The sequence below is a fragment of the Pinus tabuliformis genome, chromosome 9 (genome assembly GCF_031772625.1).
Source record: "Pinus tabuliformis cultivar Carrire ecotype Pingquan chromosome 9, CPIR1, whole genome shotgun sequence".
NCBI lineage: Eukaryota > Viridiplantae > Streptophyta > Pinopsida > Pinales > Pinaceae > Pinus > Pinus tabuliformis.
Window position 1 is genome coordinate 251,173,841 of NC_142307.1, and position 72,089 is coordinate 251,245,929.

Here is a 72,089-nt window from a genome sequence, read left to right on the forward strand (position 1 = left end):
AGACACAAGATTCAATTTGGGCCTTTTTCTGAGTTAAAATAGCTCACTTGCAGTCTCCATTGCAGAATTGGATGCCTCTTCCCTATTCCTCTTTGGATTCTTCTCCTCATTGGCTGGGGTCTGTAATACAGGATGAATATTCATTAGTTCCCATAGTTTTGGAACCTGTAGGAAAGAACTCTGGTCAAATTTCTTTTCTAGATCAATGAGTGTGTTCTCCACATCCACAACTGTGCTATCCATATCAATCAATGTATTTCCTACCACTCAGATTGGTTGGAAAACTATTCAATGTCAGGTCTTGGGTGATGGATGTAAGGTCCCAATTTGACCCCGAGTCTTAGCTTGTTTATGACCCCATGAGGGTCATACTGCCACATGAAGTTGTTGTTGAATTTCATCTATTGTAGTATCTTGTTAGCATCTAATCCAGCCTCTTTGTTATTGGAAATGAATGGGCCCAATTGGTTTTTCATCTTAAATTAGGTCTTCTTCCTAACAGATAGGAAGTGGACCTCATCAGAGTTGATGATTTATCTAAAATACTCAAGTGTAAATATCCTCATAGGGAGGTATTTAGGAAAATTATAAGAGGCTAACTGGAAATCATATACCCTAATTTAAGTTTGGTTCTGGTACAAGTACCAGTCTCCCACCTTGATGTTCTTACCCAACTGTAACACCCTCTTGATTTCTTGGCTGATTCTAGGTTGAGTGTTACTGGTCAACATGTTCATGACTGGGTAGAGAAATGAATATATGAAGTCTTTGTATGTAAATGTTGTGGAGAATTTCTAGATCAAGGGTGTCTAGAAGACAACTGATCTCTCTTTTCCCTTAGTATCCAACTTCTGGATGCTTACAGGGAACTTGTCTGCTTGGTAATATAAAAAAATGTGAAACAACATTGAAGAGTACTTGAAAACTCTTTCAGTGGGCAGTCTTGTGAATTGTTCATGCATCCTGTCTACAATGAACTGAACATAATTGTACATGATAGCAGGAGGCTTGCTTGGGGTAAAAATGGACAAGAAGGCCAGGATGACCTCATCCACATGCTCATCTGTGGTATATCCTAGGATGCAAGAGAGAATGGTGATTATATGTTTGCCAGTTTCTGAAAAAATAGTGGCAGCATAGGGTGGGGTATCTGTGGGAGTATGTCGGTCTTCAATGATGAAAGTCTAAAAGATTTGTCTTATCTTAACCAGGTCTAGTGTGATATATGGGTCCAATAGGTCTCCAATGGATAGAGGGGTCTGATTAGGGCTAGGATGGACTTGAAGTGTTTGGTTGATGGACTCTGGTGTAAGGGTGAATAAGAGCTGCTAGTTTGGGGCAACAATAGCTCTTTGGTTAGGGATATAGCAGGCATGACAAAAATGTATGATATTAGGGAATGGGTGGACTTCTGGGAATAGATATTTGGGTAAATTGGATTCCCAAAGGTGGATTCCATCTGCATGGTTTAGGAATCTGTCCTTACTCTAGCAGTGGAGCTTCAGAAGGTAGGTTGCAGTAGCAGTGTCTTTTATTTGGAAATCCCTGTCTACCAGTGCCAAATGGTCGATGTCCAAGTGAGGGGTTGACACAGGTCTCACATCCAGAGAGCTCTAGGAAGCCATCTTTAGGGGGAAAGATGTGAATTGCGCTTGTATAGGCTGTAGCAATGAGGCTTTGAAAACACTAGTGCAATGAGAGGGTAATTTGCAGTTTGCAAAAGAGGGGTTTGGGTATTCAGGTGGAAATACTCTTCAATTTAGGGGAAAATTAATTAAATTCAATTAATTAATATTTGAGTTAACTATATGTTTTCAAATTGAGAGGGTCGTTCTGGTTTTTTCTCAAAATACTTAGAAATTGGTGGTTCAGGCTGCAAACTGATTTTAATGGTGACTGTAGATGGTACGATGGCCTCAGTTGTGCACTGGATGCTTGAATTGGGTGTCTAGAGCTTGTTCGGGAGATAAACAATGGTCAATTTCAGTTGCAGAGGCTTAGGGTGGCACAGGAAGGCTTGGGCGGCATTCACAGTGCAAACGAGCGAAAAGAGTCGAAATGGGCTTCTCCAGCCTTTTAACCGACAACTGTTAGAATTTGGCGCAGAATTCATAAATGAATAGTGGATGGTTTGTAGGTTTTAACCCTATACAGAAATTACCTGCATACGAATTCTTAAACAAAGAAAATAAACGATGCGAGAGAATAACCCATAAAACACATATGCACAGAGATTTTTCCCTGGATCCCAAAACCGGGACTACCAGCTTGATTTTTCATTATATTCCTTTCAATGTTACAATACATATTTATACATGTCGAAGCATCCAATACCATGGACCGAAAAACCATCGCGTCCAATACCATGTGCAAAAATCATGCACAAAACCATAGGTAGGTTCGCCCAACCTAATATAGGCTCCAAAAAAAAATTTCCTGGGACGCTGACCCGGACCCCGTAGAGGGGGGCTACCCGCCCCCCTCAAACCCCCCCACTACGCAATCGGCGCAACAAAGGGGGGCTACCGCCCCCCTCTAACCCCCCGTTTAACTACGCCAGTTATTCGTGGAAAGAATATAACACAACCCAACAATCTCCCACTTGTTGTTTTCTTTCCACAGGGGGCCACAGGAGAGCTTAGTCATTTTTCCAGCCCTGAAACACCCATTGTTTCTCTACACAAAGAGAACTTCTCAGAGCTCACAGATTTTGTCAATGCATCTGTAGTATTCCTCAAAGTGTCCACCTTTACCAGCAACACCTTTTTGTCTTCTATCATATCCCTCACAAAGTGATACTGAACATCAATGTGCTTTGTCTTTGAATGATAAGCAGGGGTTCTTTGCCAAGAAAATTGCACTTTGGCTGTCACAGTCTATTTTTATAGCTCCCTGTACTAACCCCATACTTGAACACAATCTCTGCAACCAAACTTCTTCCTTGCTTGCATGAGTGGCTGCCATGTATTCTGCCTCTGTAGTTGATAATGCCACTACATATTGTTTCTTACTCATCCAACTGACTGCACCTCCAAATAGGTTAAACACATACCCACTTGTAGATCTTCTCTGATCCAGATCTCCAGCCCAGTCTGCATCAAGAAAACCATGAATATCCAACACTCTGTCCAATCCTGGTCTTCCTTGGTAGCACAAACCATAATCACTAGTGCCACGCAAATACCTGAAAACCCGCTTCACTACTGTCCAGTGCTCCTTCCCTGGTTTTGACATAAACCTGCTCAATACTCCCACTGCATGTGCAATGTCTGGTCTAGTACAGACCATTGCATACATCAGGCTACCGACTGCACTTGCATATGGAACATGGGACATGTCCTCTTCCTCTTCTTGTGTCTTGGGACACTGTTCAACAGATAACCTCACACCTACAGGAATAGGAACCTTCACCGGTTTACTATCCTGCATATTAAACCTCTACAGTATTGTCTCGACATACTTCCTTTGGTTTAACCAGAGCTTCCTCTTTGCCCGATCTCTTTTAATTTCCATGCCCAAAATATAATTTGCAGCACCAAGATCTTTCATGTCAAATTTGGAGGACAATTGGGTCTTCAAATCCTGGATAATTTCTTTGTCATTTCCAACCAGCAACATATCATCCACATACAAGACCAGATAAATAACACGGTCACCAATTAATTTAAAATACGGACAATGATCTGCTTTGCTTCCGGTGAAGCCAAGTCCCCGTATAAATGTATCAAATTTCTGATACCACATCCTTGGTGACTGTTTTAACCCATACAGAGTTTTCTTTAACTTGCATACCAGTTCTTTCTTACCCTTCACCGCAAAGCCTTCAGGTTGCCTCATGTAGATTTCCTCTTCCAAATCCCCGTGAAGAAATGTTGTCTTCACATCCATCTGTTCTACCTCAAAATCAAAAGCAACAGCAATAGATAAAAGTAATCTAATAGAAGCTACCTTGGCAACAGGAGAAAAAATATCACCAAAATCAATTCCCGACACGTGGGAATAACCTTTTGCTACCAACCGAGCTTTGTATTTCTCCACCTTTCCTTCTGCATTAGTCTTCTTCTTGAACACCCATTTGCTGCCAATGGGTTTCCTTCCAGCCGGAAACTCTACCAGATCCCAAGCCTCATTTTTGTGCAAAGATGCCATTTCATCAACCATGGCCTCTTTCCAGAGTTTTCCATCCTCCGAATCCACTGCTTCCTTCACAGTTCTGGGATCGTCATCAGTAACAGACAAAGCAAAATTTGAACTGAAAGCAGATGGACTATACCTTTCTAGTTGCCTTCTTTCTCGACCTGATCTTCTCACAGCCGGAGTTTGTGGCTCTTCATCTTCTGATTCCTCCTCTGCTGCAGAGTCTGATTCTTCCTCCTTTGGCTCAAACTCTATCTTCTCAGGTTCCTTTGGTTGGACTTCAGATTGAATAACATCTTTTACCTCTCTGAACACCACATCTCGGCTGTACACAACCTTCCATGTGACTGGGTTCCAAGGCTTATAACCCTTTAAACCATCCTTATACCCAATAAAGATGCACTTTTCAGATTTACTATCCAACTTGGTTCGTTTCTCCTTTGGAACATGTACATATGCATCACATCCAAATACCCTCAGATGTGAAAGAGAGGGTTTCTTACTAGTCCATACTTCTTGTGGAGTCTTATCCTCCAACACTGATGAGGGTGATCTGTTGATCAGGTAACGTGCAGTATCCACCGCCTCTGCCCAGAATTCCTGTCCTAACCCGGCACCACTGAGTATGCTTCTTGCCCTTTCCATCAACGTCTTGTTCATTCTTTCTGCGACTCCACTTTGCTGAGGTGTATATGGAGTAGTCTTCTGCCGTGCTATACCAAACTTCTTACAAAATTCTTCAAATTCCTTGTTGCAAAATTCTCCACCATTATCTGTCCTCAGCACCTTTATCTTCTTCTCTGTCTGATTTTCCACCAGAGCCTTAAATTCTTTAAACCTGTCAAAGACTTCAGATTTCTTCTTAAGGAAATATATCCATGTATTCCTTGAGAAGTCATCTATGAATGATACATAGTACACAGACTTACCCAGTGATGGAACCTTCACAGGTCCAAACACATCATTTTGCACAAGCTCTAATATCTGTTTCGTCCTCTTACCACGAGAGGGGAAACTCACTCGATTCTGCTTCCCATACACACAATTTTCACAGAAATCAAAATCCATAGAGCTATCATTCATACCTTATACCATACCTTTACCATGAAGTATTCGAAGGCCCTTCTCTCCAATATGTCCAAGAATTTGATGCCACAACATGGTCTTCTCTCCAGAGACCACTAGATTTTCTACTCCATTTTCAGGAACCATAGAACTATTGCACCCATCAACAACAGTGCTACCTTGCAGCTTGTACAGAGTTCCAATCCGAACTCCCCGCATCAATATCAGTGCTCCTCGAACCATCTTGCAGGTATCTTTCTCGAACACCATCTTTACACCTGCATCATCCAACTTGCTTACAGAAATCAGATTTCTGGCCAATGCAGGAATATGTAGAACACCCGGAAGTGTTCTAACCCTTCCACCTTGCAACTTCAACTTTACTTTTCCCCGACCAATGATTCTAGCCTTCCTATCATCTCCTAAGAAGACATCACCACCATCGTATTTCTCATACTCGCAGAACCACTCTCTATGGGGAGTGAAGTGAAAGGATGCACCTGAGTCAATCAACCATGCCTCATGATCTACATGTGTACTTGAAGAAGCCAAGTACACATCCCCACCTTCATCTGAGGTGGTTTTCGCCTCTTCAGAAGGAGCATCATCAGATCCCTTTCCTTTATCAGGAGCTTTAGATTTACAATCCCTTCTGAAGTGCCCTTCCTTTCCGCATTTCCAGCGCACCACCTTTGTAGGTTTTCCTGGAGATTTAGATCTCCCTCTAGATTTAGATCTCCCACTCGATGACTTTTTTTTTTTCTGTTCTGGGACCGTCCTCATACAGACAAGGCATCACCATTCTGGTTGTCCATATTCTTCCGTCTCATCTCCTCTATCAGCAAAGCTAAGACTATTTCATCAAACTGCAAAGCAGTTGCATTGCTACCTATTGCAATAACCAGACTATCCCACGAATCTAGTAGAGAACACAATAGACTGATGCACTTATCTTCATCTGAAATTTTAATATCAACAGATAATAATTGACTTACCAAAGTATTAAATGCATTCAGATGCTCTGTCACCGAGTCTCCATCTTTCATCCTCATGTTATACAGCTTTTTCCGCAGGAATAGTTTATTCACCAGAGACTTAGATTGGTACAAAGTCCCTAACTTGACCCACAAAGCCTTTGCCGTAGCTTCCCCTGATACATTCAGCAATACTGAATCTGAGACACACAATCGTATTGTGCTCTTTGCCTTCCGATCCAATTTCTTCCTTTCTTCATTGGTCACTCCCGATGGTTTAGTACCCGGATCTACCGCGATCCACTGATCTTTATCGACCAAAAAATCCTCCATCTTGAGTTTCCACAACTCAAAACTCTGACCATTGAACTTCTCAATCTCGATCTTTCCAATGCTCGCCATCTTATTTCACCACCAGAATCGATCTCGCAGATCTCCCACTGAACAGGGTCTACCACAGGCCCGAGCGAAACCCCTCAGCAACAAAGGCGTCCCCTTGAAGCCAAAACAGCTCTGATACCAAATGTAGGTTTTAACCCTATACAGAAATTACCTGCATACGAATTCTTAAACAAAGAAAATAAACAATGCGAGAGAATAACCCATAAAACACATATGCACAGAGATTTTTCCCTGGATCCCAAAACCGGGACTACCAGCTTGATTTTTCATTATATTCCTTTCAATGTTACAATACATATTTATACATGCCGAAGCATCCAATACCATGGACCGAAAAACCATCGCGTCCAATACCATGTGCGAAAATCATGCACAAAACCATAGGTAGGTTCGCCCAACCTAATATAGGGTCCAAAAAATATTTTCCCGGGGCGCTGCCCCGAACCCCGTAGAGGGCGGCTACCCGCCCCCCTCAAACCCCCCGGACAGGGGGGGATGCCGCCCCCCCCTGTGACCCCCCTGCTGCGCAATCGGCGCAACGAAGGGGGGCTTCCGCCCCCCTCTAACCCCCCATTTAACTACGTCGGTTAGTCATGGAAAGAATATAACACAACCCAACATGGTTTTGGCTTTTGGCAGGGAGGTAGTTTTATGGACCATCACACCGCTTTTGGTAGGCAAGCGGTATTTCCTTGAGAGCACGTGATTTCACCTGGAGCTGCGACATAGCAAAATCGGGCACGGGCAAAACTGTGAATCTCACGTTCTCTTAGGGTAGTAAACTTCGGAGAGGGAATGAGTGCGATATGGATGCGCGCCATTTGATCTAGGGGTGGGAGATCTAACGACTGTTGCGTGGTCAAGGGGCATCAGGGTCAGGATTTACAGGGCCTGAGGGGTTAATTACAATTAATTGTAATTAATTAATGAATAAAGTGGGGATTCTAAATATAATGAGCGGGTTTAATGGAGTGGGACAAGGGGTTAATGTAGTGGGGTTTGTTTAACTGCACCTGGGTTGGTGGGTTAAAAAGTTTATGTTGGGGAAATATAACTCAAGAAGTTAATTAAATAATGCGAGGGGGGATAAAAACTTAGGATAAGGGGTTTTTATGGGTTTTTGAGGTAGAATAGAAAAATTAATGAGGGGGGAGGTGAATTTTCCATGGGGAATGGGTTTCACACTAGGGAAAGGGGTTTTTAGGGAGGGAGATGAAATTTTGAGGTTAATTACTAGGAAAATATGTGAAACCAAGGGATAAGGGTCAAAATGGGGGGAAAATGGTATTTTAATCAGAAATGAGGGGATAATGGGGAAATTGGAAAATAAGTATGTGGGGGTTGAAATGAAATGAAGGGAATTTAATCATGTAAGCTAGTGAACATCCTTTCACTCTCATAAATGCTCCTACACACTGAAACATAAGATTTAAGCATGATAAATGTGCTTATGATTTAACAACTTTGTACATCTGCAACCTTTCATCTACCTACCCTTTATTTACCCTAACATTTTTTCTTGACTTTATTGGGTGCATTTGATCTAGAAGACCCTTTATTTCCTTTTCTTTTGACAAGAAAACTATCTAATTATAACCTTATAACTTCCAATGGCTCAGATTAAGCTTATGAGCACATTTTTATTCTTTGCCTATCTACTAATCTCCCAAGGTTAAACAATTTGGCTAGATATTTATTCTCTATCTATAAACATGAAATTTAAAGCATGAATTAGTCAAGATTAAGCTATTTGACTATCATGGGTTGTGGCATTTATGACAAGTTGCACACAACCATTATTTTGCACATAAAAGTAAAAGCAATGGCACTTGAATTTGTACACTTCCATGATCTGTTTTTTGTTTGGGGTTCATATTTTTCACTTTTTTTTATCTTTTCTTTTTCTTTTTTGTCCTTTGATTATTCTTTTAGGACATACCCTCTTTACATTTTTTAATTTTTAATATGGAAAACATTTTGCAGAAAGCAAAAGTATGTACAATATTACAAGACTAACCATAGCCAATTCAAAATTATGAATACTATTATTATAGGACCCTAACAGAAACTTTTGTGCTTCAATTTCCATACATAATAATTTCTTCTATCATCCACACCTGTCACATTGGTTTAACTATAAAATCAAGACCTATTGCATACCTTTCACTTGGTACTAAAATCCTCAGGAAATAAGAAAATGTGAAAGTGCATTCATAGAAAATACAACCTACAATAAATTCCTTTGCATCCAAATTTTAAATTTTATTTTACTCAATTTTTATTTTAAAATTACTTTTCTTACCTTAAAAAAATAATAAAATATCAAATCACACTATGCTTCTTTCTAACTTGAATCACCATTACACTTATTCACACTAAAATATCTAGTGCAAATGCAAAAACCAATCGAAAATACCTTAATATTTTTTCTCCCAAATACACAATACTCTAAGATAGCTTCAAAAATACCTTAATATTTTTTCTCCCAAATACACAATACTCTAAGATAGCTTTCCCTTCCCTACAATTTTAAATTAAAAAGAGACTAATTTTAATTTAAATAAATATTAACACACATCGTTATCCAAAAAAATCAATCAAACGCACTAAATTAAATTTGGCCATTCTAAATGGTACAAAACCTCTAAATTTTGAGAATCAACGTATCAGGAATAGAAGAGAACAGTGGATGGCCTCAACGACGGTTTCACTTGAGATGAACTTCATGGATTACATTTGTTATTTCAATCATTAAGAACTCCACTGATTACGATTTTTTTTTAAAACGCCAATCTATAATGTATGTTTCACCCAGTGAGGCGCTACTAGGTTACTGTCCGAAGACTTTCCGTTTCACTATTTAAAGGTTCTAGAAGATCCTATGTATGGCCAGTGCAACCTAATATCTAAATACCTCATTTCTTACACGGAATATATTCTTTTATACAATCTGATCGTGATGTTCAATATGTTCAGGGTTTCCTTATGACACCTGTTCTTATTATTAATATATGACGTGAATCATATCATTTGATTCTAGGATAGTACGTAGTGTAGCAGTGACCTTCGTTATCTGGGCCTTCAATGCTTGGTATGATAGCACATTGGTTATGTATCATGGGGCTGGCGGAGGAAGGATTTTCATCACTTCAGCTCTCATACTTATGGGTGGCTTGTAAGCTTTCTCCCTATCCATTTCTCTCCTTCTCAGTTATTTCTATAATTGATACAAGAACGGAAAATGAATCACTGATGTGTTTGCAGATCTCTCGAGACTGTGCTGCTGGTAAACACATCTTTGAGATGATCGACAGAGAACCGATCATTGATTGGGAAAATCCAAAAGGAGAAATATTGCAGGAGGTCAGCGGCGAAATTGAATTTAGAAACGTTGAGTTCACATATCCATCTCGACCAGAGTCCAAGATATTTCACAATTTCTGTCTCACTATTCCATCAAGCAAGACCGTTGCATTGGTGGGAGGAAGCGGGTCAGGCAAGTCTACAGTTGTGGCATTGATAGAGAGGTTCTATGATCCACTCACTGGAGAGATTTTGTTGGATGGAGTGAACACTAAAATGCTACAATTGAAATGGTTCCGTTCCCAGATTGGACTAGTAAGTCAAGAACCTGCACTCTTTGCTACATCAATCAAGGAGAACATTCTATTCAGGAAGGATGGAGCCAGCATGGATCAGGTTATTGCTGCTGCCAAAGCTTCCAATGCTCACAATTTCATCAGTCAACTACCAGATGCTTATGACACACAGGTAAAATTTATCTTTTCTTTCTCATCTTCCATTTCTGCCAAGTGCAGTCGATTTGAATTTCCTTTCATTTGGTTAATACAGGTTGGTGAGCGCGGAGTCCAGATGTCCAGAGGGAAAAGGCAACGTATAGCTATTACAAGATTTATGCTCAAGGATCCTCGTCTACTTCTAGACGAGGCCATGAGTGCTGTAGATGCAGAGTCGGAGAAGATTGTTCAGGATGCTCTAGAGCAAGCTTCAGTCGGACGCACAACAATTATAGTTGCTCATCGCCTCTCCACAATCCGCAACATGGACATGATTGTGGTGGTTCAAAATGGTCATGTGATCGAGACAGGTACGCATGAAAATCTTATCTATAAACCCCATGGAGCATATGCTACTTTGGTTCAGCTGCAACAGGCCTCGGTAGATAAGCCAGATGAGCAATTCGAAAGCTCCACTGTGCTAGACCAGTCTTTGAGAGCAAGGAGCTCTAGTATCTATAGCAGATCGAGTTCGAACATGTCTGCATCAGTCCAGCAAGAACTGATACTTGAACAGAAGCCTTCGTCCGCCCCTTCATTCCATCGACTGCTTCTTTTAAATACTTCGGAATGGAAGCATGCTCTATTAGGCTGTGCAGGAGCCTTATCTTTTGGAGCATTTGAACATTGTTGAAATTGTAATTTCAACTGCCGCCCAGTTAAACAACAATGCATTTAATTAAGCAAAACCACCTGTTTCCATCGCACCGCTTTTGTTCAAGCGGTGGTATTCTCCGGAGGGGATGCGATATAGTATGCCAACTGACACGTGTCCACAAGCAGTTTTGAAAACAACTCTTTTCCTGGAAGGTAAAGCTCGTTTGGATTGATCGTGCGATAACCATTCGATTGAAAGCTTGGTTGTCCACCGTTCGATTGGAACTAAAGTTGTTGTACAGGTCTCCACCATTGATCCATGAACCTTGCGTGAAGTTTTGGGTTTGAATGCCATTTGTTTCAGTGAATTAATTAATGGTATTTACTCTTGTTCGTAGAATATAGGTAAAACCTTTCAATTTTTTATTTTTTTTAAAACTCACGGAACTATGGTCATTCATTTTTTTTATTGTTAAAAATATATGCAATGTAATACGTAATATGTAGAATGTTTTTTTTTGGATCATTTTTTGGAGTGAACAAAGTAAGGGAAGCACGCATCAGTGTGAATGAAGAAATATTTCACACAGCAGTGAAAAAGGGTAATGTAAGTTTTTTGTTGGTTAATATGTAGTGAAAATATATGCAGCAGAGCACGAGTGAAAAAAGAAAAGAAAATTCGCAGCAGTGAATGTAATGTAATGTGTTTTGTTGTTGAACATATGTAATGGGAATGTGCAGCAGTGCTAGTGTGAATTTTTTTTTGTAGTTTCATATGAAATGCAATAGAATCAGCAAGCGAATGTAAGAGATTTTTTACAGTGGTAAATGTAAGTTTTATTTTTACACACAGTAGTGTAAAAATTTGCAGTTGAAACAGAGTAATTTTTTTTGAGACAGTGAAGGTTTTTGGAACTGAAGTGTTCCTGGTTTAATCCCTCTGTTAAGAGGAAGATCCTTTTGTAACAGCATTCTGGTTAATGAATACAAAGTTTTTTTATGTGTGGGTAGAACTCTGTTCTCCAGCAAACAATTTAGCTTCCCTGTGTTAAGATCCTGAGAAACATAGCATTGTTCTCTGTTCAGTTTTTGTTTGAAATTACCAAAAATTTCCAACATGGTATCAGAGCTTGTCCAGGCTCTTTGAAGGTGTCAAATAAGCTGAAGGAAGGTTCTTTTTCTTGAAGCAGCTTCTCCAACAGAGTGAAGACTCAGTCAAGAAAGATTCAAAGGTATTTCTCAAGCCAATTATTTAAATACTTGACTGTATTTTAAAGCATAGTTTAGAGTGCAAGAATGGCTGGCTCCAGCACCAGCACCAGCACTAGCATGGGTATCTTTAATACTCAGCTCCCACAATTTAATGGGAAAAAATATGACTATTGGGAAATAACTATGAGAGCCCTGCTTGCCTCACAAGACTTATGGTAATTTGTTTAATATGGGTTTGAAGAACCAGAAGATGAAAATGAGTTTAATAGATTAACTCAAGCAGAGAAATATCTGTTGAAGAGCAATAAGAAGAAGGATTCAAAAGGCCTCGTATTTTTGTATAAAGCAGTGCATGAGAGTATGTTTCCAAGGATAGCAGCAACCAAGACATCCAAAGAAGCATGGCAAGCTCTCAAGACAGCCTATCAAGGCATGGAGAAAGTGAGGACAGCAAAACTACAGTTGCTGAGGAGAGATTTTGAGAATATGTGCATGAAAGAGTCAGATAATATTGACTCATTCTTCACACAAGTGATTGGTCTGGACACATATATAAGGACTCATGGAGAAATTCTTGAATAAAGGAGGATTGTGGAGAAACTATTGAGGGTCCTACCCTCAAGGTTCGATGTGATTGTCACCACCATAGAAGAGACAAAGGATCTCACAAATTTCTCAGTTGATGGACTACATGCATCACTGATAACACATGAGCAGAGATTGAGTAGAAATGAAAACTCATCTCTAGAGCATGCCTTCAAGACCCAGATGTCCTTTGGAAGAGGAAGAGGCAGAAGCCATAACAGAGGTAGAAGAAACAGTCCAGCAAACACTCAAGGAAGAGGCAGCAATCCAAATCAGAACCAAGGCCAAGGCAGTAGCCAACAAAGTGGACAACATCATGCTCAAGGACAAAGGTATGAAAAATCCAATGTCCAATGTTATTATTGTAAAAAATATGGGCATTATGCAAATGAATGTAGGAAGAAGCAGCATGATATGAGTAATAGATCTAGTGCAAATTTCACTAGAGAAAATATCAGTCAAGATAATTTATTGTTTGCATGTAATATGGCTCAAACAAATAGTGAAGAAGTATGGTTTGTAAACTCCGGTTGCAGCAACCATATGACAGGAAACATAGCCCTATTTTCTAAGTTAGATAAGAATGTGAAGTCACAAGTCACACTTGGGACTGCTAGTAAAGTTTATGTTATGGGAAAAGGAGAAGTAAAAATATTTACAAAGAAAGGTGAAAAGAAAACCATAGCAGATGTCTATTATGTTCCTGGAATGCAATGTAACCTCTTAAGTATTGGACAGCTTGTTCAAAATGGTTACAATGTTTTCTTTGTGAATGATGTATGCACCATCATGGATAGAGCACCCAGAAAACGATGTATTGCTGAAGTGAAGATGACAATGAATAGGATGTTCCCTCTCAGAATAAAGGCAGATTTGAAAAATAAAGAAGTAATCGCAGCAGTGACACAAGAGGCTTTCCAAAGCGTACCAAAGGATGAAAATTGGTTGTGGCACTTGAGATTTGGACATCTCAACTTTGGAGGTCTTAACTTGTTGCATAGAAAAGGAATGGTAATAGGATTACCATTGATAGAGAAACCAGATAGCCTTTGTGAAGGTTGTATCTTGGGGAAACAACACAGAGAAAGTTTTCCATCTGGGAAAAGCATAAGGGCAAAAGCACCCTTAGAAATTGTCCACTCAGATTTATGTGGACTGATGCAAACTCCATCACTAGTAGGTAGCCAATATTTTCTAACATTCATTGATGATTTTAGTAGAAAAAAATCGGTTTATTTCCCGAGGAACAAAAGTGAAGTGTTTGAAAAATTTCGCAATTTCAAAGCACTTATAGAAAACCAAAGCGAGCTGCATATCAATGTTCTAAGAACTGATAGAGGAGGTGAGTATATCTCCAAAGAATTTCTACGCTTTTGTAGAGAAAGTGGAATTCATAAGCAGTTTACCACTAGGTACACTGCGCAGGAAAATGGAGTTGCCGAAAGGAAGAATAGAACAATCATGGATATGGTGAGAAGCATGTTAAAGGTAAAGCATTTGCCAAATGATTATTGGGCTGAAGCTGTACAATGTGCAGCGTACATTTTGAATAGGTGCCCTACAAAAGCAGTCATGAACAGAGTGCCGGAAGAAGCATGGAGTGGGAGAAAGCAAGGAGTCACCCACATGAAAGTTTTTGGATATGTGGCTTATGCCCACATTCCAGATCAGCTAAGGAAGAAGTTGGACAGAAAAGGGGAGAAATGTATTTTCATTGGATACAATGAGGAATCCAAAGCTTACAGGTTATATAACCCATCCACCAAGAAGTTTTTGTGAGCAGAGATGTTCAGTTCATTGAGGAGGAAGCTTAGGATGGAAGCATAGAGAAAATAGTGAATGTTAAAAACTGTTTGTCGCATGATGAAGGTGATGAGGAGATGGCTGAAATACATCCCCAAACAGCAGCGCCAACACAAGGATAGCAAGAGACACCCTTGAGGAGAAATGAAAGTGCTTCTTCAAGCACACCACAAGGAGGAAATTCAAGTGTGTCTTAAGCACTTATACACCAAACGAAAGAGGTAAGAAGTTCATAAATTTAAGTGACATTTATGATGAAGGTATGAATTCTTTGTTTGCTTTATATTGTCATGTTGATGACCCTATTCATTTCGAAGATGCAATTAAGGATAGGAAATGGGTAGAAGCTATGGATGAGGAGATCAATGCCATAAAAGGAAACAAGACATGGGATTTGGTTGAACTACAAAAAGGTAAAGAAGTCATTGGAGTTAAATGGGTCTATAAGACCAAGATTAATGCTGAAGGCAAAATACAAAGACACAAGGCAAGACTCGTTGTCAAAGGATATAAGCAGTAGTATGGGAGAGACTATGAGGAAACTTTCGCACCGGTTGCTAGAATGGAAACCGTGAGAGCAATGTTGTCCATAGCAGCTCAAAACAAGTGGAAAGTTTACCAAATGGATGTGAAGTCAGCATTCGTAAATGGAGTGTTAATGGAAGAGGTTCACATTGAACAACCTCCAGACTATGAAAAGAAAGGCCAAGAGCACAAAGTGTGCAGATTGATGAAAACTCTTTATGGGCTAAAGCAAGCACCAAGAGCATGGTACAGTAGGATAGATACCTATCTACTGGAAAATGGATTTGAAAAGTGTGAGGGAGAACCCACCGTCTACATCAAAGAAAAGGATGGTAAATTACTAATTGTTGTGTTATATGTTGATGATGTTATTTTCACAGGTAATGATGACTACCTCATTGAAAATTTCAAAACAGTCATGAAAGAAGAATTTGAAATGACTAACATGGGTTTGCTGAGATACTTCTTAGGAATAGAAGTAGAACAAAGTGGGAATGATATTTTTATCTCACAAGCGAAATATGCTAATGAAGTGTTGGAAAGATTTAACATGCACGAGAGCAAAGCAGCAATCACTCCCACGGTGATGAGATTAAAACTCAGCAAAGAGGACAACAGAAAGGATTTTGATCCTAGTTTGTACAAGAGCATAGCTGACAGCCTCATGTATTTGACTGCAACTAGGCCGGATATAATGCATGCTGTTAGTTTAATTTCCAGATTCATGGAGAGGCCAAAAGAAGCACATTCACAGGTAGCAAAAAAGATTCTGAGGTATGTTAAAGGTACAAAAAGGTTTGGCATTTTATATACTACTTCAGAATGTTCAGATTTAATTGGATACACTAATAGTGATTGGGTTGGAAGTGTAGATGATCAGAAAAGCACATCCGGTTATGTTTTTCACATGGGTTCCAGAGTTATTTCATGGGCTTCTAAAAAACAGCCTATTGTAGCATTGTCTACAGCAGAAGCAGAATATGTGGCAGCTACAGCAGTAGCATGTCAAGAAATTTGGATGAGAAGGATGTTAAGGAGCTTAGGCCGAGAGCAAGCAAAAGGAACTGTGATTTTTCATGACAATAGCTCAGTTATTGCTTTATTTAAGAATTTCATGTTTCATAAGAGAACGAAACACATTGACACAAAGTTAAATTACATCAGGGAATTGGTAAGCCATGGAGAAATTGTTTTACAACACTGCAGGACTCAAGAGCAGGTTGCAGACATTCTGCCAAGCCATTGGAACAGAAAAGTTTTGAATTTTTGAGGAAATGTCTAGGTATGACTAATAACCCAACAGTTGAAATTAAAGGGGAGTGTTGAAATTGTAATTTCAACTGCCGCCCAGTTAAACAACCACGCATTTAATTCAACAAAACCACCTGTTTCCATCGCACCTCTTTTCTCCAAGCAGTGGTATTCTCCGGAGGGGATGCGATACAGTACGCCAGCTGACGCGTGTCCACAAGCAGTTTTGAAAACAACTCTTTTCCTGAAAGGTAAAGCTCATTTGGATTGATCATGCGATAACCGTTCGATTGAAAGCTTGGTTGTCCACTATCCGATTGGAACTAAAATTGTTGTACAGGTCTCTGCCATTGATCCATGAACGTTGCGTGAAGTTTTGGGTTTGACCGCCATTTGTTTCAGTGAAGTAATTAACGGTATTTACTCCTATTCGTCGAATACAGGTAAGACCTTTTAATTTTTTTATTTTTTTTAAACTCACGGAAGTATGGTCATTCATTTTTTTTATTGTTAAAAATATATGCAATGTAATACGTAATATGTAGAATGTTTTCTTTGGATCATTTTTTGGAGTGTATAAGTTAAGGGAAGCACGCATCAATGTGAATGAAGAAATATTTCACACAGCAGTGAAAAAGGGTAATGTAAGTTTTTTGTTGGTTAACATGTAATGAAAATATATGCAGCATCGCATGAGTGAAAAAAAAAAAAAAAAAAAAAACTCGCAGCAGCAAATGTATTGTAATGTGTTTTGTTGTTGAACATATGTAATGGGAATGCGCAGCAGCGCTATTGTGAATTTTTTTTGTAGTTTCATATGAAATGCAATAGAATCAGCAAGTGAATGTAAGAGATTTTTTACAGCAGTAAATGTAAGTTTTATTTTTACACACAGTAGTGTAAAAATTTGCAGCTGAAACAGAGTAATTTTTTTTGAGACAGTGAAGGTTTTTGGAACTGAAGTGTTCCTGGTTTAATCCCTCTGTTAAGAGGAAGATCCTTTTGTAACAACATTCTGGTTAATGAATACAAAGTTTTTTTATGTGTGGGTAAAACTCTGTTCTTCAACAAACAATTTAGCTTCCCTGTGTTAAGATCCTGAGGAACAGAGCATTGTTCTCTATTCAGTTTTTGTTTGAAATTACCAGAAATTTCCGACAAACCTGTCCATTCCTTTTTCCTTGGGGAAGTTTTATCTGTATTTTTTCTTCAAGACCATCACCAAATCAAATCCAAAATCAAAGTATACTCCTTCATTTTTGCGGCCTTCGGAGTAATAGCGTTCTTAGTGAACGTACTTCTGCATTACATTTTTGAAGCTATGAGGGAATATCTTACAAAAAGAATTCGAGAGCGGATGCTATCCAAGATATTTACATTCGAGGTTGGGTGGTTCTTCTGTCGTGATAGTAGCCTTCACGATGGCTTTGATTTTATGATGGTGCCTTGCAGTTGTAATAATTGCAGTGCAACCCATCATATTATTATGTTCCTACACCAGAAGGGTTCTGCTTAAGACCATGTCTTAAAAGTCTCTCAAAGCTCAAGATAAAGGCAGTCAACTAGCAGCAGAAGCTGTTGCTAACCATTTTACTATTAGTGTGTTCTCTTCACAGGACAATATTCTCCGTCTCTTCGAAAATACTCAAGAAGGACCTCGCAGAGACAGTATAAAATAATCTTTATTTGTAGGATGTGCCCTCGGAGCATCACAATTCATCACTATAGCTAATTTCGCTTTGGACTTCTGGTATGGGGGACACCTTGTAGCGAAACGAAAAATCAGCTCCAAAGCTCCTTTCCAAGTTTTCTTCATTCTGATGAGCACTAGAAAAGCGATAGGAGAAGTAGGAATTATAAGCCCCGACATCGCAAAAGGCTCTGATGCAGTTGAATCCGTCTTTGGCATCGTGGACTGAGAGAACCAGATAAACCCGAACGATGAGAAGGGTGAGAAAACGGATAAGGTAGAAGGAAGCGTGGACTTGAGAAACATGGACTTTGCTTGCCCAACTCGTTCAGATGTTATGATCTTCAAGAACTTCTGCTTAAGGATAAAAGCTGCCAAAAGCATGGCACTTGTAGGACAAAGCGGATCCGATAAATTGACCATCATTGGATTAAATGAAAGGTTTTACGATCCCCTAAAAGGATCGATGAAAATCGATGGCAGTGACATCAGGAGCTTCAATTTGAAGAGTTTGAGGAATCACATAGCTCGGGTAGGTAAAGAGTCCACACTGTTTGGAGGAAGCATTCGAGACAACATTCTATACGAAAAAGGGAAAGCAAGCGAGGCAGAGATGATCGAAGTTGCAAAGGCTGCAAATGCTCATGACTTCATCAGGTAATACTGCAATCGTTCAATTGAAACATAATGTTTATAATCAACTGCAATTGAAATAATTATTTATGGAATACAATATGATTTATTGAACCAGATCAGTGAAATTAAGTTGGATTTGTGCAGCTCTTTGGAGGAGGGATACGAAACAAACTACAAAGACAGAAGAGTTCAATTATCGGGAGGACAGAAGCAGCGGATTGCGATAGCAAGGGCGATAATAAAGAATCTGAGCATATTACTGCTAGACGAGGCAACAAGCGCATTGGACAGCCAGTCAGAGAAGATCGTTTAAGAGGCACTGGACAGAATAATGGTGGGGAGAACGAGCATTGTGATAGCTCATCGACTGACAACCATTCAGAATGCAGATTCAATTGCTGTGATTCAAGACAGGAAAGTGATTGAACAGGGGAGTCATTCATATATGTTGGGCAAAGGAGAAGGCAATCCATATTACTCTCTCGTCAACATGCAGCGACGCCATCACTAGATTCTCATCTGCCTCATACACAGAAGTATCCTCCGTGATCCACGTCGTAAATCTTTCTTTGCTCCTTCCCCTAAATATCGAATATGGATTGTCAAATGTAAAAGTAGGGTTGGAATTTTAATGTAACTCTGTTTATCCAATGAAAATTTGTCGAGGACTCTTTTTTTACAGAGCCTATAAAATATTGTGTGTGTATTTTTCTCTGTATTATAATATATATATATATATATATATATATATATATATATATATATATATATATATATATATAGATAGATATATATAGATATATATATATGAAATATAGAAGTTCAAGATGAAATAGAATTGTTTTTTTTTTAAAGAGCCTGTAAAATATTGTGAGAGTATTTTTCTCTGTATTATAATATATATATATGAAATATAGAAGTTTGAGATGAAATAGAGTTTTTTTTTTGTTATGGTAATGCGTCAAATAAATTTAATGTGATTGTTTGTTTTTTAAAAATGTATTTTTAAAAATATAAATGAATTCAATGTTTTAAAATTTTGTTGGGTTAAATTCAAGTTAGATTTTAGTTAAAACTAATCAGAAAAAATGTTATGAAAAATGTTATTTGGTCTAAAGAAATTTTATAGTTGAAAAAATAAATTGAACAATAGAATGTTATTCCTCAAATTATAGATGTAATTGCTATATTTATGCCAAAATGTGAGTCCTCACATTATGGATGTAATTGCTATATTTATGTCATGATTTTTAGATATTTATGCCATGATTTTTCATTATTAATTGTAAAACCGTTTAAAATTAAAATTGTTGAAAATAGTCGTACTCACATAAATAACATACTTACCATCCATATTAAGGAAGCATTTGCATAAAAAATGGATAGGAATAAGATGTAAACAAATATACTTAACCACCATTAAATGTGCAAACTTACTACTTGGTACTACCCACCAAAATTTATGCAAGTCCTTATCCCTTAGTACGCAATTAATTTTTCCACTTCATAATATGTTATTTTATGTCAGTGCTTGGTAGATCTAAGCTGGTTTAATTTCCCCCATTAAATAGGCTATATTACGTGTTATCACCCCAAGAAACTCTCCTAGGTTGTACCTCAGAGATGCTTGGGAACATTACAAACTCAACAAAAAGTTGGAAATGGATGAATGGAAGGCATGATGCATATTCAAGCCAGATAACCACTTCTACTATGCTTGACCCCAGACATGGGTGAACACCCCCAGACTACAAGGTTTTAGACCACCAATTACTCACAGTTTAAGGAAAAGGTGACTATGGAGAACACTGACCACACCAGCAGATGCACATGACCCTGTGATGGCCAGCTGCAACCAGTAAAAGGTCTATAAATCTATTTTCTAATGCACAGATAGGATGACAGCTCTCTGGCACTAAAGAAATAGAAACCTGCATAACACATTCAACAATACATGCAAGATTCTAACACAGAGGTGGGATGACAGCCCCTCAAATGCTAAATATCAAGAACACATAAACAAATACATAACAGGCACAACCTAGAACAAAGAAGAAGTGGAAAGTGAGCAATTAACAGCGAAAGAAGCTTGTATTAGCTGAAAATGAAGACCAGACGCTGCAGGTATCATAGTAGTTACAGTCTCCAGAAGTTGAACCTTACATGAAAGCCAAAGCCATCAACAATCATCCCAGATTACATAATGTTTCTGGGTATATATGGAGTTTGATTACAAAAATATCTGCTATGCTATGCATGGAGGGGTCATAATGGACCACCAACCACATTTACAACCTAATATGGGCCTCTGATACATTCTGATTGTTTTAATAAATAAATTTGACATTCTCTGGTACTTTGTTGTCCTTCATAAACAGGTGGAATGTCGTATGAAATAAATTTCCATAATTGCTGGAGGCGTTTAACTCCTCGAGGCTGTCCTTTTTCTTCTCGGCCATTCTCTTTGGTAAATGCAGTGGCTGAGGATTAATGGCGTAGGGTACTAGATTCTGGCCTCCTTATTCCTTCAGAAACATGGTAGATGTCGGGGGCACGAAGACTACATGGTGGATGCATGGGCGCGACAGGAATCAATAACAGCAGTTACATCAAACAAATGAGCAGCAGAGATCAGTCTACGGAGGATATCGGAAGATAGGGGAGCGAGGAGAAACGGGAGCCGTCGGATCTTATACAGGTAGATCCGACGGTGATCATGGGCAGACGTTGCGTGGGAGATAATGAGCGGGGTAAGGGCGGGATAGCAGTGGTTTCCCCGCACCGCTTATGGGAGGCAGTGGTATTCATACAACAGGCGCACGATGCAATAGAACTGCGACACGTGGCGGATGCGATGGGCGGGAAACCGCTTTCCCCGTGAGTTAAAGTGTGGACATGTTTCAACGACGGGAGGTACGACTTCCGTAGGATCATGAGTTGGGCGATCAGACAGCGGAGGCTAAACACACATGTTTGGTGGGACTGACGTGACAGAGAAAGTCGCGGGCCAGGGATTTTTTAAAAGCTCATGGTTATGTGAGTTTAAAGCTTAGCGCTGAGGAGCTTTATGAAACAGGGCTTCCAAGGAATTTTGGAGGAAAGAATAGAGTTAGAAGGGTTATGAGGGTATAAAGGAAATGAAGAGTGAAGGATGAAATAAACTGCTACGGGCTCCCTTCTTGCAAAAACACACAACCAGACCTATTTTTATCCATCAAATACTGCAGAATATAGCAGAGCTAACACTAGCTCCTTCTGGGGATGATATCCTCCCTATGATGTCTCAAGAACCTGCAGATCAATGCCTTCCAGATGAAAAACAAATTAACAAAATTCCTAGTGTTCCATTGGGCATGGGGTCTGCCTGAACCTAAACTAAAACTGATAAAATCAAATATTTACAACTTTTAAGGCCAAATACCTTAAATCACATAAATTTTTAGAAAGCGCTCATTAACTGGGAAAAAACTTTTTCACCTCCCATACTTTTCAATATGAAGGTGTTGTTCCCTTGAATATTAGAAATGATGAAAGGCCCTGTCCAAAAAGCATCAAATTTCCCATGATTTCCTTTCTTTTCCTTCAGTGCATCCCATTTCAGAACCAAATCTCCCACCTGAAAATTATCTGCCTTTTTCTTCTTGTCAAAAGCTTCCTTGATCTTTCTCTGATGTGCTGCAGCCTTTTCAACTAGTTGTTCTCTGATTTGATATACCTCTGCTAAATCAGTGATTCTTCGTGTCATGTCTTCTTCCTCATTTTTCCCTTCTTGTATGAATTTTTCCATAGGGAGAGTTAGCTGAATTGGAAACACTGTCTTTGTGCCATACACCAGATTGAATGGAGAATTCCCTGTGGATTTTTTAATGGTCACTCTGTCAGCCCAAAGTCCATATTTGAGCTTGGAATCCCAATTCTTTTTGTTGTCCTCCAATAGCTTCTTAATTATCCTTATTAAACTCTTGTTGGAAGATTCTACTATACCATTCCCTTGAGGGTAATATGAGGTGGAATGAACCAGTTTAATGCCCAATGAATTGCACATGTCCACCAACTCTTTTTCCCTGAAGGCTTCTGTATTATCTGTGACTAATTTATGTGGACAATCAAATCTAGTAAAGATATTTTCTGTTAAAAACTTCATGATCACATTATGATCAGCCTTCCTGGTAGGGATTGCTTCAATCCACTTGGTGAAATAATCAGTGGCTACTAATATCCATCTGTGCTGGCCACTAGAATGTGGATTGATTTCTCCAATGGAATCCAAGCCCCACTGCTGAAAAGGTCCTTTTGCAGGTATTGGTTTTAAGGGCAGGGACTTCAGTTGCTGTTTCCCTTCAAATCTTTGGCGTTTGTCACAAGATCTAACAAATGAAAATACATCAGCAAATAAGGAGGGCCAATAATATCTAGCTCTGAGGATTTTTTGAGCTGTAGTCTTCCAATAATGGTGCCCTCCACACACGTTGGAATGAAATTGCTGCATAACTTCTATTGATTGTTCTTTGTCCAGACACCTTAAAAGCATTCCAGATGGATCCCTCCAATAGAGCTGATTTTCATGGATGCAATATTTAGCTATTCTAATCTTAATTGTTCAAGCTTAACTTTGAGTAAAGCTCGGAGGGATTTTTAGCTTCAACAAGAAATCAATTATTGCAGAATACCAGTCACATGAGGTTAGATTTTCTGCCACCGACTGCTTTCTGTTTGGTTCAGTTGCTTTTTCCTCTTCTGTTTGACCATTTTTTGCATCTGTGGTCATGAGATTCATGTCCAATGCTCTGCAATTTTCTTCAGCTAACAACTTGGCAAGACCCAGACCTCTGACAAGCTTAGTGGGCTTCAGTTCTATATTAAACTCAATTAATTTTGCAATCCACTTGGCCCTTCTCCCATCAACATCAAGCTGTGTTAGGACATCTTTTATTGCAACAGAAGGTACATATGCAATTATCTCGGAATGCAGAATGTAAACTCTGAAAGCTTTCAAATATTTGCTAAGAGCATACACATGCTTTTCAATAATATCATACCTCAGCTCAGCATCCCTTAATGTTTTGCTGAAAAATGTCACTGGATGCTCTGAGCCTTCTTCATCTGCTTGCAATAAAACTGCTACAAGGGTGTCATTAGAGGAAAATGAAAATATATGGAACTCCTTGCTGTAATCTGGGCTGCTTAAGGTGGGAGCCTCCATAATAGCATTTTTAATGGACTCAAAGGATTTTCTTGCTGCACCAGTCCATTTGATTTCTTCCCCCTTCTTCAACATGGAGGTAATATACTTCACATGTCCTGCAAAATTTGGGATAAACCTCCTCACAAAATTAATCTTCCCCAGAAAGGACTGGATATCCTTCTTTGATATCGGGACAGACAAAGTCTGTATTTCTTTGACTCTTTCTGGGTCTATTCAAACACCTATAGTAGAAACAATATGTCCTAACATCTTGCCTTCTTCTAAAGCAAATTGTGACTTTTTAGGATTGACTGAAATTCCAAACCTTCTGCACTTCAGGAATACCTTTTTTAAATGCTGCAAATGAACTTGATGGCTGCTGGAGTATATTGTTATATCATCAAGGTAGATGACGACAAACTTATCCTTATCTCCCACAAATGCTATATCCATCGCTCCCTGAAAGGTGGCTCCAGCATTCATCAGTCCAAAAGGCATCTTAACATATATAAAAGTGCCCCAAGGAATAGGGAATGTAGTCTTCTCCTGATCATCTCGATGCACAACAATCTGATTAAAGCCTGAAAATCCATCTATGAAAGACATCACTTTGGCTCCTGAGACTTTCTGCAGCAAATGCTCCATTTTGGGTAGGGGATAATTGTCTTTCTTGGAGCACTTGTTCAAGCTTTTGAAATCAACACAAAGTCTGGTTTCTCCACTTTTCTTCCTCCCCACTACCAAGTTGGCTACCCATTTTGAATATTTGAGAGGGACTATGATTTTGGCAGCCAACAATTTTTTAATTTCTTTTTCAATTAGGGGGAGGAGCATAGGATTTATTGGTCTCAGCTTCTGTTTGAAAGGTATAGTGTCTTTCTCTAAAGGGATTTTATGCTGGATGATCTTTTTATCATATGTTTTCAGGTCACTATATTCTGAGGCAAAGACATTAGCAAACTGCTTCACTAAATTGTAGTATTCAGCACTTTGGTCAGCAGACAAATGGGTGGATAAATTTATAAACCTTGGCTAACCTGGACTCCCTATATCATGCTTACAGACTGCAGATTGGTCTTCCTTTTGGGCATCTTTATAGGGCACATCATTTTGGTCAAACAGTCTTTCTAGAGGAATTAGACCCTTAGGGATATGATTGCTGGGGAGCTGGACAATGCTATCTTTGCCAATTTTGTTTCTAAGCTGGGCTTTTGGGATTTCTTGCAACGCTTCATTTTCTTGGTCAATTTGCATTTCAGAAAATTCATCAATGACTTGCAGGAATCTATTCAACTCATCATCATCTTCAAAAACTTTCCAATGGTGGACATTATCAGGCAAGGATCGTCTATATTTCATCTGGACTTCACACACTAGTCTAGGAGGCATGGGAGGGATAAATAAACTAGCAAAGACAAAAAGGGAATCAGCAAGCTGATTTGTGGCTCTAGGGATGTATGAGATACAAAAACTATCAAAAGAATCTTTAAGTCTCCATACCTCATCTCTATATGCTTTCAGCCTTGGGTGATTTGCTTGAAATGTTTTATTTACCTGTTGGATGATCAAATCAGCATCTCCAAACACCTTTATATTTCTGATTCCTCTATCTTTAGCTGTGTTCAGTCCCAATATCAACGCTTCATATTCTGCTATATTGTTGGTCTCTTGGAAGGCCAGCTTAAAAGACAGCTACGTGCTTACTTGTTTTGGAGATATCAGCACCACCCCTACTCCTGCAGTCTCCTTCGAACATGCTCCATCAAAGAACATCTCCCAAACCTGACTTCCTTGCTCTTCCTCGGCCTGGACTATTTGTTTCCTGAGTTGCATTGTGGCCTTCTGAGAATCTTCTATTTGGAGAATACATGCCCCAAAATCGGTGTCCACAGCGTAAATAGGATGGTTTGCAGGACCTCTTACCTCTTGAGCTAGTGCTTTTAGGATGACTAGTTCAGTTGCTGGTCTCTTCTGTCTGATATTCTGTTGCTCTGTTTGGACAACAACTCTTTGGGCAGGATTCTCCTTGACATTGTTTGCATCTGACCTTAGATTGTATCTTTGTTGTTCACCAGTTTGCAGAATAGCCTCTCTATCCCACTCCTGACTAATTTGGTCCTGCAACAATGATTCTTCATACGCAGCCAATGTCAAAAAGGCAGAACTACCTTTATCTTCCATGCACTGAATTTCATCCTCATCTTCAAACGGTTCCTCCTCCATGACTACATTTTGAAAAGGAGATTTAACTTTCTATTCTTCTTTTGGTTCTTCACCCCTCTAAATGATTTGTAATTGCTCATTTGCTCTTCTGAAAGGATTTGGGTTTCTTGAAGCAAATGTGTTCTGCTGCCTTGTCTTTCCTGAGTTCTGCTCAACCTTCAGCTTAGACACCTCTGTTTCCAATGACTCTATCATTCTAGTCATTTTATCAAATTTGAGATAAGAAGATGATACAGAGGAAGTAGAAGCCTGACCTCTCTGCCTCCTTCTGTCAGCTTGACTTTTGAGTTTTTCTACAACCATGATATTAGACTCTACTTCTAGGGCTGCATCCTGCATGTCTGCCAGAGTAGCACATCTCCTTTCTCTCAACAATAAGCAAAAATTAGAATCAAAAGAATTTTCATAATTGATTTTGGTTGATGTAGGAGTTGGCTTTACCTCAGCTGGAATTTTACTATACATACGATTGAATCTTTTATTAAAATCAGGCAAAGATTCCCCATTTTCCCTCTTTAGGTTTCCAAACTCAGTATGGTAATATAGCAAGTCTTTTTTATCTCCCCATTGCTTCAAGAATGATTCATCTAAGGCTTCAATATCAGCAATAGATCTCGGGGCTAGTTCTCTGAAACATTTTCTGACCTCTCCATCAAGTCTCTGGACAAAAACTCCCATCCAGACATCATTTTCACTTATATCTAAATTATCAACGTAACTATAGAAAGCTTCAAGATGTTCTTCTGTTGTTACTCCATTAGTAATAGTAAACTTAGGCATATATTTCTAATATTCTCCCACGGGCATGGGATTCAAAGGAACAAGTAGGACCAAAGGTCCATATCTAGCAGCAACAATTTTTTCTATCCTCGTGGGTGCTTGCTGACCTGCCATGACTGGGGTAGGTGAAAGGATACTGGTATATGGAGTAGTATGAAGTAATGTAATGGATGGCAAGGACAGAGGGATATTATGGACTGAATGGGGGACTTTCTTTGGACTAAGATCCAAAGGGGAACTAATTGAACAAGGAGCTATATGAATCTCTGTAGCTGATTCTTCACTAGCAACACTAGTTTTTAGATCTTCCAACTGTGTATTCTCAACTAAAACCTTCTCTTGCAGAGATACATAAGATTTCTTGGGCTTACCTGATCCTGATGCTCCTTTCTGTGATGTTTTCTTTGACTTGACAATCTTCTCAGGGTCAGGCACTGATTCAGCTGGTGATTTCTGAGGATTTCTTCGAGTATGCCTCACAAATCGAGCCAGAACTGCAATGTGGAGTCGCCACCAGGTAGTTCCTCTAGTAGAGTCGCTAGATAAATGATTACAACTAGAAATGTGTCCAAACCTTGTCTATCATCAAAGCTTGGAACTGTGTCGTTCTCCCAGGGAAGCTAAGCTTCAAACTTCTCTCCCTGGCAACGACACCAATTAATGTTATCACCCCAAGAAACTCTCCTAGGTTAGATCTCAGAGATGCTCTAGAACATTACAATCTCAACAAAAAGTTGGAAATGGATGAATGGAAGGCATGATGCATATTCAAGCCAGATAACCACTTCTACTATGCTTAGCCCTAGACATGGGTGAACACCCCCAGACTACAAGGCTTTAGACCACCAATTACTCACAGTTTAAGGAAAAGGTGACTATGGAGAACACTGACCACACCAGCAGATGCACAAGACCCTGTGATGGCCGGCTGCAACCAGTAAAAGGTCTGTAAATCTATTTTCTAATGCGCAGATAGGATGACAGCTCTCTGGCACTAAAGAAATAGAAACCTGCATAACACATTCAATAATACATGCAAGATTCTAACACAGAGGTGGGATGACAACCCCTCAAATGCTAAATATCAAGAACACATAAACAAATGCATAACAGGCACAACCTAGAACAAAGAAGAAGTGGAAAGTGAGCAATTAACAGCAAAAGAAGCTTGTATTAGCTGAAAATGAAGACCAGACACTGCAGGTATCACAGTAGTTATAGTCTCTAGAAGTTGAACCTTACATCAAAGCCAAAGCCATCAACCATCATCCTAGATTACATCATGTTTCTGGGTATATATGGAGTTTGATTACAAAAATATCTACTACGCTATGCGTGGAGGGGTCATAATGGACCACCAACCACATTTACAATCTAATATGGGCCTTTGATACATTCTAATTGTTTTAATAAATAAATTTGACATTCTCTGGTACTTTGTTGTCCTTCCTGAACAGGTGGAATGTTGTATGAAGTAAATTTCCATAACTGCTAGAGGTGTTTAACTGCTCAAGGCTGTCCTTTTTCTTCTTAGCCATTTTCTTTGGGAAATGCAGTAGTTGAGGATTAATGGCGTAGGGTACTATATTCTAGCCTCCTTCTTCCTTTGGAAACATGGTAGATGTTGAGGGCACGAAGACTGCATGGCGGATGCATGGGTGCGACAAGAATCAATAACAGCCATTAGATCAAACAAATGACCGGTGGAGATCAGTCTATGGAGGATATAGGAAGATAGGGGAGTGAGGAGAATGAGAGTCATCGGATATTTTACATGCAGATCCAACGATGATCTCGGGCGGAAGTTGCACGGGAGATAACGAGCGGGGTAAGGGCGGGACGGCGGTAAGTGGTTTCCCCACACCGCTTATGGGAGGCAGTGGTATTCATACAACGGGCGCACAATGCAATAGAACTGCGACACGTGGCGGATGCGATGGGCGGGAAACCACTTTCCCCGCGAGTTAAAGTGTGGCCATGTTTTAGTGACGGGAGGTGCGACTGTCGTAGGATCACGAGCTGGACGATCGAACGGCAAAGGCTAAACGCACATGTTTGGTGGGACCAACGTGATAGAGAAACCTGCGAGCTAGGGATTTTGTAAAAGCTCATGGTTATGTGAGTTTAAAGCTTAGCACTTAGGAGCTTTACGAAATAGGGCTTCCAAGGAATTTTGGAGGAAAGAATGGAGTTAGAGGGCTTATGAGGGTATAAAGAAAATGAAGGGGGAAGGATGAAATAAATTGTTGCGAGCTCCCTTCTTGCAAAAACACACAGCCAGACCTGTTTTATCCATCAAATACTGCAGAATATAGCAGAGCTAACATTACATATGAATACTATGGGTTAATACCATAGTTTCTCATACCATGCCCCAATATCCAGGGTGAATATCATGAATTTTTTTTAACATTATTTTTATTTTATTATGACTGAGTAAAAATGTTTTCACATTATTAATTTAATTTTATCTTATTTTTATTTGTGTAAATTGACCAAGTCATAATGTTTACAGGATAAGATAGGACAAGACAAGACATTACAAAATATAATGAGCAATTTCAAATGAGCAAACCAATATATCAAGGACTTTAGGTTTTTTTACATAAAAGTTTATATGGAAGTTTAAATAAGAGGTTTTATATTTTTAAATTTTATATCGAATTGTAAATATGTAGAGTTGAGTATAAGAAATATTTTTACATAAATGTAATATTTAAATTAAAGTTTTTTGAACTGGATAAATTTAGATGATTTAAAATTTAATATGAAAAATGATAATTATTTTCTCTTGAAATTATAAAGATTTGAAAATTTAATTGCATACCAAAATTTACCACTTACATTATGTTAAACACACATATAAATACATCAATCATTGGTTAAAGATAGAAATTCTATCTTAACCACACAATCACTTAGTTAGTTGAATAAATATCTCAACCAAACACTAAACTAGGAATGATCTAAACCACTCCTAAATAACAGGAACAAAATCCTTTACTTAGAAACCAAGACAAGTAGGAATTATATTTTCCAAGTCCCCCTCTTAATGACTACTTGTCACAACCTCAATTAGCGAATTCTAGGTGTTGTCAAACATGACAAAAGAATATGTCTACGTCCATATAAAGGAACAACCATCCACCAGAATGCATGAGTTCCCAACCACTGCAACCGTCACAACCACCAATCTACTAGGATGTCATGCACATACATGATTCTGTCAACCATTATAATTTTCCATCATTATCAATTCAAAATATTCTATGCTACTAACTCCATGAAGTTGTCTCTTAACCCTTGAAAAAATGTAGTAGGCAAATTGGATTCCCGAGTTCCACCCTTGAACTCCCAAATGATGGATCTTCCACAGTCAATTACTAAACAACATCCCAAATTGTCGCATAACCTCACCAAAACACCACTCTCACATCTTCAACAAATGAGGGATCCTTCCCTAGATCCACAATTGCCAAACTAACTCGATAACCATCCATATTAAGCTTTTACCTGCACTTGATTCTTTCTATAAATCCCTCTAGACCATTAAACCAATTTTCTTACTCAGTAATAATAGGAATTACTGATTTGTTGACAACATGATTGGTTTGGTCTTAGTCATTATGCCAACTCTGCAAACAATTAAAACAATGGAACACCATCTTAACGTATACACTAGCTCCACTTTGCCTTCCTCCAAGTTTAATATATTTAAGAATCTCCTTGCCAAGTCCAATTATATTCTAAGAATGAGGTCCTCATCAGCAGTCTCTTCCTCTAGGTTCATGTTCTCCTGTATCAGTGATAAAAAATGCTCCACAACAACTTCATTTCTACCATGCTGCTATTGCACTAAGATGAAAAGGACTCATTCATATGAGTTCACGACTTTTAAAATGTATGATGTCCAACTTATGCCACAGACGTACACATAACTCGCAAACACTCATGTAGCTCTCATGCATGACTCACTCTTGCAACAGAAGAAACAACAACCATCGTTGGCAGTAATATCAATTCAGAACAGGACACTGTCTTCAACTTCGTCGATCATATCGTCGGCTGTGTCAATGAATTATTACAGCTCTAGGCCATGATTTCCTGGGCCAATTACTAGAATCCGATAAAAATTCTCTGTTGTTGGTTACTCATTCACCGATCTAACTGCCAAAACAATTGGGCATCAACTTCAACATATGATCCCCTGCCACCAATCATATTCCCAGATCCGTAATCCCACTCTGAGTCGAAGGATCCCTCCCGACATACCATGGAGGGGAAACCGTGCAACATTATAGCATGTGTATTAGTGGAGCAGGATTTAAATTGTGACGACTGCAATCTTCATACCGATAGCACAGTGATCAGGCTTACTTTATCGCCAGGCTTCGGTACTCACTAGTGCATTCAAATGCCAGACACATCTCTTAAGAGAGCGCAACTGTTGTTTTCAATACTCCACACACTTACACACCAAAAAGATAAAAAAAATTCACAACAGAAATTACATACAAAATAATTTATTTTAACACACTCTTTTCTTATCCAATAGCAAATAACTCTCTCATTATGCTGGGCTTTTCTTTAATGGAGTTATCCATAGAGTTACTGACTTTTATACTAATTTGAAAATTTAATTGCACATTAAAATTTATCACTTACATTAGATTAAACACATATAAATACATCAGTTAAAGATAGAAATTTTATCTTAACCATATAATCACTTAGTTGAGTAAATCTCTCAACCAAACACTAAATTAAAATCATCTAAACAACTCCTCAAAAACAAGAACAAGATCCTTTACTTAAAAACCAAGACAAATAAAAATTATATTTTCCAAGTTAAAATTTTATTAAAATATATTTATATAAAATAAGAAATAATTTAAAATTTTGTTTTTTTTAAATTACAATAAAATATTTTTAAAAATAAATATTATAATAATTTTTTTAATTACTATCATTTGTCTACTCAAAATATATAATTTTCATGCATTGATTAGAAAAACTAAATATATATATATATATATAATTTTCCTACATTGATTCGAAAAACTAATAAACCCAAAAAAAACTCTTAATCAAGATCAATATCAAATATCGAATTCTAAACCTAATCCCCGTGATCCATGCAATTGCATATGCCTATACAAACTAGTGGTCAAGAAAAGTCATGAGTCTTCAATTCCGTTCTTATGTGCACATATGAGATTATTAAATTCTAGGGTTATGAATGTGAATGGATTATATTAAATTCTTGTAGGTATGAATATGGGCTGTATTATAATATGATTGGTTTTTTTAAAGTAAAATATCTGAAGTTTTAGATGTTTTTTTTATCAAAACCTTGTCTTCTTGCACGTAGGTATTATAATTTACATCGAGTCCGGTGCTATACAAGATCATGTAAAAGTGTTGTACATGTGAGCTTTCACTATTAGAATAGCTTGCTGGGGTCAATGATTGAGTTCGAGGTCGAGGTCTCCTCCCCATGAGTTTTCAGTGATAAATTTTTGGACAACTCAATAGTAAAACCTATGTATGAGCTATTTCTCGTGTATATAGGTTCCATTATTCATAGTCAAAGAAGTCTCATAAATGCATGTTTTATTCATCTAAAAGTTGTACAAATTCTAGTTAAAATTAATAGCTTTTATATATGGTTCATATTCAATTGCAAATAATATCTAGATGGGTATTAAAATGTCTCAAAATGTATTGTTGTGATTTTATTTGATCAATAGTATTAGTTCCAATTAATCTCTTAGATCATCCCCATCAATGCTGCATTTGGCTCTTTTGGCTCTTACGTTAGTGATTTTCCTCAACAAACATTGCCTCATTTGGTATGGAAATGGTGTGGATTATTGTTCTCATCATGTGTATCATTACAATTGATGTTTCACAAATGCAATGGACCATGGGGTTTTATTGATGAATTATGGTGAAAGTATAAATTTTAAGTGATTAGGGGATAAAGCCAATAAAGTTTGAGAGTATGTTGCATTACATTTATAGAGATATCCTTCCTAAAAAAATCATCCTCATCACTAGCTGCAAAAAATTAACGAGACATTAAATGGGAAGTTTCTCATTGCAACAAATATAAATTATTTTCTTCCATCAAGGTTACTTTCTGAGTCAATATTATACAAATGCATTTCTATAAGTATAGTTCCTCCATTGTTCCTTATTGAGAGTTACTGCACCACTGATTTGAAAGTCATAGCTCTCAATATTTTGGTACAAAATATTGTGAGGGGTCATATGTTCAAAGGGTTTTCAATATTCAAAGGAGAAATATCATTTACTTCAGTTAGAACTCCTAAAGATAGTTTTTAGCTCTGAGGTTGGATATTTCAGTGTGAAAGTTTGTTTGACACACCAATACATCAAAAACTATAATTAGTGTTTCATGTACATTGATGGTGTGAAGCAATTATTTGTGATTGGTTGTTGGAGAATGTTGTTAAGGATGTAAATGGTTATGGTATTTTCTTCACATATAAAATTTCTTCATAAGTTTCATACGAGTTGGGGAATACCTCATTGAGGTAGTGATAGACCTTTCTAAACTCAAGGGTGTTAAACTTTGGAGTAGATATTGAATGAAAACCAATTGGGAACTCATGGGACATTGCTATACCTTCTCACTATTAAATATAATTTACAATATACTATTTCTCTTATTTCTCTCAGAGTTTGTTGACATTTACTAGAGGAAGAACTAACTTCTTATCTTTGCTCTTGTAACCTTGGAAGTCTTAACGGAGGGACTTGCTATCTCAAATTTTCCACTTGTTCATTTACTAGGAGAGATGGAATAGTACTATCTATTACTTCATTCTCTTTATCTCCATAAGTTAAGGAGATAAAGAGAATATATCTCTATTAGTAAAGACCCTATCATAATGAATTCATCAATGTGTTGATGAAAGGTATATAATTCAACTTCAGTGGTGAATTTATGTGTTATGAGCTTAAATTTGGGTAAAAATACATCTGTTGAGCTAACAAGGAAGTGATAACCCCAAAGAATCTTAAGTAACACCTAATCACAATTAAAGAGAAATATTTATTATGTTATAAAACCCCTTATGTATGCATCCTAATATGCCTCCTAGAGGAACATGTTCCTCCAAAATATCATATATAATGTGACCAGGCACAAAATCAATTCTATACATATGACCAAGAATTGAAAAAAAGAAGGAAATAACTAAATGGTAATGAGAAATAACAGTCAACTATAAAATTTGGATTTGTGGATGGAATCCTCTGAGAAGATTTAGAATAAAAATTACCACTCCTTAGGATCTAACAAACACTTGAAGATTGGAATCAATATTTTCAGCATAAAGATTCCATTTACTTATGAAAAGTGGTCAGAAACCTTAGGATGTGGTAATAAGTTTAAAAATTTATCCCATCTCACATGCACTACCCTTGATTTGGGAATATAGAAATGAACTAAAGCCCCCATCCAATCTAGAGAACTAACTCCAAAGAGTCATGAAAAATGTTGATTGAGACAAGATTTGACATTTTTTAGCCATGAAATATTTGGCATGGATTTAGGTAGTAGATGTAAACTACTGTGACTATTTAAAATATGGAAGAAACAATAGTTAGGAAAGAGCACCAACATAAAAATATTTATTAGCATATAATCCAATTGTACACCACCATTGATAAGCATTAAAATAAGCAATATTGAGTATACCAAAAGAACCTCATTGGGTAAATGCTTCTATAGCCAATTGATTAAAATGAGGATCTTGAATTTCATGAGCAATGGATCCTACATGTAAGGGATGACATACCCATGCTTCATAATTTTCTTGCCAAGCCACATGGAACAATTTAATATAGGTCCACAAAAATACTAATGTCAACTTATCAAAGTGAAACAAAAATGTCATGATAAACATGTTTTTTAATAATGTCATTGTAGCTCTCAAGGTCATGTTTCATCACAATACCAAACGCAATATGATGAGTATTTTGATCTTGGATCAAGCCTTCAATGAACTTTGGAAATATTGATGAAATAAAAATACAATTATTAGATTTATATTACAAAATATTAAAATACATATTTATTTAATAAAATATGAAAAAAAGTCCTATATTAATTAAATTGAACACGAATGTCAAGTAAATATAATATTAATTATGTTAAAAGTATAATAAAAATTCAAATTTATTGAAATTAAAATATAAATTAAATTACCACATTTAATCTCATAGTTGTGTATTTTCCAAATGTATTTTATTTTTGGAAAAAAAAATTATTAAATTGAATATAAATACAACATATAAGTTTTATATACTTATAAAATTATTACATGCATATGAAGACAAACAAATCAAATTATAATTAACAAACATATGCAGTAAAATTAAAGTACAAATTGTAAATTAAAATACATTTAAAAGTAAGCTTCAAAATTACTATTTCACAAATATGGACATGTATAATTTAATAGATACACAAGATCTTTAATTAATTTTATATTCTATGGTCTGATATGATAATTATTTTTGTAATGAAATCTTTGTCTTTGTTTTTTTTTTTGTTTCATTGAGTTATATTTAAGCTAAACCGCAAGTACTAACTCCTATATAGCCTTGTTTGATCACATATATACTAATTTATAATCAAATAGAATATAAACATAAATTTAGAAATATAATATAAGTAATATTTAAAATATTATTATTAAAATGAAAAACATAAAAAATTACCAATTTCTTTCTTTTTATAATCATAAAAGTACTAATTATATTAAAAAAAATAATTTTAATTTAATTTAAAGTTTATAATTTAATTTATCAAACAAATGCAAATATTAATATTTACAAGATAATTCAATTATGAAATTAATGATGAAACTCTAAGTTTTTATTACTGAAATTGTATTCGTATCACCCTGAAAAGCTTTACTTGCATCTTGCATATGTAATTTAATTGGATTTTCCATGTTTCTAGGTAGTTATATTTGGATTCTAGTGTTTTTGGATTTGTTTTCCTGGCCACCATATTTACATTTCCACAGTTTTTGGATTTTTTTTTTTTCACAATCATATTTACATTTCTAGGAGCGTTGGATTTTTCATGGGAATCATATTTGCATTTCCAGCAATTTGCGATTTTTCGCATTTTTGCATTTTCAGCATTTTTGCATTTCCAACATTTTTGGTGTTTTTCTGGGAAATCATCTTTGCATTTACTGCATTTTTTTTTCCAACTATATTTACATTTTTGGACTTTTGTATTTTTTGAAACAACCATCACTAAAAGCATGTTACTAATTTCTGGAAATTTTCCACAACCATATTTACGTTTTCAGTTCAATGATAAATTTTGGTTTTTAATTTTTTTAATAGTCACTAATATCATGTTGAAATTGTTAATAAAATAGAGAATTTGCATTAATGAAATTGAAATTTTAAATGTTTAAATATATTCAATAGGGTGGAAGAACTTTTACTACTATTTAAATATGTTTTTTCATATTTTTTATTATATTTAAAGAAAAAAAGATAAAAATTAAATCATCACTATTTTATAAAAATAAAAATAAGTTTGTGAAGTAAGTTTATTTTTTTTAATTATTCTTAGGAACTTACATTTACAAAAAAATAAAAAAAATATAAAATTATCAAAATTTAATAAAAATAAAGATAATTTTGTGCATATAAGTTTATCTTTTTAATTATTCTTATGAACCTTCTCCTTATTTTTAAATTGAAGGAGCATGAAGAAATATCCAACATACAAAACCTTCTGCTTACTTTAAAATTGAAAGACGGACTGTGCCACCCTCCACGTTCTATTCAATGATCTCAATACACACGAATTTATCGGCAATCGCGGTCAGAGATTTCATATGGAATGGAGCAATAACATAGTGCTCCAATAACCCCGATGCGATAGTACGTGGACTATTGGAAATCGCTATCAGTGATTCCAACACTCCAATGCTAGTCTCGTTGAGTGTCGATCTGCCGATGCGATAACAATTGCGGACCGGATAATTTTTCCACTTTTCTCTATAATGATTCGGGTCCAGCTTATCGTAGCAACCACTATATTTTTGTCAAGATGAAATAACACAATTTTGTTTGGCCACTGCTTTGGGTTTTAAACAATGACTATGATAAAGTATAAGCACAGTAATAACATATTTGGAAATTCAAAATAGAGGGGTAAGAGAATTTTCATTTCCAAAGTTAGCTTCGAGCGACCTCTATTAGAAACAGATCAGTTTCAAACGTTATTAAAATGAAATCCTACAAAATAATGAACTTGGGTCGGGACTCTTCCATCTAGGAGTCCGCAGTAGGCCAACGAAGTATACACATCGGAAAATAGAGAACTGCAAGCAGTTTCAAGTAAAAATTTCCTACGAATCCAGAAAGTTGCGCAAATGATAGAATTTGGGCTGCTCGTGACAGAATTTGGCAATATTGCACTCGGTCATCGCAGTGGATCTGGATTTCTCCGAGTTGGCAATCTTTACAGTTGAGACTTGAGACGTTTTGTGTTCTGGTAAATTGGCTCTTTCATTTAGAGAAAAAGATTTTGTGAATAAAAGAACTACAGAGTAACTTCGCAATCAAAAGTAGAAACCATGCTAGCTTTTCAAGTGCGCCTGTCTTGCGAATTGTTCTCCAGGGAGCCTTGACTGCATCTAATTACATCTGCATTGGGGTAAATGCATCGACCTGTGCCACCCTCCATGTTCTGTTCAATGATCTCAATACACACGAATTTATCGGCAATCGCTGTCTGCAATTTCACATGGAACAGAGCAATAACATATTGCTCCAATAACCCCGATGCAATAGTACGTGGACTATCAAAAAAACGATTTCAACACTCCAATGCTACGCTCCTTCCATTCCGAACTGGCGATGTGATAATAATCGTGGACGCGATAACCTTTCCACTCTTTTCTATAATGGTTCGGGTTCGGCTGTCGGAGTTCGGACTTCGGAATCCAGCTCTTGCTCCCTATTTATAGAGACCTAATGGATTGGCAGGGCAGCGATTCACATTACTGGCAGCTTCAATCATTCCGAGAATGTATCATTCGAGTGCAAATGTATTGCCTGATGGGAGGATATTTGTGGGAGGCTCCAACCCCCACGTTGGCTACGTTATATCTGGAGTCGCCTTTCCAACCGAGCTTCGTCTGGAAGCATACAGTCCTTATTACTTGGACGAATCCTACAGTACCTTGAGGCATACCATTGCTTCCCTATCTACAGACTCTGTGAGCTATGGTACAGGATTCACGATTCAATTCTCTGTTTTAGATTATGTTCACAACAATCTTCAGTTCAACATTTACAGTCCGCCTTTCACAACTCATTCATTTTCCATGAATCAGAGACTGCTCATGCTTGCGTCAAGGAGCGTAGAGAGTGTAAGTGGAATATATGTTGTTGTAGTTACAGCACCCCCAAGCTCTGTTGCAGCACCGCCCGGATACTACACGCTATTCGTGGTTAACAATGGAATTCCGAGCGTGGCCAAGTGGATTCATTTGTCTTAACCTATTTCCCACGACTTTGTGGAACGAATGTAATTGTAAACCATATCCATTGTTGTTTTTGAACAAATAGTTATTTTGGAGGCTTTAAAAACATTAATTCGAATTCGCACAGTTTTCTTTTCCGTAGAAATTGTTTCACATGGTTCTTTACATACGGCGATTTCCATCTTTATTATAATATTTTAAAAAATATTAATTTAATTGGGCATAGCATATTTGTTTTCAATACCAAAAAAACGCTTTCCTTTCATTAAAAAAAGAGAGTACATTTCTTAAATTCCACACAGAAGTTCCCGGTACGAGACAGAATCTCTTTTCCACACATTTTTACAAAGTTTTCAATAAGATCCATACCAAAATCATGTTTTTGCATATTCTTTCTATTTATTCATATGTTCTATTTATTCACAAATTTGGAATTCAGTTTCCTAACAGTATAGTTTGTAACGCATAAAATAACATAGAACATTTACAGATATTGATGAGGGAAGGATCAACGAGCAAGGTTTAACGCTGCTAGATCAGTCTTTTCTCAGATTACTATTTGCAGATGCACCAGCATTCAACAACCTGTAATGGGCAGTGGTGGAACGACACCGATTGTTCCAATTGCGATTGGAATGAGTTCCCTAAGTTTGCATTCTTCTGTTACGACTCTGCCCATTATATTGACATCCAAGAGGAGGTTTGCCTGGACTGCCATGCAGGTTGTTGAGCTTCGAGTCTGCTGCACCAGTACCATCTTCCTGTTGGACGCTGTTATTGCAAACCTTTCCTCCTGTATCGTTTCTGGAATGCTCAAGGCCTCCCATTACTATTTTGTCAGTCAGATTATTGCCATTCCTGGGTGGATCAAACGCTAATGGTAAAAACTCGTTGGTGTCACAGGCGAACCTCGAATTGCGAAAGTGGTCTTCCAGGGAACGTCGACCCTGGCATTCAAAACCAGCAAACGATCAATGCAAGAGCAGCAACAGACTATATTCAAGCACTACAGAACTACATTGAGAAAACACTGAATAATTGTACTATTGTAGATATACAACATACATTTAGAAAAAGAACTTAATACCTGCACTCTTGCATATGTAACTTCGCATATTTTCCTCGAATTGAAGACCTCCCATCGCTGCTTATGGAAATCCTGATACAGCTTTAATGTGGCTTTCGCAGATGTAAAATTCACAAAAGCGTAGCCCAAATTGCACCTATTCCTGAAAAAATATAGAAACTAAGTGTTAGCTTTCTTCTAATGCTTTGGGGATTTTTCTGAGAAAATCCCAAAAACAAACAAAATAAATTCCATTGCCTCTGTTTCCTTCTGCCACAGGATCTTTTTGCATAGGGAAGCTTTTAATAACAGAGTATTACACTGTCATAAAAATCCTTGTATTCATTAAAATATAAAATGCGAAACAACATTCATCCTCTTTTACTGAGAGGGATTTACCAAAAATATATTCAGCCAACTCTATACATTTTCGCACTGTTTGTTTGCTGAGAGGGATTCACCAAAATTACTTTTAACGGAGCCCTCTTTTCTTTTGCATTTCAATGAAAATCCAATACATTAAAAAAAATGATCTATGCACTGTTGTGCATCTCCCTTGGTTTTTCCAATGCTGCGAGCTTCATCACCACTCAGCAAAAACATACTTCTCCCTTGATCTTCGCGGATAGCACTCCTGTGCATTATCCTCTCTCACACTACCCCCTTCTCATTACCATAAGCAACACACACAAAAATTACATATATATGACAACAAGAAAAACATACTTCACGTTTTAACTTCCCATGCTTCCCTAAAAGAAATAATAAAAATTAAATGGTTTTACCAGCTTTTACTTGTGCCCATACTCCCCCTGAAATAAAATTATAAACTTCACCAAAAATTACCAACCCACAGTAAATTGCATTTACTTTTTTACTGACATTTACTGGCGGTCAAGAAATGTAACTTTTACTTCACGTCAAATTTATTTGGTACTGCCCTGTACTTCAACCATTGACTTCAATTGGATCGCATCGCAGAATCTCTTTTGGCGGAACACAAAAGTGGAGCACACACACATATGGTGCGATCTGCGATATGCGATCGGATCGCATCGCACCATCGCAATCGGAGAAATCAAGTGAACAAAAAGGAGGGTGACAAGGTGAGTTTGCGATTTGCGATATGCGATGGATCACATCGCAAATAAAATGAAGCTTCAGTTGAAATTATTATTTCAACACTCCCCTTTAATTTCAACTGCTGGGCATTCAATCATACCCAAACACTTTCTCACATAGAGGGATTCACCAACACTGCTGTTACAAAGACATCTTCCTCACGTAGAGGGATTCACGAACTGTTGTTACAAAAATATCTTCCTCACATAGAGGGATTCACCAACACTGCTTTTGATGCAGTTCCACAAACAACAAAATAGTCTTCCTCTTAATAGAGGGTTTCACCTGTGATTGTGCTAAAGAGCACCTTCCTCATGACAGAGGGATTCACCTGAGATTGTGCTTAAAAGCACCTTCCTCATGACAGAGGGATTCACTAGTGTATGCTAAAAAGCATCTTCCTCTTGACTGAGGGATTCACCATGACACTGTACTGAAAAGCACCTTCCTCTTTAACAGAGGGTTTCACCAAATGACTGCTTCAGGTGCAGTTCCAAGACAAAAAAATTCATTGCACTGTTGTGCATACCTATTACATTGTTCTTTTATGCTGCTGCATATTCTCTGCTGCACTGTTGTGCCATCTTCTTTGCTGCGTCTACCCCACATTGTTGTGTCTGCTCAACGCTACTGCGTCTACACCAGCACTGCTGTGTGTTAATAAAAAAATTCTTACATATGCGTTGCTGCGCCTTTCCTTTCTCACATTCACACTGTTGTGTGAAAATTCTTTACTTGTGCACTTATGCGTGCTTCCCTTCTTCACAATGGGAAAACTTTTCTTTATGCTGCTGCGTGCTCCCCTTCATTGATTACAATCGTACTTCTATTGTGTCTCACTTGAATTTCAGATGCAAACAACACAGTCACTGCACTTACATTTGTTGTTGTAAAGAAAAATTTATTTTACATGTGGTGCTGCCCATTACATTTCGTTTTCGTTTTTTTTTTTAACAAAAAAAATCTTCATGCTGCTGCATTTTTCATATTCACACTGCTGTGTGTTTTTACTACATATTCTCCAACAACAAAAAACAGGACTTATATTACCCTTTTCACTGCTGTGTGAAAAATTTCATTGCATTCTCAAACACTGGGCATTTATGCTCTGCTGCGTTTTGCCTCTTCTCATTTTCTTCTCACTGCTTTGTGTTTTCATTGCCAATACAAAACATTTCCATCTGCTGTGTATTATACTCTCTTTGCTCTGAGTATATTCTCTCACATTACATAAAAGGAAAACTACATTCCATTGCTATGCATTTCAATGCATGTGCACCACAAGAAAATTTCCAAACTGCTGTTCTATGTTCTGCCTTCCCACTGTTGTGAGGGTCTTTTTGCTTTGCATACTTTTCTTCTCTGCTTCTATGGCAGATTTAACTTCATATCTTTCCTTTATGAAAAGGTCTTCATCAAAAAGCGACTGTTAATACAATTTAGCAATAAATAAATAAAAATTATAGGCTCCCCTTTAATGTATGCATTGTTTTCTTTCAGCAAACTCTTCTCAAAAGAAACTTAGATTAGTTGCAAAGCTCAAGGGACTTTCACACTGTATTTCCTTCCTTCTACATACTTGTGTAACTTTCTTCTTTTGTGTGGGTCTAGCTTGCATAGCAGCCCATCTTAAGTTACAATCACATGCCATATACCCAATGTTATGACACTTGAAACATTCAACATTGTTCATGAATGAAAATTCATGATTTCTTCTTGTGAAATTATTTCTTGGAGATTGTCAGGGACCACAACATCTATCTCCATGAAATGCTCTACAGTCTTTTTCCATATGACCAAAGTTTGAGCAAGCATAACAATAACCAAAAAATGAACTTTGGTACCTGGGAGATGGAGGTTTCCTTGATGTACTTCTGAAGCCTTGCTGCCTTGAGATCCTTTGTTGATAACCATTGCCTCTTACCTCTTTGACATCAGCTACATTTCTTCTTGGAGCTGGTTTTCTGCTTGGAGTAGGATTTCTTCTATTGCGGCCTTCATTTTTCTCCTTGCCTTTGCTGGAACTAGAAGCATCACAACTTCTTTTTGGCTTCTTCACATCTACTTTGCTTAAAGCATTTTCATTCTTGTTTGAGGGTTCACCTACATACCCAAGTCCTGATTTATCAGATGGAGATCTGTGATAGCTGAGCATGTCATCCAGGGCTTGAGAGCTCTTCATGATTTTGTTAATCCCTTCAACCTTTTTCTTGAGGAGAACAATCTCTTTTTCCAATCTTTTACATTCATTATTCTTCTTTATAAGTTGTTCCTCAGTTTCTTCTTTGTTACGAGTGGCTTCAGTTGCTGCTATTTTAAGAGAGATGATATTTGTCTTCATTTTGGAGATTTCTGCTTGACTGCTCTCCATTTTCTTTTCAGTTCCTTGTGTCTGCTTCCTGGCTTCTTGTAGTTCAGACTTAAGGGAGGATACCTCTACCTTGTACTGTCCAATCTCTTCTACAAGCTTGTTCACTCTCTTGTGTCTTTGTTCAAGTTGACTTGACAAGGCGTCTTCCTGCTTCTTTGCTTTATTTAGCTGATTTGTCATGGATATGACTTCTTCATGATGTTTCCTCTTGCATTGATCAATCTCCTTCTTAAGCTTGACGAGCTCTTCATCCTTTTCTTTTACTTGAAGCTTGATTAGGTCAACCTTCTCATGTTCAGCTTCTATGATGGGTTCAAAATTTTCTTCTTCACTGATGGTCATGGTCAGTGCTCTCTTTGCATGAAGGTCATGCAGTCTGTCCCAAATATCCTTTGCTGATGAATATTTTCCTAATTTCTTCTTTATAGAATCAGGCAGTCCATCCAAGATTAGTTTTGTTGCTTGTGCATCATACTCCATGGATTCTTTATCCATCTTGCTATCATCAATCACTGATTCCCAGATTTCAATCCCTTGAGACTGTAAGATAGTCCTCATTTTTATTTCCCACATATCAAAATTTCCGTTAAACTTTGAAGCCTCAAATAGAATTCTTTCAAATAGATTGTCTTCTACTTTAGTAAAGGAGGGATACACAACCTTAGGGGATTTGGACACTTTCTTCCTTGACCTTGCCATTCTTAACTATTTTTAAAATCACTGACTGTGTTTTTTTTAAGATGACTCACTGTTTCTTCAACAGCAACACAGAAAAAAAAACTTTGAGGAATACCTGGGTTCTTTTGCCTGAGACTTCACACTGCTGGAGAAGTTTTACTGTTGCTGCAACAAGAGTCTTTCCTTCAGCTTCTTTGACACTTCAAAAAGCCTGAACCAGCTCTGATACCATTGTTGGGTATTTTTCTGATAAAATCCCAAAAACCATACAAACAAAATAAACTCCACAGAGGCAATGCTCTGTTTCCTTCTGCCACAGGATCTTTTTTCACAGGGAAGCTTTTAATAAAAATTCTCAGAACAGAGTATTACACAGCCATAAAAATCCTTGTATTCATTAAAATATAAAATGCCTGAAACAACATTCATCCTCTTTTACTGAGAGGGATTTACCAAAAATATATTCAGCCAACTCTGATACATATTCATCCTCTTTGCTGAGAGGGATTCGCCAAAATTACTTTCACCTGAGCGCTCTTTTCTTTTGCATTTCAATGCAAATCCAATACATTAAAAAAATGATCTATGCACTGCTGTGCATCTCCCTTGGTTTTTCCACTGCTGCGAGCTTCATCACCACTCAGCAAAAACATACTTCTCCCTTGATCTTCACGGATAACACTGTTGTGCATTATCCTCTCTCACACTACGCCCTTCTCATTACCATAAGCAACACACACAAAAATTACATATATATGACAACAAGAAAAACATACTTCACGTTTTCACTTCCCATGCTTCCGTAAAAGAAATAATAAAAATTAAATGCTTTTACCAGCTTTTACTTGTGCCCATACTCCCGCTGAAATAAAATTAAAAACTTCACCAAAACTTACCAACCCACAGTAAATTGCATTTACTGTTTTACTGACATTTACTGGCGGTCAATAAATGTAACTTTTACTTTACGTCAAATTTATTTGCTGCTGGCCTGTACTTCAACCATTGACTTCAATTGGATCGCATCACAGAATCTCTTTTGGCAGAACACAAAAGTGGAGCACACACACATATGGTGTGATCTGCGATATGCGATCGGATCGCATCGCACCATCGCAATCGGAGAAATCAAGTGAACAAAACGGAGGGTGACAAGGTGAGTTTGCGATTTGCGATATGCGATGGATCGCATCGCAAATAAAATGAAGCTTCAATTGAAATTATTATTTCAACATGCTTCAATTGCTTAAACGAATAGAAATATCACTTACTAGAAATGGATTGGCAAGTACACAAAATCGTAAGCAGAAACTAGCCCGTCTTGTTGCACAGTGTTGATCCAGCACAGCCAAAAGCATTTTCTGACTACAAAACAACAACATATAACAAAATCAAGTACTCTCAGTGCAAAAGAATCAACTATGTATCATTAGTATTCCTTTTGTTTGGCTGAATCAAGAGTCGTTCCCTCTATTTCATTAAGCCAAAAATATTTTACATAGTGTACAATCGTCCACGAGGCATTGTGGACTCAGAAAAAAGGATTTCCAACCGCTTAAGGTTTGACCCCCCAACCCAACACAATTAACCTCCAAACCCTTTAGAAAACAAACAATGTTTGTTCTAGATGGTTAGCAGGGCGTGTGAAAATCCACGCATTTACCCGCGCAAATGCTCACCAGACTTGCCTCTTTAATCGTGACCATGCAATCCACTTTTTCAATCCGACAGCAGAGGAGGATATCGCCGTGTGAAGACACTTATTGATTAACGCCATGGCCCCACCAAATTGCACAATCATTCCTGATCGTTGATCCGCACTGCGACATCCAACGGATGAGAGAAATATTGCATAGTTCATGGGCACCAAACTTTAGTGTGCGATGAGCGTTGTTTATGATCCTGGCCCCCAGCCACATGTCGGAACCTATATGGAGTCACTTCCAAATCGCTAATACCACTTCTTTCTTGAGAGGGGTGCGATCAACCACAAACCACTCGGGAAGTGGTTTTGCCTCTCAGAAAGGGAAATTATGGGTGATACAACTGCTGGAAAATTCAGGATCCCCGTCCTTCGCCTCCTTATCACTACTCCTGAACCCGAAACCATGGTTAGTGCTGATCTTTCCCTTTGGGCTGCCACCCGCTAAACTGAGAAATCCATCCAACATACACTGGGGATTTCTAAAGTTGAAATTACCGGTGCTGCTGAGGCCAACCATGGCCTGCCTCCCTCCAAAGACCTGTCTGACAAAAAATAGTGAATCATATAGAGAACTATTCATTGAGACCTTACCTCTATAGCTTTGTTTCGATGCACTTCTCTATCCTCTTCCGCTTGGTTATGACAAAGTACTTTTAAGTTTCCCTAAGACAAGACTTGCCACCCTATCGAAACTCTACGTTCACTACAGCTCACACCTTGGTTGGCCAAAATATCCACCAGTTTGTTGGTATTTCTATGCACATGGTTGAACCTTATCGAGCGTAGTCCCTAAAGGTGACCCTGAATTCTTTGGAAAACCCGGATTAACCTCCAATGTTTTAAGACTTTCTCCGGCCCTGTTCCATAACTAATTCTCTTGATCGAGTCAGTGACTAACTCAGAGTCAGCTTCTATAATCACATTTAGGCAGTTATCTTGCTTCAGAAATTCTAAGCATTCCTCCAAAGCCATTAATGCTGCCATATTGTTGCTGGCTCTTCCCAAATGACAATGGAAGAGGAAGAGAATGCTTCCTTCTTCATCCCGAAGAACCCCTCCAAAACCCGTTGTTCCCGGTTGCCTTTTGAAGCTCCATCTATGTTGTATTTCAAAAACCCTTTCGGGGGAGGATGCCAGAACTCCTCATTTTCCATTTTGATTGCTTTTCTTTCGAAGCCTTGTGGAATAAGCCCCTTCATACCCAACTGCCTGAGAATTCTCGTTTCAGCCTATGAGGGAGGATTTTTGGGGTCATTCATCATTGTGGTGCCGACCGTCTCCTTAAGCTATTTTAAGATCTACTCAAACAAGCGAAGAGAGGGATTCTTTTCATTTTTGAAGATTCTCTTGTTCCTTTCTTTCCAAACACTCCAAATAATGAAGCTTGGCATAAGAGCCCAAGCAGAGTTAAGAACTTCGTTATCCGAAAAAATTCTTCTCCAATTGCTTAGGGTGTTAGTGATACTCCCTTTGTCCTTGTTGGTCTGTTGGAAAATGGTGGCAAATGTATCCCATAACCTGGAGGTGAAAATGCAGCTATTGAGAAGATGTTCCATTGTCTCCTCTTGGGCTTCACAGAGTTGGCATTTGGAAGGCTCCAGCACACCCTTCTTCCTAACATTGTCCCAAGTCAAGATTTTCTTGTGATGAACTAGCCACATGAAGAGTTTGATCTTCATCCAACCTTGGTGTCTCCATAGGTTTTGCCAGATCCTATGCAAAGCATGGGAATCCAGCTCAAGGTGAATACCTTTTGCTTCCTTAATATTAAAGGTTCCTTCTTTGTTGTTGCACCATCTTAGTTGGTCCTGCCCCCCAGTTACTAAAATCATCCTTTGCTCCAATATTCTTGTAAGGGCCTCTGTTTTTATTGTCATTCCTGCACTCTATATTTCTCCATGTTCTCCATTTTCCTGTATTGTGAGCATGATCCCAAAAATCTTTTACCCATATTAATCCTTGGTTATTTGTCTCGTGCTTAAGGCCCAAAAAGTCCTCTTTTAACAGTGTTGGTTCTTGTTGCCATTTATCCTCCCAGAATAGTGCTAGATCTCCCTCTCTGATTTCCCAAAAAATGTTTTTTTGTACTATGTCTCTTTTCCCCCAAGCCTTGTTCGAGATGGATGAGCCCTTTATACTTCTGGACATCCTTATGAGATCAGTATATTTCCAAGAGGTGGCATATTTTTCTTTCCAGATACTTGCCCATTGAGCCTTTGGATCTTTAACCCAACGCCACCATAGTTTGGCCCCTAAAACATTGCTGAGAATCTCCTGATCATCCAAGCCTAGGCCCCCTTGGTTCTTGGGTTTACAGATCTTTTCCCATGAGACTAAGGCCCATTTCTTCCTTGTCTCCTCCTTGCCCTAGAGAAAGTCTCTTTGGATGTTTCTGAATTGCTGCAAGACTCCTTTTGGAGCTGGGAGTGCTGATAGCATGAAAACTGGGATTGATTGGAGCACCACCTTTGTTAGCACCAGTCTACCAGCCAGATTTAAAAATATGATGGTCCATTTTCTGACTTTATCCTGCATCTTATTGATCAACTGTTCCCAAATGCTCTTGTGCAAAGTTTTAACAGTTAGAGGAACTCCCAAATACTTTGAAGGGAGGGAATCCCTTTGAAAGCCTAGAATTATGGAGATATTTCTCTGAATAGCAATATTGGTATTAAAGAAAAATAGTTTAGATATGGAAAGATTAACTTCCATACTTGTAGCTATGGCAAAGTCATTCAGTATTTGTTTGTATGCTAGAGCCTCCTTGACTATGAGGATTCCCTGTAACATGGTATCATCTACAAATTATTGATGAGTCAATGCCTATCCATTCTTCAATAGTTGAAGGCCCTTAATTTTACCCGTTACTCTAGCATTCTTGATAGACCACCCAAGTCCTTCCATCATGAGGATGAAGAGAAAGGAAGAGAGCAGATCTCCCTGTCTGAGGCCTCTTGAAGGAAGAGAAATCTCAGAGGGAGGGCCATTAACTAGTATTGAAAAGCTGGCTAAAGTCACCAGGGCCATGACCCATCTGACCCAGTTATGATCAAATCCAAATGCAATAAGAACTTTCCTAGTGTAGGTCTAGTTCACTTTATCATAAGCTTTGGCTATGTCCAGTTGCATGATCATTCCAGCTTTCCTTTTGCTAGTTAACGAGTGAACCACCTTGTGAGCTTGAATGATGTTATCTAGTATTTGTCTGCCTTCTACATAACCGGATTATTCCCCTGAGACAAGAGTAGGAAGCAGAGGTTTGAGTCTGTTGGCCACTACCTTGGATATTATCTTGTATACCACATTGCATAAAGCTATGGGTCTATACCTTTCTGGTGTTTGAGCATTGTCTTGTTTAGGGATCAGGGAGATGAAGGAGGTATTGAGCACCTTCAAAATAGTTCTGTTCAACCTGGAATCCTCCACTACATTCAAAATATCCTGTTTAACAATATTCCAACAAGCTTTAAAGAAATCCACATTGAAGCCATCCGGGCCTGGTGCTTTTCCATTCTACATATCTTTGAGGACCTCACTGACCTCCTCTTCAGTCACTGGCCTGTTAAGATTGAAATTGTCCTCTCTAGACACCAGCTTAGGTATATGTCTAGTTAAGTCCCTGATGAAATGTTCTCTTTCTTGATTGTTTTCCTGAGCTATGCCTCAGAAGTGCTGAACTAACACCGCTTCTATATCCTCATGGGATTGTTGAATCTGCCCGTCCTCGTCCTTGATCGAAGAGATTCTGTTGTGAGCTCTGTTCACCATGGTGGATCTATGGAAAAATCTAGTATTATGCTCTCCTTCTTTTAGCCATTGAACTCTAGATTTTTGTCTCCAAAATATTTCCTCTTGTTTACACAAATTTTCCCATTCTTGATGATGTTTCTTAACTTGATCACTTTTGTCTTTATCAAAGCCTTCCTTGATCATACTTGGTTGAGTTCCTGCATTTTATTTTCAACAGATTTCTTTCCAACAAAAATATTGCGAAAATCCTTCTTATTCCAATCTTGAAGCCTCAGCTCGATGTGCTTTAATCTTTTGTGTAGAAGGAACACTCTTGTTCCCTGAATCTGCAAATCTTCTGCCCACCAATTTTCAATATTGCTGATGAATTCTGGGTGTGAAAGCCATATATTCTCAAATTTGAAAGGTCTATTCCTAGGGGTACCTATGCCCTGGATCTCCATTTGAATCGGCCAGTGATCTGAGCCTCAAAAGGGAAGAACTCCCACTATTATTTCCTTATCTATGAGCATAAGGTCCTCAGAGATAATGAATCTGTCCAACTTGGAGGCTACATGAGACTCTCCTCCTCTTTTATTGTTCCATGTAAAGAGGCCATTGTTTGTTTCAATGTCAACTAAATTCATATTATCTGTAAATATTTGAAAGGCTAAAGAGTCTTTACTTAGAGCTCTGGTTCCCCCTTTTTCTCTGAAAGTGATTTCATCATATTGAAGTCCCCTCCCATGATCCAAGGTATCCCTCCATGTCTGTCCCTAAGTTCCATAAGGGAATCTATAAACCTAAGTTTATCATCTATCCTCTCAGGGCCATAAACATTCGTGACTAGATAGGTACCCCTATCTCCTATAGGTTGAATAACCACTGATAAATAATTTCTAGATGCCTCAGCATCTATTATGCCAATTTTTTGGAGGTTCCAGAGAGTGAGAATGCCTCCTGTTGTGTTCTCTACTTTAACTTCTAGAAACTCAAATCTACTGAGCCATTTTCTATGTATTTGTCTTAATTTTTGAATGGAACATTTCATTTCCTCAATGAAAATTATATCTGGAGATGCATGTTTCATTCTATTACTAAGCATTCTCTATTCCAAGATGTGAACTTCATAATTAAATATTTGTAAAGGAGTAGTTGGCTAGATCTTTCATATGACCTGAGTCTATCATAAGCTTTCCACATTCCATCAATAGCTCATTCTACTTTTTCTTGCCTCTTTTTTTTCTTGGGTTTCTAGGTGCTAATCCCGGAGTAGTTTTTATCGTTTTCACACCTTCGTTACTCTGCCTGTTAGTGTTTTTTCCCTCCTCCAAACCCTTAGACTAAGTTTTCCATAAATACAACTATTATATTCTATTGAGCTCTTCTTGAGGTAACGATTCTACCCCACCGGTTGTTCCCTGAATCAAGAACCCTTCCAGATCTAGGTGTTCTCTTTCAAGAATCTCTTGTAGCTCATCATCCTCTAGTTCCATCTCACTCTGGGTCATTTCTTGATCCATCTCTGGTTCTGTATCACTCATCATGATCCCTTTCTGTTTGTCATTTTCCTGTGTTTGTTCACGGTTTTCTTCTTTCTCCTTCTCCCCAGGACTTCCTTCCATTGCTTGATCTTCTGTTGTTATTTCTTCATCCTCTTCAAGAACTTGGAACTGGTTCTGACTAACTTGTTGTCCTTCATTTTGGTGTTGCTTTGGCCATTTTTACTGCCTTTTCCTCTATGTACCACTTTGTGAAAGCTATCAGGGTCTTTCATTGTATTAGTTTTGCTTTTATTCTCTACTTTACTGAGAGGGAAGTCTCTGAGTAGGTGCCCATGTTCATGGCATCTACGACATCTGAACGGAATATGCTCGTAGTCTACTGTTTGCACCCATTCTTCATCAAAAACTTCCAAGATTACCTCATCTGGAAGAGCTCTGGATAGATCCATCTCCACACATATCCTTGCAAAGGAAGTGTATTTTCCCCTTCTTGTAGCTTCAGAAGCTTTGACAAACCGACCTAATTTATTGCCTATGGTAGCTAACGATTCAGTTTGCCAGTAATCAAGAGGTAGAGAATAGAGTCTTACCCAGACCGGGACCGAAGTAAAAGTCTCATGCTCCGGGACAAAATTCATCATCCATGGCCACATATAGAGACCTGCTGCTGCGTAGAAGTAGGGCCCTCCTTCAAACACTCTATCTTTATCTTCAATATTTGTGAACACCACAGTGAAGAATCCCTTTGACCCAAGATGTAGATCAATGCTCCCTTTAGGTTTCCAGTGGTATTTGATCCATGTTTGTAAAGCTTTTTCTGTGGGCCATAGTCCCATGAATTTACAGATAATTGCATAAGTCCACATGTGATCCTTGTGCGCCTGCAGCGGAGGATCATTTAAAACTACTTTGGGTGTGATTTCAGCTTTGGGTTTACAAGGTCCCTTTTGTTTTTTGTCTTTTGTTCCCTGTTTTTTGTCATCTTCCTCGTCTTTTGTGCTATTATTCTCCTTCATTTTGGTGCCATCTATTTCCTCTTCCATATTTCTTCTTCCTTCCTCTACAGTACCTCTAACATTTTCTGGAGGTTTCTTGCCCTTATTGGCCATGACCTCCTTATAGGAGGGAGTGGAGCTCCTTCCTCTGCATCCTTCCACGGAGAAAAACCCTTGTAGCAATCTGAAATCCTAGTTGTTCGCTCGCCACCCTTTCCAAGCTCTACTTGAAACCAAAAAATCCCTATTTACATCATTAATATCATTTGATATTAATTTTTATTTTAGTTTAATTAACATAAAATAACAAATAAAAAAATAAAAAATTGTAAGCTTGGTAGGACTTTGATTTTTGTGTTTTTACATGTCCTTTAATCACACCGCTAGAGAGAGGATATCACAAGATTTGAACCCAAAACTTATGATTCGGTGAGACTTCATTTTCATGCTCATTGCCACTTGAACTACCCTAAACAAACAAATAAATAAAATTTATTACTTATACATTTCAATGTAATAAAAATAATTTAATCCATTTTTATATCATTTCCAACTTAATAATTCTATTTTAATAAATATATTCAACTAACCTTAATACCACTTTATAAAACTTTAATTTCACTACAATTTAAAATATTGCACTTTCAATTAAGTTAACAAATATTATAATTACTAAAATACCAAATAATATAATCATAATAAATATCGTCATTTTAAATTTATATAAGTTACATAGTATTAATTTATCATCTTAAAAAATATTTAAATTGTTAAACGATTTTCATTATATTTAAAACAAGTAAAATACACCATCCAATAAAGAATACTTATACTTATTTAAATATAATAGAGTAATATTATATATAAATATATATCTTCTATAATAATATAGAATAAAATATTAAAACGAAAAAAAATTCAAGCAAAATAAAATATTAAAATTCGTTCCTTCAAATAAAATTGTTTATACAAATGTTTAATTTTCTCTAAAATATATGAAAACCCAAGGGTGGAGAGGAGCTATTGGAATCTATAGGTTGAAACTATATAAAAAAAACCATGATACTTATATATCACTATAGATTTATCATTGATTTAGCGAGTTTAGAAAGGAATTAATTTTTTTTGGGTGAAAATCCTTTTGCACAGTACGAAACTTAAAAGATTTGCATTTCCACAAATTATATATATATATATATCCACATCCACAAATTTGGTTTATAATTGTACTTATGATGAATATACATAAATATAGATATATAATTTCACACCGTAAAACTATTTCTTATATTTCAAGATCAAATATAATATATTTAAATAGTTGGTATGAGATTCTAGTAATTCCAAACATGGTTATGGAGGTTGAGATGTTGATCCCAAATCAAATCTAGACTTAACACACTACATTAGTGGAACCATTATCTCCAACACTTCCTTTTAATGCTTCCATTAAAAAAAACAATACAGGAAACATATATAATCCACATTCAAGTCACAATTGTTTGGTATGGTCTTGATCAATGCTTATACCCACTCTAGAATCCGTTGGATTGCACTCTTTCTCCACTACATCTTCTCGCTTACCACTTGACCAAATTTGACCAAATTAAGATTTAACTACTTATAGCCATCATTGATGTATTTTTCATGATTAGAAATATTGAAATACTTCATTTGGTGGAATTGCATACCTCACTGTATTTGTTAGATAAATTAGTCAAGTAACGGAATTGTTCTATGGACATGCTCCCATCTGTTATATGACATAGTTGTTGGATTTACTAGTTATCTAGGATAGTTGTCTACATATTAAAATGTCAATCATACAACTTCGTCACTTAAAAATTTGAAAAGCACTCAAAATAACATGTAGCTAATGTTCCTAGCTTTACACGACCTGTGAGCTTTGTAATAGAACATAAACATAATTCAATCGAAATGTGTTCTCGTGGCACCATATATAGCAAGAAACGCCAATTTTAATTATGTTACTCTATTCTATTGTTGTTCCATCATCACGTAAAACTTTACAAAATAAAAATAAATATCCCTGAAAGGCTTCAAATTCTACATACTTCCAATCTAGATTTTTTTTAATTTTTATAACTACATTTTTCAGTTTATGTTTGAACCACATCACATCTGGAAAACTCTAATAACCATTACAATTACACACTATGATGACCAATTCTCTATCCTTGTGAGAGTTTGAGGACAAACATTGTATAAGTTAGAATGGGTGCTCAACTAATGAATGAGTGGCTTGCAATGTATCCATAATGACTAACATAAAGCATGGTGCTAAGAAAAAAAAAATTTCCCATATGATTCTTGAGGAAATTCTCTCCTCTTAATCATTATTTTGGTCCAAAATATATAATATATTTTCCTCCCCTTCTAGTAGGACCTGCGGTTCGCGCGACGGGCAGGGCGACTCCACCGTGTGAAGGACATGTGAAATATGAAACGAAATGAGCCAAGAAACGAGTTTATAAGGTGTTCGGCAAGTTGAGGGGGCGGTCCCACAAGTTGGGTGGGCTGACCCTCCTCTTGGGTGAGACAACACATGTTGAACGAGTCGGCTTGGGAGTTTGGTGTGGGTCGGCCGGCTGACATAACCCACCACCCGCCCATATATATTGGAGGGCATTTGGAGGCAAACGACCATCATTCGATGAAGACGAGTTCGAACAAGGAGTTCTGAAGTGCGTGGATGAGCCCACACGACAGGCGGAACTCAGGTGGAAAACTCATTCGGGAAAGTCATTCGGGATAGTCGTTTAGAAAATTCGTTCAGGAAAGTCGTTCAGAAAATTAATTCAGAAAACACGGGTGAGGTCGTTCGGGCGAGCCAGGTGAGGTCATCAGGCGAACCGGGTGAAGTCGTTCGGGCGAGCTAGGTGAGGTCGTTCGGGCGACCCAGGTGAAGTCGTGTGGCGACCCGGGTGAAGTTGTGTGGTGACTCGGGTGAATGAGGTTGGGTGAACGAGTTGGTGAACGGGTGGATGTGCGGACGGGCGGCAGGGTGAGGGTGCGTCGTGCACGCCGGAACAAAGAATCGTGCGGACGAGTGACTTGGGTAGGGCGTGTCGTGCACGACGAAACGGTGGAAATGGTGAAGTGTTGAGGTTGTGAACGAAGGTGTGACTTGTGTGGAGGCGCCCGTGTGTGGCGACTTGGTTACGACGAGACGCGCCCAATTTGGGCAAACAACATGATCGTGCGACGAGGTGAACGAAGGGTTGGTGAGTCGTGCGGCGATCGTGCGGAGGCGCCGACACGCTGGGCAACCGAGTTTGCCGAAGTTGAAAATTGGTTAAGTGTAAATTTGGGGTTTCCAAAGATTTAACTTGTACTTATAAAAGAATATTATATATATTGATTCGGGCAGACTCATATTGTAGGGAGTTGACCCTCCCTTTATACTATTGTGCATTTCTCTTGTATAATGTTGTTTATGTGAATGTTATGGGATTTCACTTATATAAAGGAAACATAATAATACTTGGTTGCGAAACAAAAACTAAGTAGGACAAGTGGTTAGGCATAGTCTACAATCATAAGTATTGGTGAAAAGAAAATGATGGTAGTGCCGCACCTTGCTATAATCGGTTGAAAGACTACTACAGGTGTAGGGGCGTGACAGGTGGTATCAGAGCTAGTCTGAGGACTTGGAGAAGTCTTGCAGGAAGTTGGGTGAAGCAAGTGTGTAAGCACTTGACAGTTGATGACAGGCGGTATCAGAGCTGGTGCCAGGGAGCTGGTGCTGGTGTTGAAGCGTTGAAGCTGATACACACCTGCCCTTTGTGATAGGTGGTATCAGAGCTGGTGAACTGAATCAAGGAGTGGATTCTACAAAGACCGAGTACTTGTCAGGAAGTTCAAGTTTTGTAGGTGACAAGTGGAATATCAGAGTGATTCAGGTGAATGGTGAAACAGGTTTAGGAGAGGTGAAGCTTAGTGCTTGGACCAAGCTGAACAACAAGGCATGGCAGGTTTGGAAGAATGCGAAGGGAAGCTCTTGCTTACCTTATACAAGTTGAAGCAGATGAAAGAAGAGAACCCCCAGATTCGAGAGAAGCTTGAAGAATTGGAAAGGAATGTTGAAGACGAACTTCTTCAACTTGGTTGGACAATGGAGCAGGATGAAGTTGCAGATTGTGCTGACAAAGAAGAGGAAGTTGTGATGATCAAGGATGTTGCAGATGTGACAACGATGGATTATGAATTTGAGATTGATCAAGTTGGACCAGGATCGTGTAGTTTGCAGACATGGACGGATGAGGATACTTATATGGAGGAGCCTCATGATGATGATGATGATGTAAGTACTATTGATACTTGTGTTTCACTTGAGCATTTGGTAGATGAACTGTATGTAGGGAAGTGCAAAATCAATTTTCCGAGGCTAGGGAGGATCTTACCATGGATGTCTACGATGAGACCTTGTATGGAGAAGCAAAGATTGTTGACTGTTGCAGGACTTGTTCGGGTTGTTTTTGACCTTATGATAGATGGTGCAAAGGCCCGTGACAAGGGAGGAACATGATGATCGTTGCAGAGGATTGGGTCATGCTTTAGCCACATGGAGAATTGGCTAAGTGCTCGGCATGACTCATGGAAAGATTGAAGGAGGGCACACACTTGAGGTACGATGATGCTTGGGTGGACTTCTCATGGCCGAGACCAAGAGCAAGTCTTGGTGGAACCTTTAGTGGGGGAGCTATGATGGAAGAGACTCATGATATGATGATGATATGGTTGGGTGACCAAGTTCACTAGACCAAAGATTGCAGACTTGGATGAGGATGATCGATTGTTGTGATGTGTCTACCTGGTTGGACTACATGGGCAACTTAGTCATGGACATTAGATTGGAGGCATGGAGCACGGTAGTCTTATGTAGGGACATTGTGCAGGAGTACTTGTAGAGGTGTCACATATGGGCATCCAACAAGGAGTGCCAAGGCAGGGATGTTGTGCAGGTAGATTTGTTGGTGTGACATGGAGATGTTTTGCTTATGAGCCGATGGAGTGGTTGTACACTTATGTACAACAAGGCCATGGACTTGGATGGAGTTGTGAGTAGACTATGGAGCATTCCAACTACATGGAGAGCTGAGGCATCTTGCAGAGACCTTTGGGTCGAGACTTGTATGTTTGCTGAGATGTTGGTTGGAGATGACTCATGGAGCTCATGATGACATGAGATTGTTGTGACTTTTAGGGACTTCATATATGGTGGACTTGGAGGATCTGATGCATTGAGGAGCTGAGGTTAGAGACTTTGATGCAAAATGGGGTGCATACTTTCAAGTACATGTATGTGAATGGCTTGAAAGAGTGACTTGATGTGGAGGATCGATATGAGACACTTTGGAGTGATGGAGTTACAACGATGATGATGCCTTGGTGACAACACTTGGGCATGGGTTGAGCCAAGACTTGACCACTTTGACACATGGGAGTTGATTGATCTATGATCAAAGGCAACACATGGATAGATGAGGCAAGTGTATACTTGTTTCTATGGCAGACTTGAGGGATGTCACATTGCAGATATGATGGAGGTTGCTTCATGGACTTGGATGTGTTGCATCGGGAGTTGGGTTGATGAGATGGTCTCTTCATAATGAGGAGGCACACATATGGATGATGATGTTGGCGTAGATGTGGTTGATTTCATGCAGCACATTAGTACTAGACATCATGGACAACATGTTGCAGATGAGACGAGGACTACTTCATGGACCTAAGCATGGCTTACACTTGTATGGAGATGGATTCTTGGTCGAGTTGAGGAAGTGACGAGATGTTTTGAGAAACAACTGATGGTGGCATGAGGATGTGCATTCTCATGGTTTGAGTGTGACAGTTGGACTGATCACCCGACTAGTTTAGACATGGGGGTCGACAGTGTACAGAGATGTGTTAGCATTGCGTTGGAGTATCATGGAAGCAGTTCACATGAGGATGATACATGATGAGGTCGAAACAATATGTTGCAGGAAGCATGTAGCTTGAGATGGAGGGGCCGGCCTTCCATGATGGGGAGCAGCATGTGGAGATTGTGACAGGGTGGTTGATGGTCATGGATTGAGATGATTTCCGGTGTATGACATATTGATGGGATGTATACCTTGGTATGGTGATCTTGGTGACAGATGGTTGCCGGGACAAGATATTCTCAAGGACGACAATGACTTCCAGTGGGGAAGGACGTTAGGACCTGCGGTCCATGCGACGGGCAGGGCGACTCCACCGTGCGAAGGACGTGTGAAATATGAAACGAAACGAGCCAAGAAATGAGTTTATAAGGTGTTGGGCGAGTTGAGGGGGTGGACCCACAAGTTGGGCGGGCCGACCCTCCTCTTGGGCAAGACAACACATGTTGAACAAGTCGGCTTGGGCATTTGGTGTGAGTTAGCCGGGTGACATAACTCGCCACCCGCCCGTATATATTGGAGGGCGTTTGGAGGTAAACGACCATCATTCGATCAACACGAGTTCGAACAAGGAGTTTTGAAGTGCGTGGATGAGCTCGCACGACGGGCGGAACTCAGGTGGAAAACTCATTCGGAAAAGTCGTTTTGGAAAGTCGTTCAGAAAAGTCGTTCAGAAAACTTGGGTGAGGTCGTCAGGGCACGCTGGGTGAGGTCGTCGGGCGACCCGGGTGAAGTCGTTCGGGCGAGCTGGGTGAGGTCATTCGGGCGACCCGGGTGAAGTCGTGTGGCAACCCGAGTGAAGTGGTGTGGCGACTCGGGTGAACGAGGTTGGGTGAACAAGTTGGTGAATGGGTGGACGTGTGGACGGGCAACCGGGTGAGGGCGCGCCGTGCACGCCGAAATGAAGAATCGTGCGGACGGGTGACTTGGGTAGGGCGTGCTGTGCATGACGAAACGGTGGAAATGGTGAAGTGTTGAGGTTGTGAATGGAGGTGTGACTCATGCGGAGGCGCCTGTGTGTGGCGACTTGGTTACAACGAGGCGCGACCAAGTTGGGCAAACAACACGATCGTGCGACGAGGTGAACAAAGGGTTGGTGAGTCGTGCGGCGACCGTGCGGAGGCGCCGATGAGCTGGCCAACTGAGTTTGCCGAAGTTGAAAATTGGTTAAGTTTAAATTTGGGGTTTCCCAAGATTTAACTTGTACTTATAGAAGAAGATGATATATATTGATTCGGGTAGACTCATATTGTAGGGAGTTGCCCTTCCCTTTATATTGTTGTGCATTTCTCTTGTATAATGTTGTTTATGTGAATGTTATGGGCTTTCACTTGTATAAAGGAAACATAATAATACTTGGTTGCGAAACACAAACTAAGTAGGACAAGTGGTTAGGCGTAGTCTACAATCGTAAGTATTGGTGAAAAGAAAACGATTGGTAGTGCCACACCTTGCTATAAGCAGTTGAAAGACTACCGCAGGTGTAGGGGCATGACACCTTCAGAGTTACAAAGATTTGAATCGAATAAGTTACTAGGACCCCAAGCTCGTCAACACTGCATGCTAGCTGAAGATCACATTCATTGTGAAGGGCTTTGTCAAGATCTAGAGAATGAAATGAATCCATGTAGAGATGGATATTTCACCTTAATTGATTTGTGCTCATACTCGGTGAATCACGTAGCAATACCAACAATGTGACTTGCTTTCCATTCTCACTAGACCTAATTCACTCTTAACATTTTTGAATTCACTCACCAAAGAATTTATGTTGTCTTTTCCAACATTAATCGATAAAACATTCAATTTAAGCTCCTCCTCATAATCCATTCCCACCTTTCTATTTTCACTGGTCCTACTTTTCTCTTGACATTTTTGAGTTCACTAACCAAATCATTTGTATCACCTTTGTTGGTAGTCATTGATAAAACCTTCAATTTCGACTCCCCTTCTCACAAATTAATTTGTTCACAAAAAACGTATCTAGCACTAGTAATAAATAAATATATATATATATATATATACATATCCATTCTATGTATAACCCTATACCCAGATGGGCTCCAATACCAAGATGGGCTCCAATACCAGGAAAGATAATAGAATTATACACACACAAACTCTTTCTTATAATTCAAGCATAAACATAGTACATTTATATAGTTGGCGAGAGATCCCACTAATTCCAAACATGGATATGGAGGTTGAGATATTCTCTCAAAAGAATTCTCAAATCAACTCTAAACTCAAGACATTGCATTAATATAAGCATAACCTTCAATACACTTGAATTATGTAGAAGACATAACACGAACATGCAATTCCAACAAATATTTTCTCGATACAAAATTAACCCTTAAAAAGGGGCTAAAATGTAAAATAGAGCTTCTATAAATGGGGCCAAAATGTAAAATAGAGATACTATAAATGTTACAGCCATAAAAATTTAATTTTACAATTATAATTTTTTTTTCTACTTGAAATGAAAACATGGGAAACCCAAAGTACTTCCCCACATTTCGTGGATGGTAAATTGGCTAAAGTTTCATCCCATATTACTAGGTTTCTCCTGAGAAGAATCTAGGCGACTCCAACATGTCATGAGTAAAGCTAACAACAAGTCAAAGAACTTCACATCTCACTATAGACCACTTGAGCTAACTCTGGCGGCTAATTACTTCATAAAATATATACATGATTTTTTTAACCATATAAAGTATATAAATTATTAACATCAAAAGTATCTAATTAACATACACATTAATATACACTATTTATGTATTATAGTGTCCACACTAAAGTGTTTTTTTCTTAATTTATTTTTAAATTCACTTCAATATTATTTGTTCTTACATATTGAAATATTTTATTTATTATAGACAATAATTTTTTATTTAATATTAGTATTTTTTAAATACTATATATTAATTTTATCTTACACATTAAATAAGTTACACATATCTCTCTTATTACACTATTAATAAATAATTGAATCTTTTTAATTTTATTTCCTTTTACTTTTTGGAAAATGAAATATTGTATTGTGGCTAACATATAAGTATGATTATATTTTCTCTCTTTCCTCTTCATTTATTTTTTGGTATTCCTTTAATTACTTTATTTTTTAAAAGTATAAATCAAATTTTGATGCTTCACATGGACATAGAAATATTTTATTTGTAATCATGAGTGAGAGTGAAATAATTTTATCATATCTCCTTCATACATGGTTCACACATTGTTGAAATGTATATATTTATATTTTTGAGTGGGACTTTGTTTTACAATACTTTTAATAAAACTAACCAAATATGTATGTTGATTTTTTCATATTTATTGTACAAATATTGTTTTTAATTTAAAATAATATTTTATTTTATTTTAAAAGGGGTATGTGTCAACTCTTTGTTGAGCAAATTACACATATCCCATACAAAATATTGTAGAATGTGCTTCTTTGGTAAATAAATTATGAATAATATTGTTTTTATTTGTTTGTTTTTCTAATTATTTTATTCTTTAAAAACATGGATATTGAGATATTTTATTTACAGTTGACAAAATGAGAGTGAAATAAAATATTGATTATAAACTATATTTTTATAATATCTTTAATTAAAGCTAACAAAATATGTTTTTCATTTATTTTTAATTATAAGTTTCATTATATTTTAATTATTTTTATTGTGTAACAAATACTCTTAATTGAACACAAACTAAATTACACATTATTTTATATTAGATTCCAAAATATCTGTAAAAATATCATACTTGCTTGACTTACATAAAATAGTTAGTTACCATGATTTATATTTGAATTGGGCGTGAGAAATTTATATTTTCAACCAGATAAATGGTTGAGAAACACCCCTAAAGGAATATTATTAGTCTAATACAAAATCCATTAGACAATATAAAAATTTTGTCCATTTTCAATTTCTTAAGTCTTCTCCTCTCCTTTGTGAAACGTGCCTATGTTTGGCACGTCTGTTCCTTTGCTTGACGAATCGGCCATCCATTCTGGCATTTCAAATTTCATGCAACCATTTTCCTGAAGTCCCAAATTTTACCATTGATGGCTACTGTAATTTAGGATTGACGATTCACCGCCTATCCGATTACGAATATTTATGATTCAGCCGCTCTGAAGCTGAATCAATGAATGGATAAGAAGGGTGTTTAAATAACGCGCTAAGTTAGCGTTTGAGTCTAGGGATTTTTCTTATTGTGATGTTGTTTTGAAAAGGAATCTTTTTTTAATGAGAAACGAACATACTATTTACATGACCCATTCTACTCCATTGACAACGTGATTGATTAGTTCCATGCGTACATCCTAAGATTTAACTGTATTTGTATTTGTCGTAATATTGTGTTCCTTGATGTTACCACCGACATTTTACTAAAAGTCATGGTGTTCTTTTTCAATCTTCTCGCAACCTGGAACTTTAGAGGACTAGGGAGCAGAAGAAAACAGAGGAATCTAGGTAAAAGGATCAGAGAGGAAAGACTTAACATAGTATTCATACAGGAAACAAAATGCTCAGCGGAGAGGATCTGCGAAAAACATAGCAAATGGTTAAATAGGTATGAATACCTTGAAGTTAATGCAAATAAATATGTTGGTGGCATTCTCACTCTATGGGATCCACAGAAATTTGGTGTGATTGATGCGGAGGCATCCAGACATCACCTTTCTCTGGTTTTCCAACCGGTGAGTGACAGACAATGTTACATGATCACCAATTTCTATGGTCTGCAGCCAATGGAGGACAAACTTCAACTCCTCACAACACTGGAGGAAATGAAGAAGAGATACCCAGCTCTACCCCAGATTCTTGGAGGTGATTTTAACATAACAAAATCACTCATGGAGAAGAAAGGAGGAACGAGAACACTCGGTAGAGACTCAGATGCCTTCCAGAACTTCATCACCAATATGAAATTGGTTGATATGTAAACAAGAAATGGAATCTTCACTTGGAATAACAAAAGAGGGGGCCCTACCCAAGTAGCCTCAAAATTGGACAGATTTATTGTTTCAGAGGAACTTCTCCTCAGGGGAAGCAGCATTACTGCACTTAAACTACCTTTTGGGGGTTCAAAACACTGGCCTATCAAATTGGAAGCTTCTCTTTTTGGTAAACCAACGAACACCCCCTTCAAGTTTGAGAACTCTTGGCTCACACACTCAGATTTCCTCACAAACATTGAAAAATGGTGGAAGGAAGAGCTTCACCTTCAAGGTGCAAAGATGTTCCTTCTACACTGCAGGCTTAAACACATTAAAGGAAAACTCAAAGAGTGGAATAAAAAGGAATTTGGTAACATCTTCAAAGCTAAAGGAGATGTGGAAAAGAAACTAAAGGAAATAAACCAGATTCTTATCACAGAAGGCTATACAGATGAAAGGAAAGAGATGGCAGAGTCACTCCAGCAAGAGTGGGACAACAAATGTCTTCAAGAGGAAATATTCTGGAGACAGAAATCCAGAGTACAATGGATTAAAGAAGGGGAGAGAAACACCAAATTCTTTCATAGATCCACCATAGCTCACAGAAACAACAATAGAATTGTGAAACTTACAGATCAGCATGGAATAGAGAGAAACACTCATGAAGAGATGGAGAAGGTTCTACTCCAGCATTTTCATAAAATTGTTGAGGAAACCTTGGAAGACAGATCCTAGTTTACGAAAAGATTTACTCAGTACATTCCGAAATTGGTTACCAGAGAAGATAATTACAATCTCAACAGACCAATAATAGAGGAAGCCGTGAAAGAGATGCAAAATGGGAAAGCACGAGGCCCGGATGGCTTTAATGTGGACTTTTTCAAAGCTTGTTGGAGGACAGTGAAACAGGACATCTTGGAGGTAGTGGAACACTCTCGAAGATTTAAGACAGTCTTGAAGGTGCTCAATGAATATTTCATAGCCTTAATCCCCAAACAAGAAAAGGCCACCTCTCCAGACAGATTTAGACCTATAGCATTATGCAATGTGATATACAAAATTATATCCAACGTCATTGCCAACCGTCTCAAACCACTCCTCCCAACTCTAGTGTCAGAGGAGAAAACGGGCTATGTGGAAGGAAGAAAAATTCTAGATAATATAATTCAAGCACATTAAATGGTTCATTCACTGATTACCACCAAACAGGCAGGAATGATAATGCAGCTGGACATAGCTAAGGCCTATGACAAACTTAGTTGGTCGTACATAAGAGCAATATTAAAAGCCTACGACTTTGATTACAATTGGATTAAATGGGTTATGGCGCTAGTTACCACTGCCAGCTATTCAATTCTTCTCAATGGCTCTCCTTCCAAAACCTTCAAGCCTTCTAGAGGTCTCAGGCAAGGAGATCCTCTTTCTCCTTTCCTTTTCATTCTAATGATGGAAGGGTTAGGGAGAGCAATCAGAGCTGCTAAGGAGGAAGGGAGAATTCAGGGTCTGAGACTCACTCAAGGTGGGGACACGGTGACACATCAGCAATTTGTGGATGATACTATGCTTCAAGGCACACCCACTGTCAAGGAAGCCAAAGCATTCAAACAGATTCTGAGTGAGTTTGCTAGGGCAGCAGGCACAAAGGTAAGTCTTACTAAATCAAAGATTTTCTTTTTCAATATTGATATTTCAATACAAAGAAATCTTTCCAGAATTTTGGGCTTTCAAAGGGAGTCACTGCCTGCGAAGTACCTGGGAGTTCCTCTCACTGACAAACCGCTACACAAGGATATCTGGGAGCCTGTTCTTAATAAGCTAAAAGATAAGATTAGCAAATGGAAAAATAGAGCACTAAATCTAGCAGGGAGACTGATTCTCACTAAGGCTATCCTCCAAAGTATCCCTATCTATATGCTATCTGCCATCCCAACACCAACTGGTGTAATTACCAATATAAGAAACATCCAGAGAGACTTTCTCTGGGGGAAAGGTGAAGAAAAGAAGAAATGGGTCATGGTGGCATGGGACAGAGTATGCAAACCTAAGTCCCATGGTGGCTTGGGTCTTCATGACCCAAGAATTCTTAACAGAGTTCTTGGTGCCAAAATCTGGTGGAGATGGCTAAAAGAAATACAAGCCCCCTGGGCAAAACTTTGGAAGCAAAAATATGCTAGAGAATGGTAAGAGAAGAATCTAATCAGAATGACAGGACAAGTAAAAGGTTCTGCAATTTGGAATAGGGCATGGGAGAACAGGGCCCTAGTCCAAAATCATAGTTTCTGGGAGATCAGAAATGGAAACCTGGCTTGGTTCTGGGAGGATAATTGGCAACAGGAGGACAATCTCCGAAGTGAAGAATTAGCAGACATTCACACCGATACCATCAACAAAGGATTAAGGTGGGTAAGTGACTATTGGGACCAATCAAGGAATAATGGGAAATGGAGAACATGGAAGCTTCCAGATTACAGTGGAATGGGCATGCTGCATACTCAAGCTATAGCCCTAAAAAGTCTTTTAGACAAGAGACAAATCTTAAACTCAAACTTGAACGATCAACTAAGATGGGGAAAGAACAAGGTAGGTCTCTTCAACCTTAAGGAAGCCAAAAGGATAGATTCAGGGCTTAACCTTCCAAACACAATAAGATGTGGAAAGAAATTTGGGAAAATCCTCATTGGATGAAAGTCAAATTGTTCAAGTGGCTGGTTCAATAGGGAAGGATTCTGACATGGGATAACCTAAGAAAAAGAGGCTTTGTTGGCCCCTCAATATGTCACTTTTGTAGACAACAGGAAGAAACTACAAATCATCTCCTGAATAGATGCACTTTCACTACAATACTTTGGAACTAGATTGGAAAAGTATTCGAGTAGACAGACAGAAATGTAAATGACATCATTACTACTTTGAAGAATTGGCGGATTTTTTTTTCGGATAATGAGATCATTAACTCTACCTGGATGCTAACCCTAGGATTCATAATTTGGAATGTCTGGAAGGAGCGCAACAACAGGATTTTCAAGGAGAAAGTGAGTCTGGTGAGTAGCATCCTTAAGCTAATCCTTAAACAACTCAAAGAGATTGTTCATATCCTGGGAGGTGCAGCTACTGGCAAACCCATTGGACAAAGAGAGGGCAGAATATTGGAGAAGTTAGAGCTCAAGTTTCATCCCCCTAAGGGTTCTATGCAGATCAACAAAAATACCTCAGCAGAAAAGTCTCCATGGCAAGCCCCTTCACATGGCTTTTTAAAATTTAACATAGATGGGGCCTCAAAAGGGAATCCGGGAGAAGCAGGATATGGAGGGGTCTTGAGGGATGAAGAAGGAAACATACAAGTCATCTTCCACAGTTATCTAGGAAAAGTAACCAACAATATGGTTGAGCTCATGGCAATGGAATTATGCGTGGAAATACTGCTCAAGTATAACATTCACAATGTCATCATTGAGGCTGACTCGGAATTAGTCATTAACTCAGTGAAGAGGATAAATGTTGGCACTACTCCAGAGAAAATCTCAGAACACTGGCGGCTTCTACAAGTCTACCAAAGAATCCAAGCACACCTAAGAATGCTGAGAACTCTTAGGTTGGTGCATGTTCACAGGGAAGCCAACAAAGTTGCAGACTGGCTTGCCAATGAGGGGGTACGAAACAAGCATATCGACTTGTGCTGCTGGTGGGAGGAGATAATGGATGATAGGTTGAAAGAGGGATGCTCATCCAGGGCCCTTAGCGACCGACAACAGTATTAGGAAAAATCAAGAGACAAAATTTTACTCTATGAAAATGATGGATAAGTTCACTTTAGACAGTCTATCAGTGGAGATGCACAGTAGGTTATTGAGGCAGAAGATAACTGTTCACAGGAGGAATGTTTCCACGGAAGACGAAGACGTCAATGGAAGAAATCACTGGGGTCAAAACTACCCGGAACCTCTCACCCGGGAGAAGTTTTCCTGGAAGACAAGCGATACCATTCAGAAGGCAACGGGTGGAGATGGTTGGATAGTGATTACTGCCTTCATCGGTGGGTTTTTCTTGAGTAGTTATGTGGTCTGTTTTGGTCTGTGGCCGTCAAATATGGAGAGGGCAGATCAACGACCACCTTTTGGTGTGCAGAATGGTGGGGCCGGCAGAATAAAACCACTAATGGTTTACCACCTTCATCGGGTGCCATCCAAACCAAAGACGGTTTTAAAGAAAAGCCAACGATTCCACTCAGGAATCAACACGTGGCAAAGGACCGATAAAGCAAACTGCCTTCATCGCATGGTATTCAACGGGCTTTTTAAGCCGTGCGATATGGACTCTAGCTGTTGGATCAAAAGGAACAAATCAACGGTCAGCGTTGATCATGCAACTTTAAGGTTTTTAGTGTGCAGGTGTGTGGTCCGATTTGATCTGTGGTTGTCGGATCTGGAGAGGGAAAATCAACGGCCACCTTTTGGTGTGCATGTTGGTGGGGCTGAAAAGATAAAACCACTAATGGTTTCCCACCTTCATCAGGCGCCTTCCAAACCAAAGACGGTTTTAAGGAAAAGCCAGCGATTCCATTCAGGAAGCAACACGTGGCGGAGGACCGAAAAAGCAAACCGCCTTCATCGCGAGGTATTCAGTGGGCTTTTTAGGCCATGCGATATGGACTCCAACCATTGGATTAGGAAAAGAAGATCAACGGTTAGCGTTGATCGGGCAACTTTAGGGTTTCTTGGTGACTTCGCCCCTGCGTGGGTCGTTTCTTGACTATCAGATTGTTTGAAGACTGTTCTTCGGTCGGTTTTGGGGAGCGGACCTCGGTTCCACTGGCCCGTTCTTGGTTCCAAGGCAGTCTAGGCCCTGTCTCTATCTGATTCTTGGAAGATTTTGTTGGGTACATTAGTATTTTTCACTCCCCTTTGAGGGAGTTTGTGCCTTTGGACATTTGTTGTAACATATGTAAAATATTTTTTACCTAAGTTAATAAAAGGACCGTCTCTTGCTTAAGCAAAAAAAATTTGAATCACTATTACACTTATTCACACTATAATATCTAGTACAAATGCAAAAACCAATGGAAAATACCTTAATATTTTTTCTCCCAAATACACAATACTCTAAAATAGCTTCAAAAATACTTAATATTTTTTCTCCCAAATACACAATACTCCAAATACACAATACTCTAAGATAGCTTTCCCTTCCCTACAATTTTAAATTAAAAAGAGACTAATTTTAATTTAAATAAATATTAACACACATCGTTATCCAAAAAAATCAATCAAACGCACTAAATTAAATTTGGCCATTCTAAATGGTACAAAACCTTTAAATTTTGAGAATCAACGTATCAAGAATAGAAGAGAACAGTGGATGGCCTCAACGACGGTTTCACTCGAGATGAACTTCACGGATTACATTTGTTATTTCAATCATTAAGAACTCCACTGATTACGATTGTTTTTTAAAACGCCAATCTATAATGTATGTTTCACCCAGTGAGGCGCTACTAGGTTACTGTCCGAAGACTTTCCGTTTCACTATTTAAAGGTTCTAGAAGATCCTATGTATGGCGAGTGCAACCTAATATCTAAATACGTTATTTCTTACACGGAATATATTCTTTTATACAATCTGATCGTGATGTTCAATATGTTCAGGGTTTCCTTATGACACCTGTTCTTATTATTAATATATGACGTGAATCATGTCATTTGATTCTAGAATACGAAAGCGGTGACCATTTACCCAGATAGTGAGAGGCTTCTGTTTGCAGGCTGTAATAATTATATATAAATATATTGTTTTGCCAGAAGATATTGAAGCGTGAAGTCCTGTGTTCTTCCTGCACTTGAAGAATATGGTGACGGAAGTAATAGAGATGTCAGGTCTCGAAGAACGAGAAGAAGAAAAGAGGCAGAAATTAAAGGCAGATTTGCCTAAACAGCATGCTGTCGAGGAAAGCAACACTGACAGCACGTCTGTTCGTTCAAATGATACAAATATCTCAATATTGAAACTCTTTAAATATGCTGTTCGTTCAAATGATACAAATATCTCAATATTGAAACTCTTTAAATATGCTGATTTATTTGATCTCTGCCTTGTGGCATTGGGCACTGTTGGAACTATTGCAGATGGACTGAACATGCCCATCATGATGTTTATAATAAGCAGATTGATAGACGAAATAGGAAAATTTAGTTCCGCATTCAGCGGAGATTTCGGTCATACTGTCAACACGGTAATAATCATTTCCTTTACACAGCAAAACTTGTCGCAATTCCCATCTCGCATATTGAGTAATGTCTCGGTGTTGGTTAATTGTGCAGTATTCCTTACGTCTGATGTATTTATCGATCGGTGTCTTTTTTGCTGCGTTTTTAGGTTGGTATCATATCTTCCTCCTCCTTTCACACTTTGCAATGTTTATGAGAAGGCTTTTCTTATGATCTTACCTATGACTAATGCTTTGCTTCCCTTTGTCTCATCAGAGGCGTTCTGTTGGGCGAGGACCGGCGAAAGGCAGGCGTCTCGGATGCGCTTGAAATATTTGAAAGCCGTACTGAGGCAGGACGAGGGATTCTTCGACACCCAAGGCACCACCACATCGGAAGTGGTTACAAGCGTTATTAATGATACTCTCATTATACAGGATGTTTTCGCTGAAAAGGTATGATCTTAATTACTTTATCCTCTCATCTAATTCGTTGAGTTTTCTAATTCTGATGCTAATATTGTCCATTCTCAGATACCCAACTTCGTCATGAATATGTCTTTCTTCGTCGGCAGTTATTTTGTGGCATTCTACTTGACATGGAGACTCGCAATAGTGTCATTTCCATTCGTAATCTTTTTGATAATTCCCGGGGTAATGTATGGACGGATTCTGGTGGAGACTTCTCGCAAGTTGAATGAAGCCTATAATATAGCCGGCAATATTGCAGAGCAAGCTCTTTCATCCATTAGGACAGTCTTTGCTTTCGTTGGAGAGGACAGGACAATGACCAAGTTCTCCGATGCGCTTAACTTAACTGTAAAGCTTGGCCTTAAACAAGGTCTTGTCAAAGGCTTCGCAGTAGGTAGCATAGCAGTGACCTTCGGTATCTGGGCCTTCAACGCTTGGTATGGTAGCACATTGGTTATGTATCATGGGGCTAGCGGAGGAAGGATTTTCGTCACTTCAGCTCTCATACTTATGGGTGGCTTGTAAGCTTTCTCCCTATCCATTTCTCTCCTTCTCAGTTATTTCTATAATTGATACAAGAACGGAAAATTGAATCACTGATGTGTTTGCAGAGCTCTCGGGACTGCGCTTCCTAATATAAGATACTTCGCAGAGGCACGTGCTGCTGGTAAACGCATCTTTGAGATGATCGACAGAGAACCGATCATTGATTGGGAAAATCCAAAAGGAGAAATATTGGAGGAGGTCAGCGGCGAAATTGAATTTAGAAACGTTGAGTTCGCATATCCATCTCGACCAGAGTCCAAGATATTTCACAATTTCTGTCTCGCTATTCCATCAAGCAAGACCGTTGCGTTGGTGGGAGGAAGCGGGTCAGGCAAGTCTACGGTTGTGGCGTTGATAGAGAGGTTCTATGATCCGCTCACTGGAGAGATTTTGTTGGATGGAGTGAACACTAAAACGCTACAATTGAAATGGTTCCGTTCCCAGATTGGACTAGTAAGTCAAGAACCTGCACTCTTTGCTACATCAATCAAGGAGAACATTCTATTCGGGAAGGATGGAGCCAGCATGGATCAGGTTATTGCTGCTGCCAAAGCTTCCAATGCTCACAATTTCATCAGTCAACTACCAGATGGTTATGACACACAGGTAAAATTTATCTTTTCTTTCTCATCTTCCATTTCTGGCAAGTGCAGTCGATTTGAATTTCCTTTCATTTGGGTAATACAGGTGGGTGAGCGCGGAGTCCAGATGTCCGGAGGGCAAAAGCAACGTATAGCTATTGCAAGAGTTATGCTCAAGGATCCTCGTCTACTTCTTCTAGACGAGGCCACGAGTGCTCTAGATGCAGAGTCGGAGAAGATTGTTCAGGATGCTCTAGAGCAAGCTTCAGTCGGACGCACAACAATTATAGTCGCTCATCGCCTCTCCACAATCCGCAACGCGGACATGATTGCGGTGGTTCAAAATGGTCATGTGATCGAGACAGGTACGCATGAAGATCTGATCTATAAACCCCACGGAGCATATGCTACTTTGGTTCAGCTGCAACAGGCCGCGGCAGATAAGCCAGATGAGCGATTCGAAGGCTCCACTGTGCTAGACCAGTCTTTGAGAGCAAGGAGCTCTAGCATCTATAGCAGATCGAGTTCGAACATGTCTGCATCAGTCCAGCGAGAACTGATAGTTGAACAGAAGCCTCCGTCCGCCCCTTCATTCCGTCGACTGCTTCTTTTAAATACTCCGGAATGGAAGCATGCTCTATTAGGCTGTGCAGGAGCCTTAGCTTTTGGAGCAGTTCAACCTGTCTATTCCTTTTTCCTTGGGGAAGTTATATCTGTATTTTTTCTTCAAGACCATCACCAAATCAAATCCAAAATCAAAGTATACTCCTCCATTTTTGCGGCCTTGGGAGTAATAGCGTTCTTAGTGAACGTGCTGCAGCATTACAATTTTGCAGCTATGGGGGAATATCTTACAAAAAGAATTCGAGAGCGGATGCTATCCAAGATCTTTACATTCGAGGTTGGGTGGTTCGACAAGGACGAGAATTCTAGCGGAGCTCTTTGCTCCAGACTCGCAACGGAGGCTAATGTGGCAAGTACCTGACCTAAATGCTTTAATATTTCTAATAATGTTGGGATTTGTGTCACAGTTTTCTGATGATTAGAATGTTCTATTTGTATTATAGGTGAGGTCCCTGGTTGGAGATCGTATATCGTTACTTGTACAAACTTCTTCCGCCGTGATAGTAGCCTTCACGATGGCTTTGATTTTATCATGGCGCCTTGCAGTTGTAATAATTGCAGTGCAACCCGTCATAGTATTATGTTTCTACACCAAAAAGGTTCTGCTTAAGGCCATGTCTCAAAAGTCTCTCAAAGCTCAAGATAAAGGCAGTCAACTAGCAGCAGAAGCTGTTGCTAACCATCGTACTATTAGTGCATTCTCTTCACAGGACAAGATTCTCCGTCTCTTCGAAAAGACTCAAGAAGGACCTCGCAGAGACAGTATCAAACAATCTTTGTTTGCAGGATGTGCCCTCGGAGCATCACAATTCATCACTGTAGCTAATTTCGCTCTGGACTTCTGGTATGGGGGACACCTTGTAGCGAAACGACAAGTCAGCTCCAAAGCTCTTTTCCAAGTTTTCTTCATTCTGATGAGCACTGGAAGAGCGATAGGAGATGCAGGAAGTATGAGCACCGACATCGCGAAAGGCTCTGATGCAGTCGAATCCGTCTTTGGCATCCTGGACAGAGAGAGCCAGATAAACCCGGACGATGAGAAGGGTGAGAAAACGGATAAGATAGAAGGAAGCGTGGACCTGAGAAACGTGGACTTTGCTTACCCAGCTCGTCCAGATGTTATGATCTTCAAGAACTTCTGCTTAAGGATAAAAGCTGCCAAAAGCATGGCACTTGTAGGA

At 38.5% G+C, this 72,089-nt stretch overlaps 1 protein-coding gene and 1 pseudogene across 1 annotated transcript in view; both read left to right on the forward strand.

The window, feature by feature from the left end:
* The first annotated feature begins 9,695 nt into the window (after positions 1-9,695).
* Positions 9,696-19,185, forward strand: LOC149148141 (ABC transporter B family member 15-like; annotated as a pseudogene).
* Positions 19,186-68,329: 49,144 nt separating this feature from the next.
* Positions 68,330-72,089, forward strand: part of LOC149148142 (ABC transporter B family member 15-like) — a 4,635-nt gene continuing 875 nt past the window's right edge. Inside the window, exons 1-7 of the mRNA XM_089442084.1 lie at positions 68,330-68,713; positions 68,802-68,856; positions 68,964-69,142; positions 69,221-69,678; positions 69,769-70,309; positions 70,391-71,257; positions 71,352-72,089. The exon at positions 71,352-72,089 is cut by the window's right edge and continues 260 nt beyond it. Coding sequence (XP_089298210.1) covers positions 68,330-68,713; positions 68,802-68,856; positions 68,964-69,142; positions 69,221-69,678; positions 69,769-70,309; positions 70,391-71,257; positions 71,352-72,089 — 3,222 coding nt within the window. The remainder of the gene's footprint in view (positions 68,714-68,801; positions 68,857-68,963; positions 69,143-69,220; positions 69,679-69,768; positions 70,310-70,390; positions 71,258-71,351) is intronic.